Below are 67,407 nucleotides of genomic sequence, written 5' to 3' on the forward strand. Positions count from 1 at the left end.
AGAGAGATGACTCAAGGGTTAAGAGCACTGGTCAAACTTCTAGGGGACCCCGGGTTCAATTTGCCCCACACATATGGCTTCTCACAGTTTTACTCACCTCCTGCTCCAGGAGATCAGGTGCCCTCTGCTGGCCTCTTTGGGCACTGCATGTATGTAGTACACAGACAATACAAACACCCATACACGTACAATAAAACATTTTTCTTTTTTCTTTCTTTTTCCTTTTCCTTTTTGGTTTTTCAAGACAGGGTTTCTTTGTGTATCTCTGGCTGTCTTGCAACTTGCGCTTGAACTCATAGAGATCCACCTGCCTCTTGTCTCCCTACTGTTGTTATTAAAGATGTGGGCCACCACTGTCCGGCTCTTTTTCTTGCCGTTATTAGCTTGTTTTTAAGACCAGGTCTCATGTTGCCCAGATACTCATCATATCGCTGCCGATGACCTTGGAGTTGCAGTCCTCTTGGCCCTCCCCCGAGTGCTAGGATTACTGGTGTGTACTGTACCATCACGCCTGGCTTTTACAATGACTTTGCCTGCATACCGGTTGGGTAAGTTACACAGTCGTATAGGTCAGAGTTCTTCCTCTGTGGGACTGGGGGTGGGATTCAGGTCCCCGTGAATGCTAGGCAATCAGTTTACCCTGGAGCTAGGCCGGAGCCCAGCACTTCAAAATGTAAACGATCAGAAGAGTGTGAGGCCACTGTGGTGGCACACGCTTTTGGTCCCCGCCACCCAGGAGGCTGAGGCTGGTCCGCAAGAGTTTGAGACCAGCACAGAGCAATGGTGCAAGACTCCAGCTTTTGTTGGTGGTGTCTTTGGCACTTTGGTTTATTTCTTTTGCCCGTGTGTGGGTGCACCCATGTGCCATGGCATGTGTGTGGAGTCAAGAGGATGGCTTTCGGGGATCAGTTCTCTCCTTCCTCTCTATGAGTCCCAAGGATCCAATTCAGGCTGTCATACTTGATGGCGCATGCTCTTACCCATGGACCATCTTGCCAGTTCTGGTTATTTACATTGTTGTTGTTTGTTTGTTGTTTGTTTTGAGACTAGGGATCTTTCTGTATGACCCAGGCTGGCCTTGAATCAGGCTGGCCTTGAACTTATGGCAATCCTCCAGCCTCAGCTTCCCCAGTGCTATACCTCCTTTAAGGAAATCCAACAAATCCTGGTATATGCTATGACAGGAGCCATAAGCCTAAGTGACCCTTGACACACATGCTGCCATATTGGAGTCACCTTTACGACTCCCCGGAGAGACTGCCTCGTCTCTGGACAGCCTCCACCAAGCACACCACTGTGCTTGGTAGATTACTCTTTCTGAGACTGGGTACCCAAGGGCACCAGGTCTTGTATAATATTAGAGGGACCAGCCTTAATATTATACATCCCAAGGTCTCAGGAGAGAGAACTACTAACGGCGAGGACTATTTTCAGGAAACAGAATCTCAGCACACAAACTCTATCGTCCACTTGCTTTAATTCCTGTAGCTTGAGAGTTTTTTCTGCCTGGCCCACAGTCAGGACAAATCTCTGCCACCCACCAGTCCCACAGCCGCTCAGACCCAACCAAGTAAACACAGACACTTATATTGCTTTCAAACTGTATGGCCGTGGCAGGCTTCTTGCTAACTGTTCCTTTACCTTAAATTAACCATTTCTTTTTATCTATGCCTCGCCACGTGGCTGGTGGCTTACCGGCACCTTCACATGCTTCTTGTCATGGCGGCAGCTGCAGTGTCTCTGTCATGGCGGCGGCTGCAGCACAGTCCTTCTGCCTTTATGTCCTTTATTTCTCCTCTCTGTTAGTCCCGCCTATCTTTCCTGCCTAGCCACGGCCGATCAGGTTTTATTTATTAACCAATCAGAACAACTTGACATACAGACCATCCCCCAGCACAGCAAAGTGCAGACCATCTCAAACACCTGCACTCAGCCCATGGTCCTAATCATCCTCTATACGGACTGCTGGGTAACGCCACAAGAACCAAGAAGGGCTCCCACAGGACATACAGAACATCCCACAGCAAATTCCTCTGGCATAACATCCTTTATACACTTTATTCAGTTCTGTTCTCGTGTCTAGCTCCTTTCTTGCCTGATTTCTCTCTATACTTACCTATTGCTCCCTCTAAGTTCTATCTTAATTCTCTCATCTTAATTCTGCCTCATCTAGGTTCTTTTCAGCTTGTTCTTACCCAGCTAGTACTTCCCATCTGGCTCTTCCTCATCTTCCATCTCATTCCTCTGGTACTCTCTCCTAGCCCTTCAATCTAGTTCTTCCCCATCTCAGTTTGTTCCTGGCAAGTTCTTACCCGTCTAGTTCTTCCATTCTCTTTTCTCTGACCCTCCGTGCCCTGGAAGTCCTGGTATATAAAGCCAGGCTTCCAGGGTCAAACGGAGGGGTGATAAAAATCACATAGGGAGGCAACAACCGTTAATTATCACTTGCAACCCCAAAGGGAAGTGACCAATGGGGAAATGAATTAACTAAAGGCTAAATTCGGGTAATATCTAAGAAGAGGGATCTTATGTGCTCAACTATTAAACTCTTGAACGTGATTAGTAGAAAATGTTAAGAATCTATAAGTTGCTAGGCCAATGGGAGAAAATAAAACTGTCTTCTTTTTTCCTGTGGCTCCTATCTGTCCAAGCTATCTGCCGTTTTTTCTGCAGGATAGGGGAAAGTGTGCTCGGTCGCTAGGCAACCTGTACAGCTAGATGCCTCTGGTGATAGTTAAAGGGAAATCTGGAACTAGAGGTAAGGTTTGGGAAAGCAGGAAGTAAAGCTTAATTGGCACATCTGCCAGGCCTTCTCAAATGGGTAGCCTGGATGCTTAAGTCATTCTTAGAGAGCACAGAGGTATCTCTGATAAAGTACTTTCCTCCATTTGGGGATGGACCTGTCCGGATGCTGCCAATGATGATAATTACAGGGAGGCTTGGATTGGGGTTCTGGCTGAGCATAGCTGTTAGCGCACAGGTTATCTAAATATTCCTAGAAGTGGTTAGGTAAGGAGTTAGAGGTCTATAAAGTTAGTAAGGCTGTAAGAAAGGAGGGTCCGAGCTAAATTGTGTAAAGCTATTACTTAACGTCCACCTAACCTAGATGGTGTCTCCTTGTGGGATTTACCTTAAATCAGGAGACTTGCAAGTGGGCTGTTATCACTGCTAGTCCTTGAAAGTGGCTAGGGGAGATATCTGATTCCAGAGAAAGTCTTTCCTGAGGCTGTTCTTCAAATACCTGGAATGTGTATGTTCTGAGAGTGATCAGTCTACACTGTTAGCCCTTCTTAGGGAAAAGTCAATTGGGAAAACTATGAAGGCACACATGATTTTTGGAACAGAAGACAGCTGATACATAACAAGCCAAGCAACACCAAAAGCTCCTTGGGATTTGGCTTCCTCTGGAGGAATTCCCTGATCCCTCCAGGTAGTGACTTTGCCATAACCAGCTGAGTTTTTATGATATATTCCTGCGGCCTGCAGCAATGCTAGGCAAGTGCCCCACCAATTCTAGATCCTGGCTCATAAATAAATCAGTCAAAGGGGCAAAGGGGCATTTGGGGACATCCTGAACCACACCCCTGTACCTCCACCCCTAGCATCTGACTGGCTGGGTCTGGGGAAACAGGCTCTGTTCTGTGTTCCAGCTGAGAGGTTTTGGCTTCCAGATATGCAGAACATATTTCTATACCCATGAGGCAAGTAAGCACCTGCCAGGGACACCCCAGGACTGGAGGGGACTGGCTCAGGACACTGACTTGATGGCTCAGAGCACTGTCAGCCAAGGCCAGAGGAGGAGAGGGCAGGCTTGGGTCTGAGGGCCGAGGAGAAGAAGTGGCTGGAGCTAGCTGGCCAGGACAGGTACCAATGGCTTTGGTTCATCAGCCCCTGTCTGGAGAGTCACAGTCTCCCTTTTCTTGGGCTAACAGATATTGTTTCTCTTCTTCCTGGGTTGCGCCAGCTCTCTCTTTGCCACCAGACCAACTTAAAACCTCAGCAGTTAGAAGATACTTGTGCTGGGCCTCACTGGCGGCATCTCCACCACCACAGAGTTCCGAGGGCCCAACCCTGTCCGTTGGGGCAGGGACCCTCACCATTTGGCTTGGGGGAAATGCCCGTTGTTCTGTGGTTGACACAGAGGCTGGCTGTGAGTATTTGGGGAACCAGGTCTGAGCAGGGGTCTGTCCTCTCGGGGTGGGTAGCAGCTCTGATGCTAACAGTGAGGTGAGGCGTAAGGGGAAGGGACCAGATCTTCACCCTGAGTCAGGATGACCTCTGTCCAGATTCAAGAGGGTGAATCCACTGCCCTGGGGGGACTTTGTGGTGTCTATCTCTCTGACCTTGAAAAGCTGCCCACTAGTTTGAGGAAGGTAGGCAAGGATAATGGTGGGTTTGGGAGAAAACGGATTTTACCTCAAGGGGAGGACCTGGAGGCCAGACCTGGCTGGAGGGTGCCGTGTTGGAAGTAGATCGTGGTGTTCCTGGTGTAGAAGGGCTTATACTTTGTCCTGGGAGGGCGGCTTTCTAGCGTTAACCATGGGTAAAGAGGGACAAGCATTCCTGGCTGTGGTGAGGCAGGACCAGGTCAGGGCCACCTCCAGCGGAGGTCTTTAGGGCCTGTGAGGTTATCAGACCGAGGTGATCTAGAAAGGTTTTTTTCTTCATGCCCTGGCTCACCCAGATCTCAGTTCTCAATCAGCTGCCAGCCACACACTGAATGCCTTGTATGCCATACCTCCATTTATGCCCCCAGGGTGAGTGGTCCTCCCCCTCAGGCCCCCAGGGTTTCCCTCTACCTTCCTGGGGGTGGAGGGACTGTCTTTTCTCCTGGAGACATCAAGTATGGCTGTGGAGGGTGAGCCGCTCCCGTGTGGAAGGGGAGTGGGCTAGCCTCTGTCTTTGGCTTCTACCTTCTTCTCATCTGACTTGGGGCGAGCTATATTTGTCCACGGGCTTTGAAGACTCGAAATTCCACAAAGCCAGCAGGTGAGAAGGCCCAGCGGATACAGGAGTGTGACGTGACGTCAAGTCTGAGCTTGATCCCCGGAATCCACACGGTAGAGGGAGGGAACCGACTCCTGCAAGATGTCTTCTGAGCTTCACACTCAGCTGCAGCACACATTCCCACACACATTCATCACACACAATCACACACATGCACACAATAAATAGAGTGTATAAAAATTTTAAAATATTTATCTTATTTTTTCCAGTGTGTATGCATGTGCGCATGTGCGTGTGAGTACAGAGGCATCAGATTCCCTGGAGCTGGAGTTACAAGCAGTTGTGAACAGCTTGACCTGAGTGGTAGGAAGGAAGCAAACCCAGGTCTCTGGAAGAGCAGCAAGTGTTCTTAACCACTGAGCCATCTCGCCAGTGTGTGTGTGTGTGTGTGTGTGTGTGTGTGTGTGTGTGTGTGTGAACACAAACACAGTTCTCCACTACCACAAATGATGTAATCAACTTATCTGCATTTGGGGAAATTGAAGGAGTCAGCACACCGGAGTACGAAGTGTGAGCCTCACCCTGGGAAAACCACCCTCTCGATCATGATACTCTCCCTGCTGGGCAACTACTGTAATAAACTAAAAAAGAAAAGAAGAACATAGGGCTGATAGATGGTTCAGCAGTTAGAACACTCGCTCTAAGCCTGACAAGCTAATTTCAGTCCTCAGAACCCATGGTGTAAGGGAGATTGCCTTTGGAAGGTTGTCCTCTGCCTTCACATGGAGCAGACTCACACACACACACACACACACACACACACACACACACACACACAGGAATACATACACAGGCACACACAAGAATACATACACAGGCACACACATGGACAAACACTGGCACATGTGCACACATGCATGCACACACACCCACGCACGCACGCACACACGCACGCACGCACGGGTGCATGCACACAATATTTTTGAAAAAGAAAGATGTTTTAAGCAAAAGGCACTTTTTGGGTGCTTAAGCGTACCCACTTTAGGGTGAGGGTGCATTTCTCAGGAAAGAGATCATGGTTTTGGTTTTGGTTTTGAGATAGGGTGTGATGTTGCCCAGGCTAGCCCAAAACTCACTAGCGCAGATGGCACTGAACTTCTGATCCCCTTATTTCCACCTCCTAAGAGCGGGAACGGTAGGTGTGCACCCCAGCTGAGGAAGCGGCGTTTAAGCATTGTTCTAGTTTCCTTTGGACAGCTGTGATAAAGGCAATCATGAGTGCGACTTTAAGGTAGAAAAGCGTTTATCCAGTTTACAATTCCAGCTTACAGTCCATCCCTGTGAGAAGGTCAGCACAGGAACGTGAAGCAGCTAGTCACATAGATAAAAGTCTTTTTTTTTTTTTTTTGGTTTTTCGAGACACGGTTTCTCTGTGTAGTTTTGATGCCTGTCCTGGATTTCAATCTGTAGCCCAGGCTGGCCTCGAACTCACGGAGATCCACCTGGCTCTCCCTCCCGAGTGCTGGGATTAAAGGCATGTGCCACCACCGCCTGGCTAAATAAGTCTTTTTAAAAGGAGATTATTTTTACATAGGTTACAAGGTTTTTTTTTTTTTGGTTTTTTTTTTTCATTTAAAATTGTGTGTGTGTGTGTGTGTGTGTGTGTGTGTGTGTGTGTGTGTGTGTAAAGGTGTCCAAGGAGGCCAAAAGAGGGTGTCAGAACCCCTGAAACTGGAGTGATGGACTCCTAATGTAGGTACTGGGAACCTAACTCCAGTGCTGGCTGTCACAGACCAGAGACCCAGTTCAAGTAGGGCCCGCCCCTTGTGAAATCACACAGTGACCAACGGGGTTCCCAGGCTGGTGGTCCCTGTTGGCTCGGGTCCTGGAGAGGGCCCTCACGACGGCCCTCCACGTGCCGCCTCACTGTGCCAGCCATCCACTGTGGCTCTGAGCCCTGTGCAGGGGCACCGCGTGGCCGGTCTGGGTCTGATCTTCGTGCAGCACCTGGGCCTGGGTCCCGTGCCCGGGGCGGAGGTCCTGCTCGTGGCGGCATTCCTGCGCCCTCTGGTGTCCATCTGGCGAGCCTGGGGCTCAGAATCGCCAGACCGCAAAGGGAGGGGTGACCCAGATCCGCAGACCCTGTGCTTGTTGTGTCTCCTCTCCTTGTTTGCAGAAAGGAAGCACACTTCCGTTGACACTCAGTGCCTGGAAGCCAGTGGGGAACACCTGGACCACCAAATGGACGAGGAGTGCCCCCGAGGCCTGTGCCCCGGGAGGAGCGAGCGGGGACCGCGCACCCAGCGGAAATGGTGGCTTTTGTGCTGGTGTCGCGCCCTCCGACTCGGTGCTGCGGATGCCGCGCACCCTGGGTGGGAGGCCTGAGGCCAGCCGGCCAGCGTGAAAGCGCCCCCAGTCACTGGAGGGGACACGGAGAGTGGCTGATTCCCCCCCTCCCCCCCGCCTTTCAAATTCGCCCTTGTTTACCGAATTTATCGGAGGCTCCAGATCAATACAGACTCGGTTTTTGGGTTTTTGCTTGGAAATGTGGCTCAGACACCGCTCTGCTGCCCTGGCAACCTGGGAGGGCCTCTTGCTGGGACCTTGCGCTGAGACCCTTAACACAGCCAGACCCAGGCAACTTCCCATGTGCTGCAGCGGCGGCCGGAGGGAGGGCGAGGGATGCGGGGAGGGGGGGGGGCAGGGAAAGGACGGGAGGTGGCGGGGGAGCGGGCTGCAGGGAGGGTGTCCTTCGTCCTGGACCTGCTGGGGACCTCGAAGGAAGGGAGCTAGATGGGGAGAAGCCTCAATAGAGTCCCCTTTAAAGTACTTGCTGGGGCGGGTGGCGCACGCCTTTAATCCCAGCACTCGGGAGGCAGAGCCAGGCGGATCTCTGTGAGTTCGAGGCCAGCCTGGTCTACAGAGTGAGATCCAGGACAGGAATGAAAACAACACAGAGAAACCCTGTCTCGAGCCCCCCCCCCCCAAAAAAAAAAAAAATAAAGTACTTGCTGTCTGATTGAGTGAGTCCTTAGCTCCAGAGCTTGGCCGGAGGATGGATGTTTTGAGTCTGCAGGAACCTCGAGGTCCACAAAGCAAGGGGAGTCCCTGGGAGGAGCAGGCATGCCACCTTGTATGCCTGGAGAGAAGGTTGGTTAGGTGGGGAGGAATTTGAGGAGACAGGGTAATGCGTAAGTAAACGAAATTTGTTTTCAGAGTTCTGGAGGCTGAGGGTCTAGGAGGGTAGCTCCATGGTGAAGTGGGTGTCTAGCATGCAGAAAGGCCCTGAGTTTGATTCCCCAGGGTGGCATAAAATCAGGCATGAGGGTGCACATCGATAGCCACAGCGCAGGGCAGGTAGAGACAGGAGGATCAGAAGATGAAGGTCATCCTTGGCAACAGAGTAAGTTCAGAGCCAGCCTGGGCTATGTGACCCTGTCCCAAGACCAAACCAAACCATTGTTCTGGCAGCTGGGAAGGCCAAGATCGAGACCTGGTGGCATTTGGTGGCTGGGGAGGCTCTGTGTCCCTTCCTATGGTGGCTTGTTGCATCCTCCAGGGGAGACACCTGTGTGTCCTCACATGTGTGTGTGTGTGGGGGGGGGTTTGAGGACCAAAGGCTGCCTCCTCCAACCTCTGGCTCTTCTACGAGGATGCCAAGTACTGTTGATGGGACAGCATCATCCAGACCGTGGTGGTTTCCGGAGGAGGCAGCCCCTCTGAGAATGAGGCCGCACAAAATGAACTCCAGAGAGAACCACGCATTTAAAGTGACAGTGGCGTCCAGTTAGCTTGTCCCCAGCACATGCCCATGAGGAAACAGGCCGGGCATGTGCACTTCTTCCAGTTACCCCAGATGTGCTTCTGGAGGGAACGTGGCTCCCACTCAGGGGGGTGTCTCCTCTAGATCAGTGCTGGAGTTGGTCCTTAGCTGTCGGTGTTCTCTGGGGAGAAGGGGGGATGGGGGAAATGATCTGTAGTAGGTGGGGTGTAGCTAGAGGAAGTAGGTTACTTGGGGTGGGGTGCCTTTGAAGGTGATACAGAGTCCCTGTCCCTTCCTGTCTCGACTTTCCATCTACCTAGAAGTAAACAACCTTGTTTCTGCGCGCTGCCCATTGCCAAGATGGCTCTGCCTTCACTGGGACCCAGAATTGACGGACTAAAGGACTGGGTGGAAATCCTTCATGCTTTAAGTTGTTTCCATCAGGTATTTTCTCACGACGACAACACAAAAATAACCATCACAGTCTGCAAAGCCTGGGACAGCACAGGTGGGAGCCACTGGGCTTCCTGGGTCCCCAGTGACCTCAGGACACAGCACAGGGCAGTTTTCTCCCACTGCGTGGAAACTGCCTTTGTGGAGTCGCATCCCAGGTGCCGCTCCTGACGCAGCTCCTGCCATGCAGACGGCTTTACCTTGCTTATGTGGCCTGTGGCCTTCTGTACTGACCAGATGGCGTTCCTCCCGATGTCACTTGAAACACCAGGAAGGGCCCCTCACCGGGCTTCAGCTCCCAGAGGTCTGGGCAGTGGAAAGCAAATGAGATGCTGGGGAACTACTCAGGACTTCAGAGAAAGTGTGGATGGCACCAGGCGTGGTGGCGCACGCCCTTAATCCCAGTGCTCAGGAGACAGATGGAGCTGAAAGTTTTTCTGTGTCCTGCCTCGGCCCAAGGTCAGGACAAATGTCTCTCATCTGCCAGTCCTGCAGCCACTTGGGCTCAAATAAACATACAAAGGCTAACATTATTTTTAAACTGTGGCCATGGCAGACTTTTTTGCTATCTAGTTCTTTTTTGTTTGTTTGTTTGTTTGTTTTGTTTTTCGAGACAGGGTTTCTCTGTGTAGCTTTGCGCCTTTTCTGGATTTCGCTCTGTAGACCAGGCTGGCCTCAAACTCACAGAGATCCACCTGCTCTGCCTCCCAAGTGCTGGGAGGCACCACCACCACCACCACCACCACCACCACCTGGCTTGTTATCTAGTTCTTATATCTTAAATTAACCCATTTCTGTAAATCTATACTTTGCCACGTGGCTCCTGGCTTACTGGTACCTTACATCTTGCTTCTTCAGGCAGCAACTGGCAGCGTCTCCCCTGCTCTGTCCTCTTCCTCTCTCTCTCTCTCTTTAGAATGTCCTGCCTAACCTTATTCTGCCTCACCGTTGGCCCAACAGCTTTATTTATCAACCAGTCAGAGCAATATTTGGTAATCATCCCTACTGTAAATAGTTTTGTGTTAGGTTAGATTTTTCTTATTTAGTAGACAAAAGGGGGGAGATGTAGTGGGTAGCTGTTCCAGCTTTGACCTTGAAGCACTCACTGCCCCTAGTGTGACAGCAGGTAACTGCCACACCTGCCTACGACCTGCCCCTGGGGTGTGGCTGAGAGGGAGCCCCTTAAGACTTAAGGTGTATATGTGCTTGCCCCTTCTGGATACCTCGTGGTCCTGGAAGCTGGATGATAGACCAAGCCAGATTTCTCCACTGGATGGTATCTCATCTCTCCAGAATCCCATAACCAACCCCTATTGGCTGTAAGTCACCCCAGAAATAAACCTCTCTTGATTACCAGATAAATTACATGGAATTGCCTCATTAATTACAATTATAGACAGAGACGGGGATCTTTGCAAATTCAAAGCCAGCTCGGTCTACACAGTGAGTTCCAGGAGAGCAAGGGCTACACAGAGATGCCCTGTCAGCTGGGCAGTGATGGCACACACCTTTAAACCCAGCACTTTGGGAGGCAGAGGCAGGTGGATCTCAGTGAGTTCAAAGCCTGATCTATAAAGCAAGTCCTAGGACAGCCAAGACTGTTACACAGAGAAACCCTGTTTCAGAAAACAAAAAACAAAAACAAACACCAAAAAACCAAAAACCAAAGAACAAAAAGTAAATAAGAGAAAGGGGAGACAGAGTGTCATGGTCCAAATTGGCCTGGAACTCAATATGTAGCTCCAGTATCCTGAAACTCAAGGCACTTCTGCTGCTGCAGCTTCCTGGATGCTGGGATTACAGATGTGAGCCACCATGCCCAGCTTATATTGTCCTTCAGCGTGACTGGTAGAAGTGTCTTTAGTGTAGCCGAGGGTACCACAGAATGGACGTCAGCCTTGATACATTTGTGTTGTTTCCCTCTGCTGCATCACGAGCAACAGAGACTCGTCATCTGCTGTTTGTTTCTTCAGACAGGATCTCACTGTGTGGCCAAGGCTGGCTTCAAACTTCCTACCCTCCTGCCTCAGCCTCCAGAGCACCGAGTTATAGATGTGAACCAATGCTCATCCTAGGTGCTATTGTGCACAGACATTTAAGTGCAGGTCCAGGGCCTGAGTGAGTGGCTCCATCCGAGGCTCTGTTGGTGCCATCTGAAGGTGAGTTGCTTTGGTGTTGGCCAGGCAGCTGGTAGTGTGTGGTGAGCTGCGTCCTGGGTGGAGAGACGTGGACTGGGGACTGGGGTCTCAAAAATTCAACATATAGAACAGTGTGGTAGCATTCTGAAATCCTACCACTCAAGAGGAGGATCATGAATGTGAGGCCAGCCTGGGCTAAATACTGAGACCTCATCTCGAAGAGGGAAGGATAGAGGAAGGGAGGTGGTGAAGGAGGGGGAGGAGGAGGAGAAGAAGAGGAGGAGGAGGAGGAAGAGGGGGAGGGGGGAGGAGGAGGAGGAAGAGGGGGAGGGGGAAGGAGGAGGAGGAAAGAAGGACAGATGAAGGAAAGGAAGGGCCCACCCAGACCAAGGGACCAGCAAGTTGACTCAATGGGTAACGCCACGTGTTTCCAACCCTGAAGGTCTGAGTGGGATCCTGAGGACCCACACAATGGAAGAGAGAACCATCTACAAGTTGTCCTTTGACCTCTACTCATTCCGTGGGGAGTGCCTCCACCCCACATAAGTAAATAAACTTAATGAAGGTTTTAGAAAGGGAAATAAGGCCGAATGTAGGACCAAGTAAGTTCTTGCAGGCCCAAATGTGTCCACTAGATGGCATCAAAGCTAATAAGATCATCTTCCCAGGTGGACTCCCAAGGACAGCAAACGAGGTCTGACCCCTGCGCTCCTGGGAGACCTGGATGTTCTCTCGGAAACCTGGCTGAGCCGCATATAATTCTGAGAGACTGAGACTTGGGGAGTATGCTGGCTGTGGATGGTTACAGAGGCTGTGTCCTGGCTAGACATGGGGCTGGGATGCGGGTTGCGGCACAGACTGCAGCAGCCCGCGGGAGCTGCAGCTTCTTTCTAATTTGCACTGGTTCAGAAGGCGCGCCCAGGGAGGAAGGGTAGGAACCTGCAAATCTGGGAGGGCTGGGGAACATGGGCACTGCAGAAAATGCAGGTCCACCTGGAAGACCTGCCCTGTCAGGTATGAAGGCCCAAGGATGACACCACAGATCCCCCTGCCCCAAATGGAATGACTCAGTGGACACCAGGTAGGGTACAGGTACCCACATAAGGGTCGTGTCTTTGTCCTTGTGTGTCTAGGAAAGGAACAACAGCAGCAATCACTAACTGCAAAGCCGGCCAGCTGTTCAGCCACCCCCTCTGCAGGGCCCACATCTGTCCCTCTCCCAACGTCTCAGGCTCCAAGTTGCAGAGAGCAGGTTTGCAGAGCACCAGCTGCAAGTTTCAATACATCCTGCACTGTGTGCGCTCCCTTCACTCAAAGGACCAGGAAGGAGGGACGGAGAAAAGAAAATGGATGCTGGCCAACTGAAAACAGGTGACAGCGTGTCTCCCCAAGACAGCAGCACCCACTGTTCTTCCTCATGCACCTCTCACAACATGGGGCAGACGCTCTTCTACAGACCCTGGAGTCGGTTCCCTTCCCTTGGATCTGGGAGCTCGTGACTCAGTTGTGTGTGATGGTTCCTGATGGCGGGGACCCACATCTGAAGTCCACCTACCTGGGAGCCCTTGTGCAACTACCAATAGCCAGAGAGACCCAAGGTCTGGGTGAGGGGCCTGAGAACAGAAGGCAGGACACGGGACTGAGCACAGGACACAGGACTGAGCCGACTTCCAGTGACTCCACACTAGCTTTCAGCCATCTGAGCTTACTAAGCAGAGCAGAGATGAGCTCGCCCGGGCCATGCTGCCGCCGATTCATGAGCGAATCGTGTTAAGCAACAATTTGTCTTTCTTATTTTTTGGGTGGAAATGGTTTCACAGCACCTGGTTGGGTTGGTTTGTTTTAGTTAGACAAACTGGAGTCACCGGGGAAGAGGGAACCGCACCTGAGGAATTGCCTCTGACAGACTGACCTGTGGGCGTGTCTGTGGGGCATTTGGTTGATGTGGGAGGGCTTAGCATGTAGTGGACAGCGTCACCCCTGGGCAGGTGGTCCTGGGTTGTATAAGAAAGCAGGCTGAGCAAGTTATGGAGAGGCAGAGGCTCCTCTATTGTTCCTGCTGAAGATTCCTGCCTGGCTTCCCTTGATCACGGACTGGGATGCGGATGGACGTGTAAGCCAAACAAACCTTTCCCAAGTTCCTTTCGGTTATGGTGTTTATCATAGCAACAAAGAGCAAACCAGCCCGGAACCCAATAAAACACAAGGCCCGAAGTTCCTGGTGGCCACCCGGCTCTGTTTGCTTGGCACTCGAAGGTTTCCAGGACACCTTGACCTGAGATCGGGAGTGGTGGTTCACCCCACCCCTGTAATCACAGCTCCCAGGAGGGCGAGGCAGGAACTGTACAACTAGGCTGTTTCCATTCCCCTGCCCAGAAGACTCTCAGTGCCTACAGTGACAGATCCCTAGACCAACTGCACCAGCTGGTCTCCACAAAGCGGGGCTCTCACGTTCAAGGGTGCATCAGAGACACCTGGGGACTTCCACAAGGACAGGTGGTGATGGCAGGCAGGTGCCCTACCCCCAGAGTTTCTGGTGAGGTCAAGGGTGGTGTCTGATAATATGCATTTCTAACAAGCTTGCCCCTGTTGGCTGGAGCAGGAACTTGCAGAAGGGCCAGTCTCTGCGCAATGCTGGGCCTGGGATCTTCAAGTTCCAAATTATTGCTAATCCCAGCCATCTTCTCCAGGGGCTGGACCAGCAGGGTGGCTCGGAGCAGAGGACAGCAGTGGCCTTTTGTTGTTAACCAAGAAAAAAGTCTCGAGCCTCCCTGAAAGGGTGGCTGTTTACAGCAACAAGGCTCAGTCAAGAAGGGCCAGCCCCTGCCCAGTGAGAGCTGGGGTCCCTCCCATTTGCTGAGTTGAGAGCAAGCTGAAACAGACTCCACCCAGTCAGGGGGCCACGCCCAGAAGACAGCAGCTCTGAATGTTTCCAGACCAGCCTCTGGGAAAGGAAACCAGCGGCCGGGGTTTTAATCCCAGAAGCTGCAACCTCTATTTTTGAGTTATGGGGATGAAACCAAGGGCCAGGTGCATGCTGGGCACAGGCACCACCCCTGAGCCACTCACTAGTCCCGCACTTCCTCTTTTTCTTTGGTTTTGTTGAGACCGGCTGGCCTTGGACTTCTGATCTTCCTGCCCCTAGTTCTCAAATCCTGGGATTACAGGGTTGTGTCATGGGCCCGGCCCTTGCCTTTAAGTGGGCAGGCTGCAGGCTGTGAGTGGCAGGACGTGCCCAGGCTGACCACTGAGAGCAAGATTCCCCCTCAGGCATCTGTGGAATTCCTCCCTCCTGGCTGGAATGCTGTTCCCAAGCAGTTTGCAGTTTGCGTTGCTGGCAGCACTTGGTTCTCCTTAAACTACTGTTTCTAGATGGAGTCCAGCGGGACACTGGCCTCACAGATGCAACGCTCCCGTTCAATCCTCTCTCTCTCCAAGCTGAGGCCTGGCCTTGAACTTCTGATCCTCTTGCCTCCATCTTCCTAGTGCTGGCATTACACATGTGAGATCCCAGACCCAATTCACGTGGAACTGGGGATCAAACCTGGGGCTTTGTAACTGCTGGGCAAGCACTCTACCAACTGAACCTCACAGGCAGCCCCGACATTTTTATACATACATATCACTGTACTTTGCTCATAAGCCTCATTTCCCTCCCTCCTCTGGGTCTCCTTCCTTTCCCAAAGAGCCCGCCTTCATTTTCATGTCCTACATATGCGTGCATATGTATTTATTGTATTTTTTATTGTGAGTCTAGCCTTTAATGGCTGAGCCATCTCTCCAACTCAACATGCATGCATATTTTAAATGCATCTCAGCTATAGCTCAAAATTAAGCCCCAAGGGAGAATTTAAACACACCCATCACACGCAATGAGATTGAAGCTCATCCAAAACAAACAAACAAACAAACAAACAAACAGCCCAGGTGGGCAGGCAAGGTGGAACATGCCTTTAGCACTTGGGAAGCTGAGGCAGGCAGAAGATGATCTCTGTGAGTTCAAGGTCAGCCTGTTCTACAAAGTGAGTTCCAAGCCAGCATGGTCTACAAAGTAAGTTCCAGGCCAGCCGGGTCTCCAAATCGTTCCAGGGAAGGCACAAAGCTACACAGAGAAACCGTGTCTCGAAAAATCAAAACAAACAAACAAACAAAAAACAACAAAAAGATCCTATTGAGTTCAATAGAAAACTCTTAGACCTAATAAACAGCTACAGTAAGTTGGCAAAATACAAAATTAATAATAATAATAATAATATACAGTACCTTCATCTATACCAACAGTCTATATGCAGAGAAAGAAATTAGAAAAAGCATCCCATTCAAAAATAACCCCCAAATTAAGTATTTAGGAATATAGCTAACCAAATAAGTGAAGGACCTCTACAATTCAAATTTCAAAATATGGGACTGGAGAGATGGCTGAGCAGTTAAGAGCACTTGCTGGTCTTGCAGAGGACCTGAGTTCGATTTCCAGCATCCATGTCATGGCTCACAACCATCCACAGGGACACACAAGGTGCACATACATACATGCAGGCAAAACTTTCATACACATACAAAAATAAAATAAACCTTTAATAAAAAAAAAACTCCAAAATATTGCAAAAGGAAATCACAGAAGATACTAGATAGAGGCAAGATATAACACGTTCCTGGATTGCCAGAATATTGTGGAAATGGCTGTGCAACTAAGATGAATTTACAGATTATGCAACAGCTGTAAAAATTCTGATGTTCTATTTCACAGGTTAAAAAATATCAATTAGAAGAATTCATACGGAACCACAAGAGGCTATGAATAGCTAAGGCAATTCTAAGGGGTAAGAACACTGCCGGAGGGATTAAAATACCTGACCTCAGATCACACTATAGAGCTGTAGTGATAAAGACAGACTCATGCTTGCATAAAACAGACGAGTAGACCAATGGAACAGAACAGAAGACTCTGAAATAAAATGACAAAGTTATGTCCACTTAATTTTTGATGAAAGAGGCAAAAATCATACACTGAGGGAAAGATAACATCTCACAAATAGTGCTGGAAAACTGGGGTGGAGTTGGATTCTTAGTTTTCACCTTGCAGAAAACTCAGTCCAAAAATGGATCAAAGACCTTATTTTAAAACCCAAAGCACTGAAAGTTTCCCAAGCAAACAGGGGATTCCCTATAAGATACTGGGGCAGGCAAGAGCCTTTTACAGAGAACAGCAACAGCAAGGAACCGACCCCAGCATCGACACAAGCGGCTAGAGGAATTCAAGAGTTTCTGCACAACAAAACAGTCAGCAGAGTGACAGCCCACAGCATGGAGAAAACCCTTCCCAGCTTCACTTCCAACACCCGTGTTGGCATGGACAGAATACATAAAGAATTGCAGAAAAAACATTTGAGACAGACTCTTACCATGTAGCCTGGGCTAGCCTGGAACTATGTAGATCAGGCTGGCCTTGAACTCATGGAGCTCTGCCTGCCTTTGCCTCCTGAGTGCTTAGATTAAAGGCGTGCATCATGCCCAGCAAGAATTGCAGAAATTAAATACCAAGAAAATAAAACTGATAATAAACAAATGGGCAAACAAACTGAGTAGAAACCCCAAATGGCTAATAACTATTTTAAAAAGCGTTCAATATTCCTAGTCATCAGGGAAATGCAAATTAAAACTACTTTAAGATATTAATTATCAGGGCTGGAGAGATGGCTTAGCAGTTAAGAGCACAGACTGCTCTTCCAGAGGACCCGGGTTCAATTCCCAGTACCCACATAGCAGCTCACAACTGTCTGTAACTCCAGTTCCAAGGGACCCTCACACAGACATGCACACAGGCCAAAACACCAATGCACATTAAAAAAGATTTAATTATCTCACTCCAGTCAGAATGGCTATCTATCATCAACAAATTGGACAACAACTGTTGGAGAGGATATAGAGGAGGAGACCCTTATTCATTGTTGGTGGGGTTGAGCCAGATGTGATGGCGCACGCCTTTAATCCCAGCAGCACTCAGGAGGCAGAGGCAGGTGGATCTCTGAGTTTGAGACCAGCCTGGTCTTCAGAGTGAATTCCAGGACAGACAAACCTACACAGAGAAACCACGTCTTGAAAGAAAAAAGGACAAAGTTTGTTGTCCAGTTTCAATGAGTTTCTGACAGCTAGCATGTGGGAAGGGTGACAGCTTCTCCTGACACAGCGGACCCCTCTGGAGGCAATGTGGGAAAAAAGCTCATGCCCAGATTTCGTAAGTTGTTATTGAATGTGACAGAGACTCTGATGCAAGCTGACGTGGGAGGCCTGATGACATCCCTGTCCCTAATTCAGCACCTAATTACACATGCCAGGCTGAGGCCTGAGTAACAGGGGCAACAGGATGACCCGGTCTGTGGCTCCGTGCAAACCCAGTTATCGTCCACACAGCTCAGGGACCCGGGCAGATCGCACCCCCACGGCCACCTGCGCCAGGCTGGATCCTTTAGCAGCTCACACCTTTCTGCTTTCCCAGTGCCAGAGTCCGCTCTACTTCCTGCTGGAGAAGTGACACTCCTTAGAGGGAGGCCCAACCTTCCTTGTCAGTGGTCCTGGAGACAGCAGTCCGGGGGCACTGGTTTTTCTGGTCAGTTTATTAGCGCAAGGCCCAAAGGGAGAAAAGGGCCCACAGGTCCTCCTTCCGCAGCGGGGTTCTGGGGGGTGCTGCTTCCAGGGGAATCTCAACACCCTACTGAGGGGGTGCAAAGGCCAAATGAGGCAGCCATTTTCACTATTTTTATTGCTCACTGGCTGCCAAAGGTGTTTTACACATACCCCCTTCAACCTGCCAGGGCTAGCTCTCATTTCCTAGATCACAAGAGGAGGTCACAGGTCAACAGAACAGAGCCCCTCCCCCCATGTATGGGGATTGTCAGGCCTTGGAGATGGTTTTCCTGTTGTGATCTGTGCTGTGTCAGCTGTAGTGGAGATGCAGCTGAACTCTTAAATCATGAGGGCTTTTCAGAAAGCTCAACCAGCTAAGGTAGATTTGTTGTTTTATTTGAGACAGGGTTTCACTGCGTAGGCCTTGCTGACCTGGAATTCACTCTGTAGACCAGGCTGGCCTCGAACTTAGAGATTCGACTACCTCTGCCTCCCTAGTGCTGGGATTAAAGGTGTGCATCATCACTGCCCGGCTGGATTTTTTTTTTTTTTCTGAGACAGTCTTGCTATGTAGCCCTGGCACTCAGTGTAACCCAGGCTTGAATTCATGATTCATGATCCTTCTGATGTAGCAGGGATCTGGGTATATGTGTGTGTGTGCCACATTGTATGGCCCAAGGCAGGGGTAGGCTTGAACTTCTCAAGGGGGAGCGTCATATTAGTTATATATATTTTATGTACATACTTGCCTGAATGTATGTGGAAGTGAATCTGGGTTCCCTGCAGAAGCAACAAGGGCTTTCAACTTCTAAGCCCTCTCTCTGGCCCTCTTATTCCCCCTTTTTCCTTCGAGATAGGGTCTCACTTTGTTGTTGTTTTCCCCAAGACAGGGCTTCTCTGTGTAGCTTTGCACCTTTCCTGGATCTCACTCAGTAGACCAGGCTGGCCTCGAACTCACAGAGATCTGGCTCTGCCTCCAGAGTGCTGGGATTAAAGGTGTGTGTCACCACCACCCGGCAGGGTCTCATTCTGTAGCCCGGAGTTTTTGCAACCTTGGTCATGGTGTCTCTTCATAGCAATAGAACATTGACTAGGAAAGAAAAAAGAAAAAAAAAGCTCTCCTCTAATTCCAGTCCTGGGAGACCTGACTTCCTCTTCTGGCCTAAGGGCACCTACACTAAGGCTCACACAACCCCACACAGACACATACGTTAAAAAATGAAATTAAGGCTGGGCGGTGGTGGCCCACGTCTTTAATCCCAGCACTTGGAGGCAGAGCCAGGCAGATCTCTATGAGTTTAAGGCCAGCCTGGGCTACCAAGTGAGTTCCAGGAAAGGCACAAAAGCTACACAGAGAAACCCTGTCTCAAAAAAACAAAAAAAAAAAAAAAAGAAAAGAAAAAAAAATTAAGCTAGGTGGTGGTGGCATACACCTTTAATCCCAGCACTCTGGAGGTAGAGGCAGGTGGATCTCTGTGAGTTCTGGGACATCCAGGGGTACAGAGAAACACTATGTGGTGTGGTAGTTTGAATGTATTTGACCCCCATCTCATTGGGAGTGGCACTACTAGGAAGTATGGCTTTGTGAGCCACCATGTGGTTGCTGGGAATTGAACTCAGGACTTCTGGAAGAGCAGTTGGTGCTCTTAACCTCTGAGCCATCTCTCCAGGCCTGGAAGTGTGGCTTTGTTGGAGTGGGTCTGTTGTTGGAGGAAGTGTGTCACTGTGGGGGCGGGTTTTGAGGTTTCCTATGCTCAGGATCCGGGTAGTCCAGTGTCTCATTTAGCTTCCTGTTGCCTGCAATATGTAGAACTCTCAGCTACTCCTCCAGCACCACATCTACTGCATGCCAACATGCTCCCCATGACAATGGACTAAACCTCTGAAACCAAGCTGCGGCAACTCTTATAAAGGAAAACATTTAATTGAGATGGCTGTGGCAGCTCAGATGGCTCAGTGGTTAAGAGCACGGACTGCTCTTCCAGAGGTCCTGAGTTCAATTCCCAGCATCCACATGGCAGCTCACAACTCTCTGTAACTCCAAGAGCTGACACCATCACGCAGACATCCATGGCAAAACATCAATGTTAAAAATAAGGAAAAAAAAAAAAGAGTTGCCGTGGTCATGATGTCTCTTCACAGCAATAGAAACTCTAAAACATCCTGTCTTGAAAAACAACAACAAAAAAAAAAAAAACAAAAATAAAAAATACATTATATGTAAATGGCCAAACATAAATCTAGCAGTATATAAACTCATACAGATGGAAATAAGCAAAAATCTATACAGGAATAAAAACTAACAACTTAAAAACATCTATACGTGTAGTTGGAAGATTTCCTAGGTCTTGTGTGGTCCATGGTTGGGACAAATCTCACCCACAGTTCTGCAGCCTTTTATAAATAATCACACAGAGGCTTAATATTATTTATAACTGCTCGGCCATTAGCTCAGGCTTATTACTGACTAGCTCTTACACTTAAATTAACCCATAATTCTTATTTATTTAGCCATGTGGCTTATTACCTTTTCTCAGTTCTGCCTTGACATCTTGCTTCCTGTGTGTCTGGCTGGTGACTCCTGACTCTGTCCTTCCTTTTCCCAGAATTCTCCTTGTCTGCTTATCCCGCCTATACTTCCTGCCTGGCTACTGGCCAATCAGCGTTTTATTTGTCAACCAATCAAAGCAACACATATTCACAGCATACAGAATGATATCCCACAGCATATGCACACATGCAATATACAGACTAGAATTGGGATACCTTTTTAAATTGTTATGTGTGGGTGTGCATGTGGGTGCACACGTGCCAGGGCTTGAATGTGGGGGCCAGAGGACAATTTGCAGAACTTCTCCTTCCACCCTATGGGTCCTGGAGATTGAACTCCAGATTGGTGGCAGGTGCTTCTACCCACTGAGCCATTTGCCAGCCTTGTAAACTATATATATTTATTTAGAGGGTCTGTGTTGCCTTGGCTGTCTTAGGATTTGCTATGGAGGCCTCAAATCCAAAGATCCACTTGCCTCTGAGTGATGGAGTTTAAGGCATGCACCACCACACACAGCTTAAACTGAATTAAAGATAATGAAATCATATAAAATTATTCAACTGATAGCTCAGTGACTGAGAGAGCTTACTTTTCACGCACAGGTCCAGGTCCCACCACAGCAGCTCACAACCATCTGTCACTCGATCCACTGTATCTGACACCCTCTTCTGACCTCGGTGGGCACCATGTACACATGGGGTGCACAGACATACAAGTGGGCAATACACACACAAATAAAAGTAATACATCGAAAAAGAAGTCTGATTAGCTGAAATGGGTAGAGGACACAGGAAATTTTCAGGAGAGGAAATCCAATCAATAAAAGAAATGTTCTATCCTGTTAGTAGTTACCAGGGAAACACACTGGAATTTCATTTTTTTTTTTTAGAATTAAACTTTATTGTTGTGTGTGTATGTGTATGAGGGCATATACACACCACAGTTCACACGTGGAAATTGGAGGACAACTTTGTAGAATGTGGATATCTCCTTCTACCCTTACATGGAGTTCTGACTCAGCTGGCTCAAACATGCACAGCAAGAGCCTTTACCCGCTGAACCACCTGAAAATTTAAAGTTCTAAGTACTTTCTAAGCACTGACGCACAAGTGGAGAAAAATCCATAACTAATCTCACCTGATGGGCTGCAGTCAAATGCAGGCAGACTGAATAAACTTATCTTCAGGCTATGAGTATAACATGCACATCAAACATGAATGCCTTTCATGCTCACATTCAGGTCCCAAGACATCTCATAATGTCTATATAAACATTCCAGTATCTGAAAAAACCTAAAACCAGAAACATCTGTGTTACCCAGCATTTAGGACGTTGGTTATTCGACCTGTATTTAGTATCTGCAAGTTTCCCAAAACAACCTGGACTTTTTTTTTAGAAGAGATTTATTTTTATTTATGTGTATGTGTGTATATGTTAACAAGAGTATGCTCACAGGTGTGTGGGTGCCCAAGGAGGCTAGAAAAGAATCTCATATTCTCTGGAGCTCGAGTTATAGTTGTGAGCAGCCTGATGTGGGTGCTAGGCACTGAACTCATGTCCTGGAAGAACAGTATAATCTCTTAACAACTGAGCCCCCTCTGCAGCCCCAAGTATGCTTTTAAAGTTAAAAATAATTTTTACATGTATAATCCAATGTGTACGCATCTTTTTCAGAAATAAGGTAAATGTTTCAATTTGTACATCTACCACATTTTGACTGCCTACATTCAAAAGGTAATATTCAGCCAGGTGCAGTGGTTCATACCTGTGGTCCCAGAACGAAGGAGGCTGAGGCAGAAGGATCATTGTGGGTTTGAAGCCTGTTTGGGGTACATAGGGAGAGCTCCAGGCCAGCCTGGACTACAGAGTAAGACTCTGGACTAAAACAAACAAACAAAAAAGGCAGTGTCAATTATATGGCAAAGTCAGCCCCTTAATTTCCTGTACCAAATTAAGTACCTGGTCAAATAATTCAAATAATTCACAGCTCACAAGTGGCATGTGACCTTGTAAAATGGAGGTAGTTTAGTGGACCTACATTTTATCATAACTGGAAGAGATGGTTAAGTGCTTGGAAACTGTTGGAGCGATGAGATCAAAGCATTTACTCTCAAAAACAAAACAAAACAGACACCCAACTCAGCAAGAAAGTTAAGGATTGCAGGTAAGTATATAAGATAAAAGTCAACAGGAGCTAGAGATAGCTGAGCAGTTAAGAGCACTGGCCGCGCCGGGCGGTGGTGGCGCACGCCTTTAATCCCAGCACTCGGGAGGCAGAGGCAGGTGGATCTTTGTGAGTTCGAGGCCAGCCTGGGCTACCAAGTGAGCTCCAGGAAAGGCGCAAAGCTACACAAGAAACCCTGTCTCGAAAAACCAAAAAAAAAAAAAGAGCACTGGCCGCTCTTCCAGAGGACCTGGGTTCAATTTCCTGGCATCACATGGTAACTCAGCTGTCTGTAACTCCAGTTCCAGGGTGTCCCATGCCTCTTCTAGCCTTTGCATGAACTAGGCGTGAACATGGTGCACAGGCACACATCTAGGCAAAATACCCATACACATGAATAAATAAATTAAAAAAGTCTAACACTAGCTGGGTATGGTATTACACATCTATAATCTCAGTACTCAGAGGGCAGAAGCAAGAGGACTAAGAATTCAAGGCAGCATGGGTTATAGAGCAAGTCTGAGGCCAGGCTGGGCCACATAGCAACATCCTAATGTCTAATACCAATTCATACACATTTAAAAAAGTTGGTGGATAGAAATGAATTAAAATTTTCTCCACTCCTAATAGATAAATACTGGCATACATTTTTAGGTTGCGTGAAAAAAAGCACGGGAATGAAACAAAGACAGTCTGGCTGCTGAAGCGTCACATTCTGATCTTCAGTGGACAGCTGGCAGCCGTCTGGAAGCAGCGGCTTCTCTTCTTCCCTAGGGTGAATGGTTAAGACTCTGAAACCCGGCTCCAAAACAGGCGGCCGTCACAGCAGCGCCCCTCGACTGCCGTTCTCGGGCCTGACTTCAAGGTACACCACGCAGCATGGGGACCACGAGAATCATCTCACTCAGTCTCTCCAATTTCAAAAACAAACAACAACAAGCCCTGGTACCCTGCACCCAGTGTGGTCTTATGCTCTGTAACCATCCGTCCCAATTAGAGGCTACACACCCCAGGAGCCATTTATAAAACAGACTACCTCCCCACGTCACAGCAAAGGCCACACAGGGCAGCTTTGGAAAGTAACTTTATAACCTGATCATCTGCAGGATGAAAAGCCAACACTTCTCATCAAGTCTGGACAATTTAAAATCCATTATAACTCATAGAGAAAACGAGCTAATCAGAAAGAGTTTGGTATTTTTCAACTAGATAAACAGAAAAGATCATCTAAGGCATTTCTCCTTATTCTGTCTAAATGAAAAAAGACAGTTAAATGCTTCAGGGAACTGTATTAACAGAAACATCAACAAGTTACAGATAAACATTTTAATTGATTAAATATATTACTTTCAAGATCTTTTTGAAATCGTACTTGTACTAATCAACAGCCAAAGGCGATATAAAAAAGTTTAGAACAAACTGTTCAGGTCTGAGCACGTGAAGAGACTGCTATGTAGAGTGACATACACCGCTCCCAAGAACAATATTTTTAGAAGGTAATGTCTTAACATGTGCAAGGACAAAACTGTAATCAAAGGCTGAAAGAAATATATATTAGTGCCTGCTTTTTAAAAGTTTATTTTACATTTTAAATACAGTATTTTTTCTCATTAAAAAAAATCCTAACTCTGGTTTCTATATATACAGAAGAGCTGCAGGGCAGCCTAATGAATATTCTGGATGTAACAGCATAGACATTCGACTACTTCTGAATCAAAATTCCAAAACACAGATTAAGCACTGGTTAGGAGAAAACAATCCAGTTTCTTAACAACCAAAAGAGAAACAGAGTTAAATACCTATAAAACCAGGTATTAAAAACAGAAGAAATGCAGCATGTGAAAACCTCTAACAGCCTTGTGTAGTGAACTGTGCAGACTGCAGCCAGCCAATGGGATCCCTGTGGAAGTGGTCTGTGATGTCAAAAGGAAGTCTTGGTTTCAGTGACAAAGTAACAAGGTGTGCACTGTCTCTGTCACTATCTATCTACATCTCCCTCCCTCTGGATACTTAACCACTCACACAAATTGAAAATAATCAATGTGGATTTGTTTTCATAAGAAAACCAAAGATGTACCTTTTCCCACCAGTAGGTCGTAATACAGATTAAAGCTGTAACATTTAAGCACGGGTCTATGCATTTCCAATTTTCTCTAGTATGTCTTTCCAAACTGGATCGTGGAGTTTGTGCCCTAATAATACACAGAAAGAAATCTGGACTGTCCCTGGCAGTGATTTTCTATTAGTGCAATGGTACTCCTCAAATGCTCAATTACATTAAAGTGATTTTGCATATTTTAATTCAGTAGGTGCCAATTTGAGTTCATAAAACTCCTGGCTGTATGCTTTTTCCAGAAAATAATTTCAATTTGAGATGTTTCACAAAGCTATATCAAAACAAAATCAGCTAGTTTTGTTAGCAGTAGTGTGAATGGCAAATGGAAGAAAAGGCCTGAGAGCTGAGGACCTGGTAGGAAGGATGCTGAGGTGTTCTATGTATCCTGACATGTCAATTATCTACTGAGTTGGAACATTCTAAGTTTAAGATTCTCTCAGAAAATAATTCTTTGTAACATAACTAACTAAATAGCTGTATCCAAAACAAAAACAACCTGGGTCACTCAGGTAAGACCAAGTTGAGGCCATTTCTTTTTCTACTATAATCCGTGAAGTCTTGAGTTTTTAAGTTTCAAACTGCTGAGCTTCATTCAGTTGGAGCTGATGCAGACTACAAGAGAAGCATTCTCAATTAGAGCTGTAACAGCGGGCTCTGGCAGGACACATGGAGCAGACAGCAATGGACTAACCACCAGCCAGGTCGGGTCAACGCTGGGACGTTTATTTTGGAGACTGAATATTTAACATGTAGCTCACGTAACTCCAGTATCCACTAGTGGCTCTGCTGGTCAGCACCCAAGGGCTAGATGAGTCTTCAGAACGGCTTTTAACCTCAGAGCATCAATGCTAAGAGTCTCAGGAAATCCTGGTTCCCAGCAAGAGTTCATAAACCATCAGAACAAAATCAAGAAGGTAAACACTGACTCCAATGTGCCACAAAAGTCAAAAGAAATTAAATGTCATCTTCTGCCCAACCTTGGACTCCAGGCTCTGTGACATGGGCTTTATCTAGTGTAATAGACTCTGTAGTAGACTGACTTGGACCTCCACAAAGAGTAGGAGTTGTCAAACTTGAGGAGATAGACTCCCCTCCCTGGATACTGGTGGCTGCCCGCATACACTTCCTCGTGACAGTCCCGCCGGTACACTGGCACAATCTCATCCAGCAGAGGCTTGTTGGCATTCTTTTTGGCTTTCTCTTCAGAAGTGACATTTTCTATGAGGAAGTGACAAAAAAACAGACACAGGTCAAATGACAGATCCAGGAGAACCACCTTATTCACCAAGCAATGAAACTACATTCTCTGTAGTAGAATGGTTTGTTAGAATTCTTTTAAGTCAGTCTCCAACTCTGCACGTAGGCATGTATTAGTCATTCATTTCAATGCCTGACCACCACTAAGCACAGTTGCTGGACTCTGGGAGCCCAGGGACAAACGTCGGGTAGTGGGAACAACCAGTGCCCCAGCCCTCTGGGTTACTACCGCTCACATTTCCCAGCCCTCTTTTTCCCACTCCATATCCATCCAGTTCCTAACTACTCCTTCTATAAAACAATCTTGCTCATGCAACACCAAGAAAATGCTGTACTGATCTCTTCCACAATGAGGCCACCTTCATTTTAGAAATGGTGGAGGGGAGCCAAGGCAGACTATTGTTTCTGTATATCTGTATAAAAACCACAGTAGAGAGGTATTCAGAGACAGCCACAAATGTAGCATGAATTGTTAGAAGGTCTTATTAATAAAAACAAACCCAAAGCCAGATATTGGGGTGAACGCTGAAAGATCAGAGAAACAGAACAAGTCACCACCACCTCACCACACCAATTGCTTAGCTGATCCTGTTTCCTCAAACTGGAAGCCTCTGTGTCCTCATCCAAATGGATCTCAGCTGAACTGCTGTTCAAAAGCCTAAAAGCTTAACAGCTCTAGTTTCTGGTTTTCAAGCCTTATATACTTTTCTGCTTCTTACCATCACTTCCTGGGATTAAAGGTGTGTGTCATCATGCCTGGCTGTTTCCAGTGTGGCTTTGAACTTAGAGATCCACATGGATCTCTGCCTCCAGAATGCTAGGATTAAAGGTGTGAGTGCCACCATTTTCTGGCCTCTATGTCTACCTAGCAGCTGTTCTGTTCTCTGACCCCAGATAAGTTTATTAAGGTGCACAATATATTGGGGAACATAATACCACCACATTTCCACTAAGCCTATTTAACACAGAGATGATACAAGTGGATAAAAAAAATCAGCTCTGATCACAGACCGTCACTGTTAATAGTTTTCTGGAATACAATGATAACAAGTTAGGGAAGAAACACTTCTAGAAGCTCGTAAGAACGAGGTAATTATGCCAAATTGCCTCAGTCTAAGATATTAAACATAAACAACCTAAAAGAAAATAGGTCAAGGGCACTTCAGTATAGAAGATAAAAGACTTTTAGGTTTATAACATGGCAGATTGAGTCCTGGCAACATCTACTAATTGTATGTGATGGTCACAGCCAGGAATTTTAAAAGTGTGAAAAGCTCTCAAGAGGAATTTAAGGAAATAGGTCCAATTATATATCTTGTGGCACCTTAGAAAAACTAAAAAAAAATATGAATAAATACAGACAGATTTACCAGCACCATTATCAATAATGGTTCATTAAGATAAATACATTGTGGGCTGGAGAGATGGTTTAGCTGTTAAGAACAGCATTGGCTGTTCTTCCAAAGGTCTTGAGTTCAATTCCCAGAAACCACATGGTAGCTCACAACCATCTCTCATGGGATCCAATTTCCTCTTCTAGTGTGCAGATGTACACACAGACAGGCAAGGTACTCATATACATTAAACACATGAATAAATAAATGTTTTTTAAAAAAAGAAAATACAATGTACAATTTAAGAAGTTAAAAATGCCAGCAGTGGTGGCACACACCTTTAATCCCAGCACTCAGGAGACAGAGGCAGGTGGATCTCTGTGAGTTTTGAGACCAGCCTGGTCTACAGAGTGAGTTCCAAGACAGCCAGGTGTTACATAGAGAAACCCTGTCTTGAAGAAACCAAAACAAAACAAAAAACCACAAAAACAGGGGAAACTGGGAGAAGGGCATATGCTAATACTGTGTCACCTTTAAAAGTTTTCTGTGAGCTGGGCAGTGGAGGCACACACCTTTAATCCCGGTACTCAGGAGGCAAAGGCAGTCGGATTTCTGTGAGTTTGAGGCCAGCCTGGTCTTCGGAGTGAGTTCCAGGACAGGCTCCAAAACTACAGAGAAACCCTGTCTCGAAACCCCCATCCGCCCAAAAAAAGTTTTCTGTGAATGTAAAATGATACTCAACTTTTTTAAAAAAAGGTAGGAGATCCAGACATAGTGGATCACGCCTGTGGTCCAGCACAAGGGAAACTGAGGCAGGCCTGGTCTACAAAGTGAGTTCCAGGAATGGTATATGGGTAGGCAATACCATTGTCCCTTTGAGGGACACACAGGAGCGCTAAGGTCAAGGACCTCAGCTATCTCTTACCAGCTCTTTTCTTATAACCTTAAAATTTCCTTTATTTCAATTTTCAAATAAATTCCTTTGTTAACAAGAATTCTTACATGCTTTTTCAAATGTTTTCAAAATGGGGCATGGTGGCATTCCACTGCTGGTTCCAGCTACTAAGAATGCTGAGGTAGAGGACTGGTTAAGTCCGCCAGTTCAAAAACAGCTTGGACAACAAAGCAAGATCTTGTCTCAAAACCAAACAAAATATAATACAACAAATCTCAAAGTGATTTCCTGTATTAGCTTGTCAATACACAAGGCTATAAGTAAAACAACACCCAGAAAGCAGTAAAACAACACACTGCCGATCAGACTGTCCTGGCACTTAGAGAAATTCATGCTCAGGGCCTTCTTTGGGAGACTGGCCTTTCTCAGAGCCTTTCCAGCCAACATCCCACTACTGAACAGAGCATCCCTGTCCATGAAGTGTTCAGCAGGAAGTCTAAAGTGACAAAGCCGTCACACACACAACTCAGTAGCTAATGAATATGGACCACAGCCTTACCCTCCTCCTCCTCCTCCTCGTCACTGGACTCACTGACGTGCACACTGACAGCTGCGTTGGGAGAGTCTGTCCATTCAAAGTAAACCCCGAACCCAATGTCATAGCTGTCGGTCGCAAATTCCCAAAAGAGGTACGAGCCTTCTTCATGAGTGGGGACGCGAACGGTGACTACTTCTCCTCGGCGGACTGTAATCACAGAATCTGCATCCTGCCGGATCTTCTCTTTAAAGTCTTTGATCTGTGGTCTTGTCCACATGGATGGAGCTGCAATCACTGGAAGAGATTCTAAAGGCAACAGGATTTACAAAAGCTGAAGAAAACAGGTTCTTCCCCTGCAGGGAACATCTACACAAGGCTACCTCTGTTCTGTCACCAACGGCAGACAGCTCAGACCAAGGATGGAGGGAATAGAAACACCCCTCAGGTTATATTATCCAGGAAGGTCACAGGTACTGAGAGGCCATCATATCCCTTCAATAAAATGGAATCCACAATCTTACAGGTGATTTTTCCTAACACTCTGCTTTCATATTATTTTATCTGTTGAAAAGTCTTAATCTCCAGGCATCCTGAGCTTCTAAGGGCCTTTCTGAAAAGAGCTAAGTAAGAGAAACAGAAAATCCTGGGCAGTATCAGAACCACATGGAAAGGACGAATGTCTTGTTACTGAGCAATGTACATGTGTACTGTAGCACTCAGCAGGCTTTCAGTTAAGTCAGATGTACTATAAAAAGATTTCCTCCCCTTTGCAAACCCAGGTAAGGCTGAGATGTAGTTCAACTGTGAGTGCTTACCTGGCACTCACATCCTGGGTTCAATCACTAGCACTACATAAACTAAGACCTAGAGTTCAAAGTCATCTTCAGCTACACGGTGAGTTCAAGGTCACCCTAAGCTGTCTCAAAACAAAACAACAGTTGTGGTGGCGCATGCCTTTAATCCCAGCACCCACTGTGGCAGCAGAGGCAGAGAGATCTGAGTTGGAGGCCAGCCAGGGCTACACAGTGAGATCCTGTCTCAAAAAAGGGCCACTGAGCTGCCTCAGTGGTAAAGACACTTGCCACCAAGCTTGATAGCTTGGTTATTCATCAGAATCCACATGGTAGAGGGAGAGAGCAAAATTTGGCAAGTTCTCTTCTGACCTCTTTGTGTGCACACATACATGAGACTCTCGGTAAGACCAAAGAAGGTCTTTTCTGAAGCTATTTCTCTGTTACTTGCTCTAAAAGTCAAGGGAGAGCAGAATGGGTTTCAGGAATCTTCCTTGTTCTAAGTGTGCTTATATCCAGCATGGCACTCAGAGGCTGAAGTGAAAAAACAAAACAACACAACAAAAACCACTTGAACACCCCCCCCTTCCTAAATCAGGAAAATTATACTTCAAAGAAACAAATGGTTACTTTTGAATAATAATGGTTACTACAGAATAATTCACAAAAATAGAAGCAGTAATTGATGAGTATGACAGGTGTCTAAAGTAACAAATTTCCGTCAGGTTAACAGGCATGTCCCACCACACCCAGTTTCATGTGGTGCTTCGAACTGACCCAGGGCTTGGGGAATGTTAAGCAACTATCCCTAGCCCTGATCTTCCTTTTGTCTGTGTTGGACTCTCACCCACCTAAGTGCTCTCAAAGCTCGTCAGCTTGTCTTGCCGATTCCCACTTTTCATGAGGACTAGAGAATGGTATCTGGACAAACACATATGCTAAACTCTACCTTTTGGTCCATTTTCCAAGGCTTCTTCTGCCACTTCCGGCTCACTTTCCTTTTCGGAACTGACAGTGTGGGTTTTGGCCTGCCCATTAACTGGCACCATATCACTTGCTCCAGCTGCATTCACCTTGGATGATGTAGGCAAGGAAGCCCCGGCCACTACCACTTCCTGTTGCTTCTGTAACGCTGCCTACAAATGGAGAAGAAGTGAAGATGCTCTGGTCAGAAAGGCTAACATTTACCGAGGAGTGAAGTCTGACGGCATGCATTGGCTCTACACTAAAGCATTCTAAGAAACTTGATCCACGTTTGCCAGTTTTTATCATTTCTGTAATAAATATTACTATAATATCAACTGATAGCTAAACATGATTAAACTATCAATCTCAGATAAAATTACTAAAGGCAAAATTAAGTATAACAACATGCCGCTGCCTCCCAAGTGTTGAGATTAAGGGCATGTGCCACTATGCCCAGCAGTGATATATATTCTTAAAATTGAGTAGAAGAAAATGTTTATTTATTTATGTTTTAATAAAATTTAACAGTGGTGGTGTACACCTTTAATCCCAGCACTCCGGAGGCAGAGGCAGGCGGATCTCTGTGAGTTCGAGGCCAGCCTGGGCTACAGAGCGAGATCCAGGACAGGCACCAAAGCTACAGAGAAACCTTGTCTTGAAAAAAACCAAAATAAAATAAAATAAAATTCAACTATATGCAGAGTATGATGCACATGCCATTAATGCCAGCACTCAGGAGCCAGAGTAAGACAGATCTCTGAGTCTGAGGCTAGTCTGGTCTACATAATGAGTGCCAGGCCAACATGGGATACAACTGAAACCCTGTCTGTCCTTCAAACTACAAGACTAGATATGCTAAGTACACTTGTACCCAGCACACCACTCAGAGGCTGAAGTGGGGGGAAAAAAAACACTTGAACCCCCTCATTTTCACCTTCAACTGCGGAAAATTAAAATTAAGAAAATTATACTTCAAAGAAACAAATGGCCACAGAAGATTCACAAAAACAGAAGCTGTGGTTGGTGAAAACAACAGTTGTCTAAAGTAACAAACCAAACCCTCATATGGACAACTATTCTACTATGGATAGAAATAAATATTCACAGAAAGATTATGATCACAAATTTAAAATTTTTTTAAAATTTAGGTTTTAGGGTGCTAGAGACCAAACCCAGAGCCTAATATTAGCCTTAGTAGGTGCTCATCTACTGAATCATACCCTCAGTCTTTAACTAAAATTTAACAAACAATCAATTTAAAACTAATTTAACAAAACTATCAATCATACTGTAAAAAAAAAAAAACCACTGGTCTAAAATCTAAGGGTTACAATAATGTAAAATGTCAAAGTATTTCCTCATTTAACATTTTATACTGGGCTGGGTACAAGGGTACACGCCCACAATCCCAGCACATAGGAGCCTGTGGCAGCAGGATCTTGAGCTTGAAGCTAGACTGATCTACATATCAAGGCAGAGAAAGAGGAAGTACAATGAACAGACGTTTGCGAGGTCCACTGGCGTGGGCCAGCAACTCCAGACAGAAGGCTGAGGCAGGAAGATTGCAAGACCTCTGGAACAGCAGCCAATGCTCTTAACCACTGAGCCAACCATCTCTTGGGCCTGAAGCAACATCTGCGCACTCACTGCTCCCTGCTCTTAACTGTGGAGGTGATGTGAGCAGCTGTCTCAAGCTCCTGTCGGCCACTGTGACTTTCCCAAAGTGATGGACTCTAACCTGGAATTGTGAGCTAAAATAAACCCTTTCTCTCCTAAATTAAACCTTGTCAGGGTGTTTTATCACAACAGCAGACACGAATCTAGGGTAACAAATAAAGGTGCTTGCTAAGCTGGCTGACCTAAATTTGATCTCTGGAACCGACCCACATGATAGAGAAAACTGGCTCCAGCAGGTTCTTCTTTGTCCCCTTTATACACACAGATAAAATAAGTAACATTTTTAAAAAATGTCCTGAGTCAAAATGGTAGAGTTAGCTGAGTGTGGAGGCACACACCTTTAACCCCAGCACTCGGGAGGCAGAGGCAGGTGGATCTTTGTGAGTCTGAAGCCAGCCTGGTCTACAGAGTGAGTTCCAGGATGGCTAGGGCTACAAAGAGAAACCCTGTCTCGAAGAACCAAAAACAAACAATCCAAGGGGAGAGTTAAAACACCTTTAACCTAAGGACACCTATGTGAGGATATTTCCAAATCAAGACGGCAGCAGCTCTCAATGCTACTTTAAAACCATCTCCAGGACAGCCAGAGATGCCACACAGAGAAACCTGGTCCGGAAAAACAAAAACAGCAACAAAAAACAACAAAACCTATTAAGTCAGCAGGGCATGGTGGTGCACACCTTTAATCCCAGCACTGGGGAAGCAGAGTAGGTAGATTTCTGAGTTCCAGGCCAGCCTGGTCTACAGTGAGTTCAAGAAGAGCCGGGGCTATGCAGAGAAACACTATCTCAAAAACAAAACAAAACAAAAACCCTATTAAATAATTTTATCTTTTAAAAAAAGGTGTATTTCATTTCTAACTATGTATATGCGTGTGTATGTACATAGATGCCCGCAGAGGTCCAAGATGGGGTGTTGGATCCCCTGGATCTGGAGTTACAGGCAGCTTGTCAGCCTCTTGACCTAGGAACTGGGAACTACAAAATCAGTACATGCTGTCATCCAGTGAACCATTTCTCTAGCCCCCATTAACTTCTGGAGGACTTAAACGTGAATCACAAATCCATGCAGAAAGATGTACAGTGACAGCCTGCGCATGCAGTCCGGCACTCACACCCCAACACAGTGCGCTGACCTAAGCCTGGAAGGAAGCCCAGTACTCCAGAGGTGGAGGCAGGAAGATAAGACGTTCAATGTCAGTCTTGCATGCACAGTAAATCTGGGGCAAGCCTAGGCTACATGAGACCCAATTTCAACTAGAGGTGTGCAAATCATAATTATACAGCTTAATCCATTTTCATATATCAAACATATCTATGTAACCATCACCTAGAATAAGAAATTATTTATACCCCAGAATCCTCTCTAGTTCCTACCTCTAGACACTGCCTCTAACAGTGTTTTCAGATCTAATAGCTGTAGATATGCTTTATCTACTTTAAAACCATATATAAATCACTGTATAATACGTGCTGTAAAAAAAAAGGGGGGGGGGAATGGCTGGGTAGTGGTGGCTCACACCTTTAATCCCAGCCCTCTGGAGGCAGAGATAGGTGATCTCTCAGAGTTCGAGAAAACCTGTCTCAAAAAAACAAAACAAAATTTTTTTTTTTTTTTTATTAAATAAAAAGGCAGAGAGGGTCCCACTATGCAAGCATGGCTGGCCTGAAACTCAGAGACCCACCTGCGTTTGCCTCTTGAGTGCTGGGTTAAAGACAGGCATTACCATGTCTGGCCCCTCAATACTGATTTTGTAAGGCCTATCTATAAGGGTCACAAGTAAGTGTATTTTGTTATTAGTGCGATGGGATATTGCACTGTGAAAATATAGAATTTACCCATACAACTAGTCATTGGCATTTGGGAATGTATGTGGGGAGCAGATAAAGTCCTGAAGGACTGTGGCGCTGATTTTGCTGTGTGCAGTAAATGAATGCAGTGACTTTCTATGCTGCTGCTGGAGCGTCTCCATCTGAGTGCATAGCACTCAATCCCAGCTTTATGTTACTTATGTGGGTCACTTCTTCATTCCCATAGCCCTAGTCAGGTCAAGGCCGGAGCAATCAGTTGACAGCATAAGTGCTTTTTAAACACTTGGCCTCTGCCAGGAGGTCAAGGACTGATATTACTCTTTTAACAAAAACATGAAATCATAAGTAAGCATGTTTACAGGATTACCAAGAGAGACATGTATGCTGGCCTATCTGTACATGCAATCACATAAGAAATCATTTCTAAAGGAAAATTACCTCTCTTTGCTGCTATATAAAACATGGTATCTTTTGGTGTGTGTTTCACGACAAGAGTTTCTCTGTGTAGCCCTGGCTGTCTTGGAACTCGCTCGTAGATCAGGCTAGCCTCAAACTCAGGGAAATCCACTTGCCTCTGCTGCCTGAGTGTTGGGATTAAAGGTGTGTGACATAATTACCCAGCCCAAACACAAGATTTTATTTGTTTTTTTTTTTATTTTATTTTTTCCGAGACAGGGTTTCTCCATGTTTTGGTGCCTGTCCTGGATCTCCCTCTATAGACCAGGCTAGCCTTGAACTCACAGAGATCCGTCTGGCTCTGCCTCCTGAGTGCTGGGATTAAAGGCGTGCACCACCACTGCCCAACACAAGATTTTAAAATATACTCTAAGGCTTAGATTCTAAATCAATCATTTACAAGGTTAGTTTAAAAAAAAAAAAAAAGCACCAACTATTAGAAAATACATACAACCAAAACAAGTCAGTACATTCAAAACATTACAGGATGGTGGAGGAGGAGAAGGCATTCTTGGAGCTAATCATTTCTTGAAACTCTATAGTAAAATCAATAAACTCCCTTCTCTGGATCCCACGGCCTAGAACGTTCTTCTAATAGATATAGTAGGCTGCAACTATTTATATAGTGCTCCCCCATCTATCTATCTGCCTGTCTGTCTATCTATCTATCCATCCACCCCCCTCCCCACCCCATGCTTTGGGAGAAGTGTTCAAAAGGACAGGAAGATCTAGGTTTGGTAGTGCATGTTTTGTAATCCCAGCACCTGGGAGTTAAGGTTTGAGTTTCAGCCTCAGCTACACAAAATCCTGCCTTAAAACCAAAAGCAAAAAGGTACAGCAACAACACAGCAGAGCAGACGCCAGCAGAGCAGTTCATAAAGGCTAACGCTTTAGAGTAGTGAAGTTCTTTCTTCCTTCCTCTTATGTAAAATTCATTAGTAACTTAGAAAAAGAACTTGAGTGGTAATGAAACTGTAAGGCTAAATTCTCAGGCAGCCTACTGTATCTATCTATTCCCAGAAGCAACCAATTAGAGCTGGATCACACTAATTCGGAGACTTCTAATTCCATCTCTTGGATTTATCCTACCAGAATAACTCCTTCCTCATACAGTGATAGCAGCCTATGAACATGAAGTATATAACAGCAATCTATCTGATTATCTCACTGCCTGTTAACTAACCAAGAGTAGGGGTGGGTGGTAAAATACTAAAGCAGAAACAGGCTACAGACGGTGGCAAAGCATCTCTAAAAATGATGTTATTAAACTGTGGTTTAGTATCTTTCTGATCCTCTCATGGGCTATACTGAACCTATAGGCTTTTTAACATCTCACTGATTTCTAAAACTAGGGGAGAAAAGTTATTTCATTAAAAATGTTCTACCTTTCTAAAAAATATTTATTATTATATAATAAATAATGTGTGTATGCTGATTTTGTTTGTCAAAAAGTCTCACAGCCCAATATGGTAAACATTTATAAATCAATTAATTGACCTTTCTACACCCCCCTCCACCTCTCTCTCTTTCCCACTTGGAGATAGGGTCCTTCTAAAGCTGCCCAGACTAGTCTGAACTCTCAGCCACCTGGGTGGTTGGTATTACAGGTTTATACCACCAGGCCTAGCTATTATCTTCTCTTCCCTTTATAATCCTGTGAGGTCAGGAACCTGGATCTTGTGTCTCAGTTTCACAGAACTTGAGAAAAAACAGGTAATCATAGCAACAGTAGCATGTCAGAAAATCAAATGATAACAGCAGAATCAGGACAGAATCCAAGTACCATGTCTTTCACTTAAACCGCCTTCTATATTTTGGTTGTGAGCCTAGCCTTTAACAGCTGAGCCATCTCTCCAGTACAAACTATCCAAATGCTGAAGCAGATATTTAGGAATAGGACGCTAGGGAAGGAGTATATACTGTCATGAGTTATATGGATCTGGCCCAGCCTTGAGAACCAGCCTATGGCCTCATGGAAGGGAGTCCGTCCCTTTAAAGCTGTCTGATCCTCACACTGCATGTTCTGCCTGAAGGATGTTCTTACACTAAGGCTAGCTACCCAGGTCCTCCTAATTACAGGGCACTACTAGTCCATACCAGACTCACTGTTATGACACTAGACTTATACAACTCCCACACCACGATATACACATAAAAATCATTATAATACAAAGGTACATCCTCTGAGATTCAAGAGCCTGTATTTTCTCTCATAACTGCTAGTACAATGCTAGTAGACTGCCTAAAAGATCAGCTAAAGAGTTACTTTATACCTTAGAGGTAGCTGATGCAAAACCCATCCGCAACTGTTAGGAAAGAAGCTGGGTTCCATGGAAACACGCCACCTTCTCTACGGCTGCTGCCATACCTGTTGCTGTGCGAGCTGAACTTGGTACAACTGCTGCATGTACTGCTGATAGTGCTGCTCCTGCAGCTGGCGGATGAGAATCTGCTGCTGTTCGTAGTTCCCTGGGTACTGCTGGGCTGCGTACTGCTGGAACTGCACGGCAGTCTGCGAGTTTAAAGCTGCCATTATCTGCTGCCTAAAACATTAACAAATACATGCCAGTCTAACACAGGAGACTGCTCATGACAAAATGAAATGTCCTGTCCATCCTTACAGTTTATAACTTAAAAATGACTAAACTAATGAAGTTGAACAAAACCATGTGTTCCAGGCCCAGGATATTTAAGATAAAAACTGACCTCTAATTTTTTACTTAGGTTTTTCAAGGAAAGTTGTAATAGAGAATACTAAGCACATCACCACCGTCAACATCATTAATTAGTAACACTTACTGTGCTCTTTTGATGTGCCCCGCAATGTTTAAAGCATTTACATGTACCAACCCACTTAGTCTCTGATGATACCGTGAGGTTGTTTAGCAATTGCCCAAGATTTGACTGCAGCCAGATTCAAGAGCCAGGACTCAAATCTAGCTGGTCTGGCTCCAGAAACCATACCCATTCACCATGATGCTGTAAGATGATCGACTGCCATTTGGGCACGGATGGGTGTTTGACTTTGGCTATGGTTTCTCTACCTAAACAGCCCAGAACAGCACAAGGCAGGAGAACAGCTAATTGATGTTATAGGCACTCGACTTAAAGGTGCCTTTATTAAGAAGTACCGAAGATAATAAGAGCAGGGCATACTGCTTGGTTTAGTGATCTCTCTCTTCCTGCCCCCCTCTCTCCAAGGGGTCTATTATATAGAGCCCAGGCTAGCCCCAACTCAGCCTCTGAAGTGCGGGATCAAAGCTGTGTACTGCTGCACCTTGTTTGGAGAACACCAGTTTCTATTGAATTATTACAATTCTCTTTATTTTCTTTTGGAGAAAACTACATGTTCAAACCTGTTATGTGACCACTTACCAAAAACTTCAAGTCTATTTATTAAGAAATAAACAGATAAATAAAGCAAAAACTTCAGAAACTGACTAATGCACAACACTGGGTCACCTTAGGTGTTCAACTCCAAATCCAAAAGAGAATGGCTTTAAAAACCTCACTCCACAGTAGAATGAGGCCATGGATCACTTTGAGGCTAGCTACCATTGAAGGTTTTCCGAGAAACTAGCTGGAAACAGTGAGGAGAACTCACCGTACTCAAGTGTTCTGGCTTACCTTTGCTGCCACGCCACCCCTGGATCCCAGACCTCCTTTTCTGTGTTTACCTCTTTGTCTACAGCTGTCCTTTGAAAGCCAGGCCTTTCTGAGACAGCTGCTTTCAGCCTTTGCTGAATAAAGAAATGTCAGCTCCAACGTTCTGTACTGGAGCTGGGAATGGCTATCTGGTATACATGGGTTAGCCAGGTTCTAAGTCCTCACAATGTTTATCTGGGCCTCAGATTCTAGCCAGCCTCTCAGATACACAAAAAAATAGATGACACAATTCCCAGGTAAAACAGCCTTGTAAAGACAAAGAACAGAAACTGTAGAGAGCAGTGAACAGAGAGATGACTAAGAAGACTAGCGACATCGGACTCAAGACAGAGCAACTGAGCAACCTCAATCGTTGCTTCTAGTCTTCAGGGTTTACAAGCTAACCCCAAATTTCTTCAACACATTATTCTTTGGTAAAAAACAAAAGTCACTGTTAAAAATGAAAAGGAGTAGCCAGGTCCTAGTGGTACATGCTTTAATCCCAGCACTCAGGAGGCAGAGGCAGGTGGATCTCTGTGAGTTCAAGGCCAGCCTGGTCTACAGAGTGAGATCCAGGACAGGCACCAAAACTACACAGAGAAACCCTGTCTCGAAAAACCAAAAAGAAAAGAAAAGGAGCTGACAGGGTTCTCTCTCCCAGGCACAGGTCACAGGAGCATTCTAAGACACACAACTCACTTCTGCTGCTCCAGCCGAAGCCTCTCCTCCTCTATCCGCCTCCTCTCCTCTTCCTCCCGTCGAAGCCTCTCCTCCTCTTCCCGCTTCCGTTTCTCTTCTTCCTTCTGCAGACGCTCCCGCTCTTCCTCTTCACGCTGCCTTCGCTCCTCCTCCGCCTTTCTACAAGGTACAGAGCAAAGGGAATGAACTCTGCAGTCAATCTTGTTTTTAAATCACTTAAATTTCACTTCCCAGTGAAAAATAAGACAGAAATCTTTTCAGAGAATAGCAATCTGTCAAAAGTTCAAACACATAAACTTCTATATAGTAGAAACTTAAAATATGGAGTCAATCTCACAACATACATGAGTATATCAATAATAGTTATTAGATGGGTACTTTCATAGTCTTTAATGACAAAATAAGTAAAAGTAAGCAAGAATCAAAAAAGGCAACTTTCAAAGACATTACATCTGATTCAACAACGTACTATAATATATAAATCAACTCTTATGGTATTTCATTTTCATTAAGTATCAAGTCTTAGTCTGGCATGGTGGCTCTCAGCACTGGGGAGGCAGAGGCAAGCACATCTCTGTGTTCTAAGCTAACTAGAGATACATAGTGAAATCCCTTTAAAAATGGGATTGGGCCGTGGTGCCTTTAATCCTAGTGCTTGGGAGGCAGAGAAAGTCAATCTCTGAGTTTGAGCCCAGCCTGTCTACAGAGTGAGTTCTAGGACAACAAAAGCTACACACAGCTTAGAAACCCTGCTTTGAAAAAAAAGAAAGAAAAATAAATAAAAAACAATAAAAAGAGATGGGGCGGGGTGGGCTAGCGAGATAGCTCTGCAGTTAGGAGCATATACTGCTCTTTTAAGAGACCAGGATCTGGTTCCCAGCATCCACACGATGACTCACAACCATCTGTAACTCCAGTCCCAGGTGTTCCAATGCTGTTTTCTGGCTTCTGAGGATACTGCACACACAAAGACAATGCAGGCAAAATACACATACGCATAAAATAAATAAAATTAAAAAAAACAAAAACAAAAACAAAAAAACACCCGAAAACGCAAATATTTCCATTGCAGTATAAAAACGTCTCACTGTGATTATCTATGAAATATAATTTACATCACTAGGTTTGTTTGTTTCAGGCAAGGTGTCATGATATAGCCCTCCTGGCTTGGAACTTGCTATGCAGACCAGACCGGTCTTGAATTTTGAGTAATCTTCTGTCTCTGCCTTCCAAATACCAGAATTACAGAGCATGCGCCATCCAGCACAGCACTTTTATAATTTACTCATTGTCAGGCTATTTTTCCTTTATTTTTTTAGTTTACTTTTTACTTTATGTGTTTTTATTTTATGTATTTTGCTTATATGTATATCCAGGTGAACCACATGTGTGCCTGGCACTCACAGACGCCAAGAGAGGGTGGAACTGGAGTTATAGATAGTTGTCAGTCTCCTCCACATGGGTGCTAAGAATCGAACCCAGGACCTCTGGAAGAGCAGTTAATTCTCTTGACCACTGAACCATCTCTCCAGCCCCCTAAATGGTTATTTCTAACCTAGGATAAGTAGGAAATCAGAGGCCCAGCTATTTCTAAAGTATATCAATCTGAGGAACATCAGTGTTATTCTTTACTGATTTCATTACTGAAGACACTCAGATGATCAAAGTTGTTAAAAAAACAAAACAAAATAACAACAACAAACCCTCAAAATAACAGGGGTAGTGTAGCTAGAGTTTACCTGCCTTGCCCACAGTCAGGACGAATCTTTGTCACCCACCAGTCCCACAGCCGCTCAGACCCAACCAAGTAAACACAGAGACTTATATTGCTTACAAACTGTATGGCCGTGGCAGGCTTCTTGCTAACTGTTCTTATAGCTTAAATTAATCCATTTTTATAAATCTATACCTTGCCACGTGGCTCATGGCGTATCGGCATCTTTACATGCTGCTTGTCCTGGCGGTGGCTGGCAGTGACTCCTTCTGCCTTCCTGTTCTTTCTTTTCTCCTCTCTGTTAGTCCCGCCTATACTTCCTGCCTAGCCACTGGCCAATCAGTATTTTATTTATTGACCAATCAGAGCAACACATTTGCCATACAGAACATCCCACAGCAGGGTAGGGTCACAAGACAGCTGTGTGCCACCACACTAAGCTAAGATCTAATTCATAACAACAGAGAATTTCAGAAACATAAACAGTGACCTCAGCAGCATCTACTCCAAATGCTAGAAATAACAAACAAGCTATCTAGGATCCAAAGCCCCACATGTCCATGTAAACCCTCCACAGAGCACAGTTAAAACCACGAAATGGAACAGGAACACTCCAGAAGACAGAAGCAAATGGTATGTCAGACCAGAAAATAGGGAGGAAGGAGTGGATGAACTCATGGTCGAGCTTGTTCAAAAGCTTATTGCAGTGAGACAAAAGTAGCCAGGGGTGGCAGTCCATAGGGGCAATCCCAGCACTCAGGAGGCCATTCTGGGCTACACAGCAAGACTCTGCCTCGAAGGAAAAAGAAGACAATGCTGCTGTAGATGGAGGTTCATTTTAACCGGTGTAACAGAAGGAAGCAGCCCCTTTCCTTCAAACTTAATGAAAACCTGCTCACATCAGAAGTTTTGAAAAGCTGCCACAAGAAGTGGAAGTGAGGAAGAAAAGAAAGATACCTGCTCTAGAACAAATACTCCACAGAGCAAAAGCATCAGTGCTCAATGGCCCCACTACCATGCCCTGTGACATCACCTTCTTTTTTCTTCTTCTTCCTTCTCTATTCTGTGGGAAGCAACATATGCTGAAAGGAGAGGACAACACCTATTTAGAAGCTTCACAAACTCTACCATGGCATCCTCTTTGGACATGTTTCCCAGGGCCGCCCATTCTCTCCTGCAAAGAATAAAAAGAACAGTTACCTTCCCTTAGCAAAATGAGAATCTATTTAATTAAACCTATATGAAAAATACTCAACTACAATTACTAGAAGCAAAAAGTTTAGAATGTTAAGTTTCAACAAACCTATACTAATATATTAAGATGCCATAAACATTCCAAAATACAAATGCATTTTGATTATTCACACTTGTCAAAAAGCAACCTATAGTTTATTTTCTTTATATATTTTAGCTTGAACTGAACTAAACACTCCATTTTCTGGCACAATTATGTATGTCTCAATAAGGGAGTCAATCGTATGTATTTTACAGTTTTATGCTGATGGGAGTTTGGCCTACATGTTTACCTGTGCACCCCTCACAGGCTCGGTGCCCCTGGAAGACAGAAGAGGGCCCCAGATGCCCTGAAACTGGAAGTAGAGATGGTTTGATTCTTAACAGCTCTTAACAAATGAGCCATCTCTCCAGCCCTAGTATAGCAGTACAGGTTTCAAATCTGTCTTCAATATTATTTAGGAAGAGTCCGATGAAATTGTACTTGCCTTATGTTCATAAGCAGTTAAGTAAACTTCTTCCATTATGAGCAAAATCAATGTCTCATTTGCTATGCTACACTAAGAAGTTAACTATTTACACCTTAAGCAATTCACATCATGCCTCTTTCTAACACCATTATTAAATTTACTAAACAAAAAACACTTGTTACCTCCTATCATTCCCCAACACATCGAAGAATCCAACCTCAGGGGAAGTGTCTGGGTTATACGGGCCCAGGAGAACCTGCTTATGCAGTGCCACAAACTTCAGTTTCTCTTCGTAAGTTGGATGAAAAGCTTTGCCATCTTTTACTGAAAGAGGAGAAAGTTAAATAATTGGTATTGGCAAAATATACATTTTCAGCACTGGAAAGGTATTGAAGTTTGCTATTGAGTCAATAACTGCCTGTTATGTAAAATGGAAAAAAACTTAAAAAAAAAAAAACCAAATTACCTATAACAGATAAAAGCAGTATATTAAGACTGTTATTTTATATACTAATTTTTTTAAAAGGTTTATTTATTTATTATGTATACAGTGTTTTGTCTGCATTGTGTCCCTGCAGGCCAGCAGAGGGCACCAGATCTCATTACAGATGGTTGTGAGCCACCATGTGGTTGCTGGGAATTGAACTCAGGACCTCTGGAAGAACAGTCAGTGCTCTTAACCTCTGAGCCATCTCTCCAGCCCCTATATACTAAATTTTAATAGTCAGGGCCTAAAATAGAAATCCTTTATAGAAGATTTTCTCTTCTTCCTCCCCACTTCATTTTTTTCTGTAAGTCAGGTCTTACTAATATAGCTCAGGGTGGTTTCTAGCTCTTCATGCAGCCCAAGCAGGCCTCAAACTCAGTCCTGATCCAGCCCCTAAACACTGAGATTGCAGGCATGTGCCACCACATCCAGCTTGAACTGTATTTTTATTGAACAACTATCATTATTTATGTTAAAGTCACCATAGAGAAACACATCTGTCAAACTGCATACAGGCTTGCAAACAGTATCATTTGAACATCTAGACAGACATTAAAAATACACATAAAAAATGCCCTCCCTCCCATGGTTTTTCTGTGTAGCCTTTGCTGTCTTGGAACTCATTCTGAGTGCTGAGATTTTTTTTTTTTTCAAGACAAGGTTTCTCTGTATAGCTTTGGAACCTTTCTCTGTCCTGGAACTCACTCCATGGACCAGGCTGGCCTCGAACTCACAGGGATCTGCCTGTTTCTGCCTCCCGAGTGCTAGAATTAAAGGCATACACCACCACCTGGTTTAGATGCTTATTTTTATTGTTGTTTCCTCCTTTGTGAAATGGTCTCATTATGTAGCACTGGCTGGCCTGGAACTCACAATGTAGAATCAGGTTGGCTAGAACCTCAGATTTGCCTGCTTCTGCCACCCAGATAAATGATTTTTTTTAAATGATTAAAAAAAAAAATCCACAAAACAAAAACAATTTTAATCACTTTGAACAGGACCATGCATTAACAAAATAATATACTTTGGAAAGCCGTGTTTAACGTATAACCACTCTAATGAGGTGGTATGATGTTTTGGCAGGGGCTTCGGAATCAGATGGACTGAGTTTAAATCTCATCTTAGACATTTCTGAGCTGTTGGATGAGTTACTTTCTTAGTTTAGACATCAATAAAAGGAAGGTTACATTGCACTTTCAGAGGTTAATAGTACATTATTTTTAATATCAACTGTGTGATTCTTTTTCCTTATCATTGGCTCTGGTAGGCTTCCATATGGACAATTAAGGAAGAAGACAGCCAGGCATGGTGGTGCATAGTTTCAATCCCAGCACTCAGGAGGCAGAGGTAGGTGGATCCAGTTTGAGGCCAGCCTGGTCTACAGAGTTCCAGGAGAGTCAGGGCTACACAGAGAAACCCAGTTTCTATAACCTCTACTGGGTTTCTCTAACACCAGTTGAGACAGGAGGATCAACCTGAGTTTGAGGACAGTATAAGCTACACAGTGAATTCAAGGCCAGTCTAAGAGTGAGACTGTGTCTCTGGAAAATAAATAAAATAACAAAGTAAACAAAAAAGGAAGGCAGAATTAAGTTAGTTTGACAAAAAAAAAAAAAAAAAAAGACCTAACCATTACCAATATTCAAAACAGTAATAAACCTGGGTCCTGGTAAAATGAGAAATCTTTAAATAACCTCCCAATTATAGTAACGTTCCTAATAGTTTTTTGGTTGGTTCTAGTAAAAATGGACTACCAAAATTCAAAAGCCCCAGCTGGCAAGATCAGCTGAGCAGATAATCTGGCAAACTGAGTTTTATCCCTAGAATCCACAGACTGGAAGGAAAGAATCAACTCCCTCAAATTGTCCTCTGACCACACACATGACACTGCCCTCCTCTGCATAAATATACAAAAATTAAGTATAACCATGTACAAATTTCATCCATACACATAGTGGTGATCAAAATAAAATCACTGAAGAGTAAGAACATGAGTTAATTATGAACAGGAAGCTTAGTGAAGAAGAAATACAGAGGTTGCCAACGAACATCTAAAATGGTATTCAACTTCACTCATCAAAGAAATTGAAATTAAAACCATTACATACCAACACATCCCTACACATTCAGCTTTTAAAAAGCCAGACATTATCAAGAGTTGAAAAGAAGGGCTGGGGAACTGGCTCAGTAGTTAAGAGCACTGACTGCTCTTCCAGAGGACATGGGCTCCATTTCCAGCATGCTGACTCACAACCATCTGTAACTCCAGTTCCAGGGAATCCAATGCCCTCTTTTGGTCTCTGCAGGCATCAGGCATGCATGTGGTACAGAGATATAAATTCAGACAAAACACCCACATACATAAAAGTAAAAAAAAAAAAAGTTGGTGCCACCCACCTTTAATTCCAGCATTGGTGAGGCAGAGGCAGGAGGATCTCTGTGAGTTCAGGGCCAGCCTAGTCTGTGTAGTGAGCCAGGATAGTTGAGGCTACACACTGAGATCTTGTTTCAGAAAAAAGCAAGTGGTAAAAAAAAAAATCACCATAAAAATATTTCATCAGTCCTAAACCCTCTCCCATACACAAGCACACATTGCACACAGTCTTTAATTATCTCTAAAGTGAAATTAGGCTTTATAATACACCTTACATGGATGCAAAGCAAAAGACCTCAAAGAGTCACACCAAGGAGATGAGTCTCAAGGAGATAAGGACTAGGAGGGAGGCGATGCCTCTAGAGAATGTAGTAGCATTTACTCCCTGTACTATTTATTATCATAATAAAACATCGGGAGGGATATAACTCTTCAGAGGAGATGCCTCTAGAGAAGGGGCTGATGAAACTGGAGGGGAACTTCACAAAATTTCCCCGTATGTGACTGAAATTTTTTTCTAACAAGAGTAAAATTATGCAACATTTGAAACAAATACTAATTTTAGTATTTCTGTGCATGTGTGTGTTCTCTCCTACCTTTATGTAGGATATAGGTATGGAACTCAGGTCTTCAGGCATGCAGAGCAAGAACTTTTATCCACCAAGCTGTGGAGCCATTTCAATGGGCCCCCAGCACTCCCCCCAAAAAAGCTTTTAAAGATTTTTTTTTTTAATTTTGTGTGCACACATGCATGTGCTCATGTACACATGTGCATCTGAGTGCAGATGACTGGAGGCCAGGGCACTGGATCCCCGAGAGCTGGAGTCACAAGCAGCTGCATGCTGCCCACTCTTGGTGGTCCTCTGCGTGCTGCATCTTTAATCACTGAGCCGTCTTCTGCACACACACTCACACTCAAATACCTTCTGAAAGAAACTGTGGGACCAGGGAGAGGGCTCAGTGCTTAAGAGCATGTGCTACTCTTCCAAAGGATCTAGGCTCAGTTCCAGCACCCACCACCCAGCTCATAACCACCTGTAACTCCAACTCCAGTGCTCTCTTCCAGACTCCGAGGGCAACTCTTACAATGTTATTTTAATCAATGGTGCTCATTACTGAGACGTCTGTGGATGTATGTCCATGTGCACACATATGCACATGTGGAGGCTAGAAGTTAATATCCAGTGTTTTCCTCTGTTACTCTCCACCTTATTTCTGGAGGGCCAGCAAGCCTCACAGAGCCTCCTGTCTTGGCCTTCCCAGTACTGGGATTACAGGCACACTACCAGCCCAGCTTTTACACGGATGCTAGAGATCTGAACTCAGTCAGGTACTCACACTTGCTTGGCAAACACTTTACCAACAAAGCTACTCTTCAACACTACATAAGATCTTTTTAAAATTTGCTCAACTTAATACAAATTTTACTTTTGTGCTACATGCCAACAATTTATTGTTCTTAGAGTTTATAAAGTATTGAAGTTCGATTAAAGACCTGTAATTTTTCTAATATTCAGGAAGTTCAGGAAGGATAGTAAACTCAAGACCAGCCTGGACTACCTGAGACCCTCTATCAAAAGAACAAAGCAAAGCAAAATAAATAAAAACCTGTAAACTGGCACGCCTTTAATCCCAGTACTTGGGAGGCAGATCCCTGTGAATTCAGCCTGGTCTACAAAGCAAGTTCCTGGACAGAAATGGGCTACTATACAGAGAAACCCTGTCTCGAAAAACAAAAACAAAAAATTAAAAATTGAAACAAACAAAAAAACAAACAAACCCCAATCAACCACCCTGTAATTTGGCAAATCAGTGAATGACTGATTCTAGAAACATCCTCAGGGCTTATAAACAAACATATTTGTAATCCCTGTTCCTGGGAGGCTGAGGCAGAAAAATTTTGAGTTTAAAGACAGTTTGGACTATACAGTGAAATTCTGCTTCAAAAAAAAAAAAAAATAGACATACATACTTTACATATATATAACTGCAAACAAGTTGTTACCCAATTATATTGAGATTAAAAAAAATACTTAGGGTTTACAGAGACAATATGAAGGCTGTGAGTTTAAGGTCAGCTGGGGATATGCAGTGAATCCCAGGACAGCTTGGGCTAGAGTGGTATCTTGTCTCAAAAAAAAAAAATAAATAAAATAAAATAAACCTCTATATTATCATTTGCATAAACACTAATAAGCCTAAGTGTGGTGGTTTGAATAAGTATGGCCCCCCTAGACTCATGTATTTGAATGCTTGGCCTATACAGAGTAGTACTCTTAGGAGCTGTGGCCTTGTTGGAGGAAGTGTGTCACTGTGAGGGCAGGCTTTGAGGTCTCAAATGGTTAAGCTATACCCAGCATGAGACTCAGTTCAATTTCTGTTGCTTGCAGATCAAGATGTAGAGCTCTCAGCTACCTCTCCAGCACCACGTCTGCCCGTGTGCTGCCATGCTTCTTCCTGCCATGACCATAATGGACTGAACCTCTGAAACTGTAAGCCAGCTAATTGTTTTCCTTTATAAGAGTCGCTGTGGTCACAGCGTCTCCTCACTGCCATAAACCCTAACTAAGACACTAAGACTTGTCCTTTTAAGAGCCAAAGCGGTCGACAGGCAGCCTTTAGGACAAAACTGACAGATTAATCGTTCTCCACAAAACAAACTAACCCTGACAACGGGTAGTTCAAAAACAGGGCTAGAGCAATGGTGCAGAGGGTCAATTCAGCACTGCCACCAGGCCTGACGAGCTGAGTTTAATCCCGGACCATGTGGTGGAAGGAGAGACATGATTCTTGCAAGTTGTCCCCGATCTCTACATGCATGTCGTGGCCAATGTTCTAGGCTAGTTACCCTTGCTTAGCCAATCCTACTTCATAAAAACTATAAACACAGACAAAGTTATTAAACATTTTCAACATCAATTTTGTCACCGATAAAACAGAGGTAATACTTCAGGTTCTTGTGAATGCTGTAAGTAACCCATTTCCGAGTCTGCACAGAGCAGACCCCGACTAAACAACAACCACAGCAGTGACAGCAGTGACAGCAGTGACAGCAGTGGGAGGGATTCGAGTCCCCACCTGACACAAGTCACTCTCTTCCCAGAGTTCCATCTCATTATTGGCTCTGATGATGAGCCTCAACAAAGACAACATGGAGGGCTTTCTTTCTCACTACAGATACTACGTAGTTTCACCAAAGCAGCCCAAGGTCAAAGGTTTTCTTTCACAGCTAAATCACACTGTTGACTCACTAAAAATATACTGAACATAGTCTGTCAAGATGATTAAAACTAAAACTGTATCTCTAGCCAGGTATGGTAGCACACACCTTTAATCCCAGCCCTCAGAAGGCAGAGGCAGGCAGATTTCTGTGAGTTCCAGGCAAATCCAAACCACACAGTAAGTTTCAGGACAGTCAGAGCTACACAGCGAGACCCTGTCTCAAATGGCAACCACAAACAAGTATCTCCGAGTTGTACTGAGAAAAAAATTAGCAACCTCTTCAACTACTTGTTCTTGAGATCCTATCTCAAGTAGCCCAGGCTTGCCTGACCTCCCTTTGTAGCAGAGATGATCTTGAACTTCTGATCCTCCTGAGTACTGAGAATACCCAGTTTAAATTCTTATAGTACGATAAGAAAGCAATACAGTACAGCATTCGAGTCAGTGAATATGAAATACTTTGACTTAAAATTGCAAGGGACCACCCCAATTAATGTTATAACCAATATTTAACTATTTGCCTCTTTTTCAACAGCACATGTAGACAGAATACTGTCAGGTACTCTGCTGAAAGAGACTGTGAAAGAGAGGGATCCTTAATACCATTTAAGAAGAAGAGTACCCAGTTCAAACAAGGAATATTCAAGGTTTAAACAATGATGGAAGAAAGAAAACAAAAAACAAACAAACTGCCTGGCAGTGCTGACTGAGTCAATGTGGTGCTCTCAGAAGTAACAAGTATCCTGCTAGGTGTTGGCCACAGAAGTTATTCACCTTGTCAAAGTTCTTCAAGCAACACACTTGAAATTTCTGTATTTTCCCCCATCTATCAGGCAAGTGTTAAAACTGTTTACATAAAAAATGTAGCCAGGCAGGTGTAGTAGTACATCCTAAACCTCAGTACTCCGGAAGCTGAGGCAGGATCCTAAGTTCAAGGCCATCCACAGAAGCAGAAAGTTTAAGGACAGTAAGGCCTTGGTGCAAAACAAAACCAAGCCCAAGAACTAGTCGGTCAGTGGCCTAGCACAAGCAAGGCCTGGGTTTGCTCCACAACTGTTCAAAAAAATAAACAACAAAAACCAGCAATAACAACAAAACCTATACATACTTCTGAGTCTAGTCAAATCAAAATTTTAGTTCCTATCCAATTTAATGTGAACTTGAAGGTTAGGATTTTTAAGGTCTGTACATGTATCTAAATTATTATATACTTGTGTGCCTAAAGTAAGACAATTAATTAGTAAAGGGAAAAGTAAACTCCAACTGTAACAAGTTCCAGAGCAACAATTAGAATTGTCTGAGGCTAGTCCACCTGAGTGCAGGAAACATAATTATATGTTACTAATTAATAAGTTATAGCTATCCATTATTTGAAAACATTAATTAAGCCATTTGTTAAAGTTGTTATAAATGCTTATTTTTTAATGAATAATTTATTTTCAGACAGGGCCTCACTATGTATCTCTGGCTGGCCTGGAACTTGCTATGTAGACCAGCCTGCTTCTGCCTCCTGAGTGCTGGGATTAAGGGTGTGTACCTCCATGTCTAGCTAATTTTATGTTTTTTTTTTTTTTTTTTGTTTTTCGAGACAGGGTTTCTCTGTGTAGCTTTGCGCCTTTCCTGGAGCTCACTTGGTAGCCCAGGCTGGGCTCGAACTCACAGAGATCCGCCTGGCTCTGCCTCCCGAGTGCTGGGATTAAAGGCGTGCGCCACCAACGCCCGGCACTAATTTTATGTTTAAAGACAGGAAACGGAACTATTTCATCAATCCATATGACTGCTATCATTAGTATAATTCTCTGCTTGTGTATAATACTATCCATACCGTAAGTGGGCATAACCAGTAGCAATGTTAGTGTAACTTTGACTACAGAATGAGACCCTGTCTCAAGAACAAAACTTAAACAATATTTTAGCCAGGTGTGGTAGCACATGGTTTTAATTCTAGGTGCTTAGGGGACAAAAGCTGGCACATTTCTGAGTTTGAAGTCAGCTTAGCCTACAAAGGGAGTTCTAGGACAGCCAGCGCTACCAAGAGAGACCTTGTCTCAAAAAAAAACCCAACCAAACCTGTTCTTGCACACGTTTATTGGGGTGGGGTCAGAGGACGCCCCGTGCAGATGGTCACTCTCTTGTGTGGTGTGTGCTCAGGTGACGACTCAGGCCTCACGTCTGGCAGCAGCACCTTCATCCACTGAGCCCTCTCACCTGCCCTTTACTCAGAATTTCAACCCCAAGGAGACGTAATGCAAAAACTCAGAGTTCTCATACTTATTTCTCAATTTAAAAAATTGTCATTTTGCCAGGGGTAGCACTGGAGAGGCAGAGGCAGGTGGATCTCTGTGAATTGAGGCCAGTCTGGCCTACATATGAGTTCCAGAACAGTTAGAACTACATAATAAAGATTTTTTTTTTTAAAAAAAATTATTTTTATTTTATGTACATTGATGTTTTGACATGGGTGTCAGGTCCCTTGGAACTGGACAATTCCAGACAGTTGTGAGCTTCCATGTGGGTGCTAGGAATTGAACCCTGGTCCTCTTAAAGAACAGTCAGTGTTCCTAACCACTAAACTATCTCTCCAGCTCCCCCCCATAATAAAGATCTTATCTCAAAAATAAACAAACTACTAAGCATCTCTCCAGCCCCGCTCACATTTACTTCTTTTCATACATTTAAAACTTCCCTTAAGATGATAATACTTTAAAAGCCAATTTGGGGGCTGGAGAGATGGCTCTGGGTTAAAGAACACTGGCTGCTCTTCCAGAAAACTCTAGTTTGGTTCTCAGCATCCACATGGCAGCTCACAACCATCTGCAACTCCAGTTCAGGGGATCTGATGCCTTCTTCTGAACTCTGCAGGTACCAGGCACCAAGTGGTGTGTACACGTACACACACACACACACACACACACACACACACACACACACAGACATAAAAATAAAATAAATCTGAAACAAACAAAACTAACTTGGATCTTTCCAATAGTTTTTAATATTTCCATGCCAAAAATATTCAAGTGATAAAGTAACTAGATAGTACTTTTGAATCATTTTCCTCAGTGTATTTTATCAGAAAGCAGGGGTCCTATCTATTTTCACCTCCTACAGTGGAAGAACTGTCTGAAACCAGACAGAGATCCAACCTTGCCTCTTTTTTTTTTTTTTTTTTTTTTTTTTTTGTTTTTCGAGACAGGGTTTCTCTGTGTAGCTTTGTGCCTTTCCTGGATCTCTCAGTGTAGACCAGGCTGGCCTCGAACTCACAAAGATCCGCCTGCCTCTGCCTCCTGAGTGCTGGAATTAAAGGCATGCGCCACCACCACCCGGCCCCAACCTTGCCTCTTATTAGAAGTGATTGAGTGGCTTGGGCCAGGTCCCTTAACTAAGAAATGTAGATAACATGGAAATCTCAGGGGAGGATTAGGTAAAAATAGTGTATACGCAACTTTTACCTAACATCTAGTAAACATCTGCACTGTAACTACTGACCACCATAAATTAATGTAACCAATTTATTAGACTAACATAATACAGTCATTTAATATTAGAGAAGGAAAAATCTAGCCCTGAATAACTCAACAAAAACAAAACATAATTCCCTAAGTTAACTCCATCCCAGAAACATAAAGCTTCAGAATTCTTTAGGACCTTAACATAAAAAGCTAAGAAAGCCCAGTTTAATCTTGCTAAAATAGAATTAAGAGCAATTTACTCAGAAAAATCTTGACTGGTTCTTCATCTAACAAAAAGCCTAAACTGTTTTACACTTCCCGTGTCCTTCCAGGATGTGAATTCAACTTTCTCCTCTCTGTATCACACTACCTCCTATTTGCCCTCTCCCAAACACACATGCCCTCTCCACTGTCCCTTCTGGAATGGCTGTTCCCTCTACCTCCACCTGTGCCTCAGCTGTCAACTAGACCTTTAGGTTGTCTGACTCCATGCTCCTTAGGAGCAAAGAGCATTGTACCATCCACACAGTCGTAATTCTCATATTAAACCTTATCCTCCATAGTAAGGGCACACACATCCCTGATGTTTAGATAGTGAAACACTAACTTAAGGTCATCATAAGGGGCATTTTCATCTATGATGTATACACACCTCATTGCCTAGGGCAGAACTCAGTGTCTTCTATGTATGTTACAAATGCTGAGCAAGCACTTTATCACTGTTACACCCCAGCCCACATCATTTCACTTTCACTTCATCAAAAAATTGAGAGGCATTGATATAAGCTCATCATTGGTCTATGATCATCACTATGACAAGTACGGAACACAGAGTCCTAGATTCCAGGCTATACTGCTGTCACGGCCTGCTTTCTCTGTCTGTCTCTCTTCCCTTGCTTTCTTTTTTTGTGTGTGTGGGTATACCTCATGTATCTATCTATCCCAGAGTGGTCTTGCGCTCACTATGTAGCTATGAATGACCTTAAACTTCAGGTCCACCTCCTGAGTGCTGTGATTACAGGCTTGTACACCTTGCTTACATGGTACTGGCGATGGAACCCAGGTCCTAAAGCCAGATAGGTAAGCAGCACTCTACTAACTGAGCTACATCCCAGGCCCCTCCAGCTATTTTCAATAGAGGTTAATCTTGCTTTCAAGATTCATACTTAGTGCATAGAAGATAAAATATAATTTAAAAAAAATTATGAGCCGGGTGGTTGTGGAACACACCTTTAATCCAGCACTCAGGAGGCAGAGGCAGGTGATCTCTGTGAGTTTGAGGCCAGCCTGGTCTACAAAGTGAGTTCCAGGACAAATAGAGCTGTTACACAGAGAAACGCTGTCTCAAAAAAAAAAAAAAAGCTGAGACACTGGTGCAAGACTACAACTGCAATACTTATAAAAACACAGGCTTCTTTTGCTAGGAGAAAACCACACATTCAAATGAAGGCCTGACCTGGGGAGATGGCTCAGTGGGTAGAGCACTTGATGTACAAGCCTGAAGACCTGAGTTCAGATCCCCTAAATCCACATCAAGAACGACGTGGTAGTCCCATCTATAAATTGAGTGCTCCTACAGTGAGAGGCTGAGACAAGAAAACTTCCAGAAGCTCATGGGGGTAGCTAGGCTGCTCTACACAGCAGCAAAGAGATCCTACTTCAGGAACCAACACCCAGCGCTGTCCTGTGACCTCCAACACAGAGGCGTGCACATATACACACCCTCAAGAAACAAAGGCAGCATTGCTGGACTCACCCCAGTTTCTGTTAATTCTGCTTTTATATCCTTTTCCCTCTTCCAATTAGTGCCTGATACACTGCCAGCCCTCCTGTTATCTCAAATAATTCACACAGGAAAGTGCTCTGAATTGCTAAGTAGCTACTTTAGATGCTTGGATATAATTTGGAGCAATTTTGAGCACTTAATTTAGGAATTGAGCAAACTATCCCTATCAATGTACTTTCTTCTGTAAAGTGACTGATAATTTAGGCCCCTCAAATATGGGTTCTCTGAAGACCCTTGTCACTCAAAAGGCAATTTAAAATAATCTGTTTAGACCACTAAATTAAATGTGAAGCATCTAGTGTCACCTAATCCAGCTGCTTCTTTATATAGAACTTGATTCTAGTAAAGTTAGTTTTCTAGGAATTTATATAGCAACAATTTAAATTGAGGCTCATGACCCAAAACAATGCTAAATCTGCTGCCCATTATACCATTTTTTAAATTAATTAACTCATTTGTTTAGGGCTTCTTTTGTGTGTGTGATAGACCAGGCTGACCTCAGGTTCACAGAGATCCACCTGCCTCTGCCTCCCAAGTTCTGAGATTAAAGGTGTTTAACACCATGTCCAGCATTTTCATCTCTTGAAGCAGATATTGCTATTTTCAAGTAAGACCTGCTCAGATGAAATTACCCAGTTTTGTTGTTGTTGTTTTGATTTTTTTGTTACCCATGCAGCAAAATCAAGGATTAGAAGTTGGTTCTTTCTGGGTCTAGAGCCCTATTTCAGTGGTTAAGAATGGCTTAGTGCTCTTCCCAAGGACCCTTGTTCAATTTCCAGCACCCAAGTCTGTCTGTCTGTCTGTCTCTCTCACACACGAACCATTAAGTTTTTTTTAAAAAAAATAAAGTTGGTTCTTTCTTGCAGTTTATGCTATTGAAAAGCAAGTTGCAAAAAATTAACGTTTGTTGTTGTTTTTTGAGACAGGGTTTCTCTGTGTAGCCCTGGCAGTCTTAGAACTCTGTAGATCCACCTACCTCTGCCTCCAAAGTGCTGGGATTACCACCCGGCCCCAAAATGAGCTTTTAAGGGCAAGCACAGCTATGTGAACTGCACAGAAACCAGAGGATTTGTAGTTATTTACAACAAACTCTAAAATCAAGCCAGTGACTCGAGATAGTGATTCCAAACTCATTACCAACTCCTCAGCTAGAACACAGTAAGGGCTCAACTCCTTGTGCAATGGCCGCGAACAGTTCAAGGGTAAACTTTTTAAATAAAAAACAAAAAATACAATGAATGTACAGGAACCATTTAATGTTCTGGAAATGTTCATAGAATTTCACTAGTTTGTACAATTAAAGTTATTTAAAAATAAAACTACCTTAACATGGATCACAATGAATAAATAACCCAACTTCAGCTGGTAAGATATGTAATCTGAAAGTACTCTCTCTGGGAAACCGTCATAAACATGCCGTTCTGGAATGCATGTGGAACCTAGCAACCACTTTTAAAGTTGCATTTGCCCTTATCTCTCTCTCTCTCTCTACTTTCCCACTCAAGACCTAAATATCTTTAAGAATCAGGTTATTTAGTCCAGCTCTTTCCCACTGACCTCCACTGTTAACTACATGAATCACCCAGTTTTTTGCTTTTTAAAGAAAAAAGGAAGAAAACCACGACACACCGGAATTTTGCTTTAAAAAAGTTAGTTGTGGTGGTGGGGAGGGGGGAGTGGAAGAGGGGAAGGGGGAGAGGGAGAAACAGGAGGGAGGGAGAAAGGGAGGGTGTACTTTTGGGCCTTACTCGTCAGAATTCACTTACAAGGTGAAATTTCATAGTGGCCGTTATTTACTTACACAAGCAAAAAGGTATAAATGAACTCAGTATTTTACTTTCTCCTCCGCCACATCCCTACCGCCGAACGACCATGTCCTGTCCTATACATGCTCACAGTTTCCAAGAAGGCTAGAAAAGGTATGTTTGGGACCCATAGGCAATTTCCTTCCACTAAGATAAAAAGGGTTTTGGTTTTTTTTTTTTTTTTTTTTTTTTTTTTTTTTTTTTTTTTTTTTTAAAAAAAACCGGTCTGATGGGGCGAGCCACGGGAAACGGACAAACGGGGGATAAAGAGCAACAGAAAGGAGAAAGTCATCCCGGAACCGGAGCCCCTGGGAGCGCGCGCTGCTCCTTCCACTCCAGGTCACGGAAACCGGAGAACTTAAACCAGGTAACAACGCCCCAGCAACCTCAGGCGACGCGGGCTGCTAAACCAGGGTTCGAGGCCCCTCAGGGGTGTGACCGGGGTGGGGGGGACAGACCGGCGGTGACCAACTCCGGGTGCCGCCAAGGACGGCGCGGCGCTCCGGTCACCCCGGCCTTAGGTGGGTGGGGCGGGCCCGGGCGGCCCGGCAGGGGCGAGGGACCCGCTCACTTTTGAAGAAGCGCAGCGCCAGGCCGTACAGCTCCTCCAGGCCGAAGCCCCAGTGCAGCTCCATCCGCCGCGCCTCCTCGGCCGCGCCCTCGGCGGCCGCCGCCTCCCCGGGCTCCGGCGGCGGCCCCGCGGCGTCTGGGCCCCGGGCGGCCGCGGGGGCGAGGACGGCGGCGGCGGCGGCGGCAGCAGCGGAGCCCCCTCCGCGCCGGGCCGCTCCTCCGAGTCCGGGCTCAGCGTGAGGCCGTCGAGCGACACTTCGAGCTGCTCTACGTTCAGCGGCGCCGCCATCTCCGCTCGCAGCGCCTCCTCGGCGGGGACAGGCGGCGGCCACGTATCGACTTCCTGCTGACCTCTCACCTCCGCCCGCCGACACCGGAACTTCCGCTGCCGAGGCGGCTGGGGTGGGGAGGCGCCTGGTGCCCCGCCCCCGGGGCGTCTGAGTCGCGCCCCGGCCGCGTCTCCGGCTCGATCGGGACCCCACGCCCCTCTCCTCGGCCCCGGCGCCTGTCCCGCAGCGGCGTCCCCAGGGTTCCCGCGTGGGTCGGGGGCGCGGGAGGGGAAGGGCACGCCGTGCTCCGGGCGGTGGCCGAGCGCACGTCCGACCGACCCTGCTGGGGACGTCTGTGCAGAGTCGCTCTGGGCAGGGCTCTCTGCCCGCCAGTTTCTTCTGGTCGTCTCCACGGAGACTTCCAGGAGATGCCGGGCAAATGGCAGATTTTATTCCTAAGTGGGAAGCAGGGTTCTCCTCCCCCAGAGTGTTCGTTCTCACCCTCCCTTAACTGTGTTTGACTGCGTATTTGCCGTGTCGCTCAGGAGTCTGCCCTTGAACTCACTCTGTAACTCAAGTCTAGCCTCCTGCTTCGACCTCCCACGTGTTTTGACGCCAGGTGCACACCACTGGGACCAGCACTAAGGGCCGTGTGAGGCCAGTTCATTCAGCTTACCCGGGCCACAAAAGGGTAGGGCCAGAGGACAGAATCCATGCAGTGTCGGGTACAGGAAAGGACCAAGGTAGTTAAGGAGAAACAGTCTTGAGAGTACATAGCAGTCTCTTTTCTGGTTTTTTTTTTTGTTTTGTTTTTTTGTTTGTTTTGTTGTTTTTTTTTTTTGTTTGGTTTGGTTTTGGCTTTTCAAGACAAGGTCTCTCTGGCTGTCCTAGAACTCAGATCCGCCTGCGTCCACCTTGAGTACTGGGATTAAAGGCGTGTGCCCGACTGGTTTTGTTTCTGAGACAGGGTCCAGAGCTACATAACTCTGCCTGTCCTGGAACTCACTATGTAGACCAGACCAGACTGGCCTTGAACCCAGAGATCCACCTGTCTCTGCCCACCCAGAGTGTTGTCGTTGAAGGTGTGCCCGACCTTTTTTTTTTGTTTGTTTGTTCCTTGGTAGAGTCTCCCAATCACTAAAGGTGAAAAATTGTAAGCTTTTCATGTATCATACACTGAATGAAGGCACACTTCAATTACATGCAGTATCAGTTCAGGTCAACACTGACATTTAAAGACTACCTTGTGTATCAGGTACTGTGGAAAATACAAAGGTGAGTAGTTGTGGTGTCCAGCCCCAAGGCATTATGGTCCAGGAGGTGAGCCCATGCCAGAGCACTGTAGTAGGACCAGGCTGCTGGAAGGTATGACTGCCTCTGACTTTGAGCAGGTTCCCTAACTTGTCTCCTGCCTTGGAAGATGGAAATAAGCACATCCTCCACCTCTTTGTTGAGAAGACTGGACTCATGAACCTATCTGATATAAAATTAATCACTCTCGTGTCTGTGGGGCTAACACTGGTGCTAGCTGATGCTGCTGTGAAGAGGTTCTGAGGTGTGTTCTAAGTTCACAGCCATTCCTGTCCCTTGTGACAAGACACTGTCCAGGCTGTTATCTATCACAGGCCATGTAAAATGAGAGATCGAGGATGTTATCTGTCTGGTCACTTCTCTCAGCCTGTTTCTCACAGTTCTGACGGCTAAGAAGTTGATCAAGACACTGGCTATCTAGAAGGCTGGTTGTTGTGTAATAGTTTCCTCCAAGATTAAAACAGTCCATCCTGCAGGAAGCTCCTTAAGCAGGAAGGTGAACAACTCAAAACAGCTTCCGAAGTCCCAGGAACTGACCAGATTCACGAGGCCCCTCCCTGCCTGAGTATACAGTTAAAGCTGAAATACCCCTCAGATCTAGAAAGCTGTGCTGTAAAGTCTCAGACAAACCAAGCAGCCGAGAAAACCAGCCATCCTGCCCGGAAGAGGTTTAGAGCAACTGAGGCACCGGGAGGGACCCTCTTCTGCCTGCTGAGCTGCCCGCAGGCTGTGCAGTGGGCTGCAGGGTCCTGTCTTTGTGAGCTGTTACCCGCCCTGGGGTGGGCCCTGGTGATAGAGCTGTCTTTGAGTCGTTTCTGCCCCGTATTCCTGTAAGTAACTTCAATAAAACTTATGGTTCACTAAGTTGGACTTTGGTGGTATCCGTGCTTTGTCTGCCATGGGCTCCATATCAGAGGTGAGTAGACCTGTGTGGTTCATCTTCCCAGGAAGGCTTTGTCACACACACTGGTAAGGGCCCACTTTCTGCTCCCCAGGCATCCAGGTCTTGCTGTATTCTCTCATGGTAGGAGGAGCAGGACAGCTCTTTGGGGCCTCTAACGAAGGATGATTATCTTATGCGGGTGATACCCTTGTGACCAATCACCTCCCCAACGCTCTTCCTTACAGTGCCATTACATCAGGTTAGATCTTAACATGAATTTGGGGGAACATGACGTTCAGTCTGCAACAGCACAGCAGTGTGTGTGTGTGTGTGTGTGTGTGTGTGTGTGTGTGTGTGTGTGTGTGTTTATACAGAAGAAGAGGCTGGACATTGCCGCAAATAGCTGTCATCCCAGCATGTGGAGATGAAGGTAGAAGGATCAAGAGTTTAAGGCTGGGCTGGAGAGATGGCTCAGCGGTTGAGAGGTCTTCCAGAGGACCTGGGTTCAATTCCCAGCACCCACGTGGCAGCTCACAACTGTCCGTAACTACGGTTCCAGGGCTTCTGATATCCTCACACAGACCTACATGGAAGCAAAATACCAATGCAAATAAACTATAAATTGAAAAACAACAACAAAACCTTTAAGATCATCCTCTGCTACAAACTGAATTTAAGGCCAGCCTGGGCTCCCTGAAACATACACGCCCACACCCACACACCCACACACCACACTACGCCGCTATCTCTATATCTAGAAGAGGCAGGACTCGTTTCTTCTCCGGTTTTATCGTGCAGTGTTAGTAGGGTTAGGTTTTCTCTTCAAAAGCGTTCCAGGAGCTCTACAAGGTGAGCGATAAGATGGAATTTCCAGTAGCTGTCACTGTTCCTCTCTGCCTGGGTGCACAGAACATCCTCTCTCTCTTATATTTGAGACAGCTTTCTTAGTATCTCAAACTGGCCTCACACTCACTGTGTAGCCCAAGCTGGTTTCAAGTTAGGCAATCCTCCTGCCTCAGCCTGCTGAGTGCTGATGTTACAGGTGTGTGCTACCACACTGCACGTGGCATTTGTCCCCTCCCTCCCTCTTCTCCCCCCCTCCCTTCCTTCCTGCTTGCTTTCTGAGACAGAGTCACATGTAGCCCAGTCTGGTCTAAAATTGCTATTTACTGCAGCATGACATTGAACTGTTATTTTATTCATTTGCGCATGACAGGAAGCCTGTCAGGGTCAGGAAGAACTTGTTCTCTCCTTCCACCATGTGGGGCTTAGTGATCCAGCTTAGGTTCTCAGGCCTGGCAGCATAGCCTTTACCCACTGGCCCGTCTCACTGGCCCAGCACTCAACACTAGATCCTCTTCCCTCTACCTCCCGAGTATTGGGTTACAGAAAGTGTTTTAAAAATTCAGTTTTTCTCTTTCTGGAAACAAGGTCTCATTTGCGTTATCCAGGATGGCTTCAAACTTCTGGGGTCAGGTCATCGTCTTTCCTCTGCCTCCCCAGTAGCAGGGACAACAGATGTGTATCACCCCACTTGGCTCAAATCATTCTTTTTGGCCCAGCCATGGTGGCTTTTAATCCCAGCACTCGGGAGGCAGAGGAGGCAGATCTCTGTGAGTTCAAGGCCAGCCTGGTCTGCATAGTGAGACCGGGTCTCAAACAAATAGCAAAAACAAAATCACAAAAGGCAGAGGAAGAAGGAAGGGAGGAGAGGGGAAGGGAAGGTGAGGAGGAGGTGTAAAGGCTTCTTTTCCAGGGAGCCATTCAAGACAGTCCAAGGCCCAAACTTAAGCTTCAAGGTCCCTCTGCGCCACCTGCTGCCCAGCTGACGGCAGTGCTGGGCAGAATGGGGCTGTAGCTACTCCGTCCACTCCTGGTGGGAGAAGAGGGGGAAGCCGGCAAGGGGAGGTGAAGCACTGTGCTGTGGACATGCCTGGGAGCCAGTCAAGGGCTGGTCGGCCCCAGGTAGTATTCTACGGAGGACAAAATTTTTCTAAATGTTCCTAATAAGCACTAAAGTTCAGCCGGTCGGTGGGGGGTGAACACCTTTAATCCCAGCACTTGGAGCAGGCAGATCCCAGCAGAGGCAGGCGGATCCTTGTGAGCTCAAGGCCAGCCTGGTCTACAGAGTGAGTTGCAGGACAGCCAGAGCTACACAGAGAAACCCTGTATCGAAAAGAAATAAGAAAATAAAAAAAATTTAAAAAGAACTAAAGTTCAACAGGACATGGTCAAATGATTTAAGCTTCATTATATGTGTGTCTTCATGTGTATATGTGCACATGCATGTATGTATCTGAGTGTGTGTGCACATATGTTCATGTGTATGTATTTGCATGTATGTATGTGTGCATATGTGTGTAGCATGCATAGATGTGAGTGAGGAGTGTACTCCGGGAAGCCAGAGAAGAGCACAGAGTACCCTCTTCTATCACTGTTTACCTTACTCCTTTGAGACAGGGTCTAACACTGAAGTTCTTTCTGGATCATCAGCACCCACAGCACCCACAGCAGTGCTGGGGCTGGGATTGTGGGAGTGCATGGCCACACACAGCTTTTTTGTTTTTTAAGACAGGTCTCACTGTGCAGTCCTGACTGGCCTGGGACTCTCTGTGTAGACCAGACCAGGCTGGCCTTGAACTCACATGAACTCTGCCTTTGTCTGCACCCAAGGGCTGGGATTAAAGGTGTGTAACCACTATGTCTGGTCCTCAGCTTTTTTTTTTTTTTTTTAACGTGGTGTTGGAGTCGCTGGAGTCCAAACTCTTACCCAATGAACCATCTCTCATGAATAAAAGCATTCTCGTTTTGAAAGTACTTGAAGTTAAGCCTAGAGCCTCAGACCTGTGAAGCAAGCACTCTCCCATTGGCTACCGTGACAGGCCTTTAACGAGAACATTCTTCAAGGGGCTCTGTCCTTGCAAGGTCAGGGTCTATACACAATGCACTTCTGGATACCCACACACACTCCCACGCCACACCACCGACGGGAGCTCTCAGCAGGTTAGTAATGGTTAGTAGGTTTATTTCACACTTACTCTGACATGCTTGATCTAACTTCCTACTCAAAAACTTCTCTCCAGCTGGGTATGGTAGCACAAACCTGACCCATCCTCTTATCCCCTCATAAGAGCTCTAGGATTATAGACATGCCCTGGGCGTCATGTGGATGCTAGGCATTAGAACGTAGCACGTTTGCACATTCACAATGTTTTTACCATCTCGCCATCTCTCAGTCCCATGTAGCACATAGCTGCAATCCCACCACTATGGAGGTAGAGGCAGGAGGATAGGGAATCCAAGGTCACCCTGGCTATATAGTGAGTTTGAGGCCAGTCTGGGCTACCTGAGCACAAAGCCCTGTCTCAGACAAAACAGAACAAATGTCTTTAGATAGGTGTTAGGGCCTCCTATGGAAGTGAAACCGGAAAAGGAGGTCTATAACAACAGAACATCAATAGCAGAGAGGTGAGCTGGTTCGCGCAGCTTTAGAGGCAGTCCCACCACTTATCCTAGCTGTGTGATTTGGGGCATGGTACATAGCCACTCCGTGCCTCAGTTTCTACATCTACAAAATGGAACGATATCTACAGATCCTAATCAGAACACAGAACAAACAGTACTTGACACATGCAGCCCCACTTAGAAGAATAGCCAGCATGGAGGACTTTCCCTCAGTGTCAGCACTGTTACTGTTTTTTACAGAACCCTCCCAGAGTCTTGAGTCAACAAGAGGATGAGAAAGATCCTAATACCAAATCTCCAGACCCAAACAGCCCAGCCTCTGCTCTGGGTGTGGCCTTCTGCAGGAACAGCCCCAGGGCCCTGTGCAAGAAAGCAAGTTTTTGTCAGGTATGATAGGGATGCCCTTCACCCCAGTGCTTACAAGGCAGAAGCAGAGGCAGATGTATTTCTGTGAGTTCAAGGTTAGCCTGCTCCACATGCAGCAAGTTTCAGGCCAGCCAGAGTTACATAGTGACATCCTCCCTTTAAACACAAATGACAGAACTGGGCGTAGTGGCGCTCGCCTTTAATCCCAGCACTCGGGAGGCAGAGGCAGGTGGATCTCTGTGAGTTCGAGGCCAGCTTGGTCTACAGAGTGGTTCCAGGATTGTTACACAGAGAAAACCCTGTCTCAAAAAACAAACAACAACAACAAAAACCCAGAAAGAAAAAAGGCAAGCATTCCTATTTCTCTCTAGTATGTGCTATATACTTCATATTTTTAAAAAGATTTTATTTTTTATTTATGTATATGTGTGTACACCTGCATGGGTTTATGTTCACTGAATAAGTGCAGATGCCCTTGGAGACCAGAAGGGGGCATCAGATCCTTCGGAACTGGAGTTATAGGAAGTTGTGAGCTCTGACACGGTGCTAGGAGCTGGTCCTCTGTAAGAGGAAGCACTCCTGACCCCTGAGTCATCTCTCCAGCCCCACACTTCATATTTTATCCAAGTCTTTTTACTATACATGTAAGGTTTTTTTTTTGGCATAGAAGGTATTTTAACATAGGAAAATACAAAAAAACAATCCCATAGGGTTTTGCCACCGGAGAGCTTCCATCAATTATAGGTTCTGTCAATGCTGTTGAGGTGATTTTTGATGAGCCATCCAGCCAGCAGAGATGGCAGCTGAGAAACAGAGGCCACTCCTCTCTCTGCTTGGGGCTGCCCAGGAGAGGACACCATTAAAATCCCATCTCTTGGGATTTTAATGCAGACAGCTCTCAGAATTGTGCAAAGAGAGAGACACAAAATATAGGAACCAGTGAGTGTTGTTCATAAGAGCCAAGTGACGTGCACTGTGGAACATCTGTTCAGTGATGTTCTAATTGCTCTAAGGATGCAGGGAGCCTGGAAAGTCTCCAGATACATGAAGGCACAGTGTGGCTTTATAGAATCATTCTTTTTGTTATTGTTGGGTTCCATTTTTTTGAATCAAGGTCTTGCTATGTAGCCTGGCTGGAATTCCACAGGTAGCGGGTTCATTTCAAACTTGCTTCAATCCTTACGCTGCAGTCTCTTCACTGCTGGGATTCCAGCTGTGTGCCAACTCACCCAGGTCACAGTACAAACAGCTCTCTTGGGTTAAAACACTTATGTAGATTTAAGAGACAAGAATATAAGGGATTGTGTGTGGCTGGGGAGATGTCTCAGTTGGTAAAATGATTGCCTGAGGACCTGAATTTGGTCCTAGAACCCATGTAAAAAGCCGGGTGCAGTGATGTACACTTGTAATCCCAGCCCTAGAGAGGTGGAGACAAGAGGATTGGGGGGCTCACTGGCCACCCAGCCTGGCCTAGTCAATAGGTCCCACACTCCAGTGAGAGACCCTGCCTCAAAAAAACAAACAAACAAAAACCCAAGATGGATGGCTCCTGAGAAATGGCATCTGAAGTTGACCTCTGACCTCCACATGTGCATACACAATAGATGGGACCAGTGAGGGAGGTTTGACCTGCTATTTTCTGCTTTTCTGTACTATTTAATGTTGCTGGCTTTTTGTTTTGTTTTGTTTTGTTTTTTCGAGATAGGGTTTCTCTGTGTAGCTTTGCGCCTTTCCTGGAGCTCACTTGGTAGCCCAGGCTGGCCTCGAACTCACAGAGATCCGCCTGGCTCTGCCTCCCGAGTGCTGGGATTAAAGGCGTGTGCCACCACCGCCCGGCAAAGATTTATTTATTTATTATATATATATATAGTGTTCTGCCTGTATCTCTGCCTGCATGCCAGAAGAGGGCACCAGATCTCAATAACAGATGGTTGTGAGCCACCATATGGCTGCTGGGCATTGAACTCAGGACCTCTGGAAGAACAGCCAGTGCTCTTAACCTCTGAGCCATCTCTCTAGCCCCCCCCCCCTTTTTTTGAGACAGAATCTCACTGTGTAGTCCAGCTTGGCCTCGAACTCACGACCTTCTTGTCTCTGCCTTCTGAGTACTGGGATTACAGGTGTACACCATGACTCTGGTGTTTGAGTGTTCTGATCTTACACACTAGTCCCCAAATCCTGGCTGTCACTTTCTGTGGTTTCAAGTACTGGTGGTCAACTGCAGTCCAAAAATAGTAATGGAAAGATTCAAGAATAAATAATTCATAAGTTTTAAATTTCCGCACTGTTCTTAGTAGCAAGATGGAATGTGCTATCCGGTCAGTCGGGCCAGGACATAATCGTTTGCTCGTGAGGCACTTAGCTCTCTCTGCCAGCAGAGTCCTGACACAGTGGGGCTGTGGTGGGTAGCACTTACATGGTAGCTGGTGCTGTGTCTCAGTACCTTCATCCTCACACAGGGACTGTTTCATCTGTCATTGAAAGAAGAGCCGGGCAGGGGTGGCGCACACCTTTAATCCCAGCACTCGGAGGCAGAGGCAGGCAGATCTCTGTGAGTTCGAGGCCAGCCTGGTCTACAGAGCGAGATCCAGGAAAGGTGCAAAGCTACACAGAGAAACCCTGCGTTTGGTTCGAAAAAAACAAAAAAAAAAAAAAAAAAAAAAAAACAAAAAAAAAAAAAAAAGAAGAAAGAAGAGTGAACACACCACACACAGTAAGACTGGGAGGGCACAGCTATGTAACTTTGATAACAATATATTGTTGTAATTGTTCTATATTTCTATTTTATAAACTTTGTTACTAAAAAAAAAACCTTTCAGGTAAATAAAAACATTACACACCAGAATTAACCAGACCCAATGTTTGAACTATACAGTTAGAATTGGCATCTGAAATGGAAGCTGTGAAGTTTCATATGAAATTTTACACTTTTGCCCAGGTGACCTCTGAGCCATCTCTCCAGCCCGAGAACAAGTATTCTTTTTTTTTTTTTTTTTTTTTTTTTTTTTTTCGAGACAGGGTTTCTCTGTGTAGCTTTGCGCCTTTCCTGGAGCTCACTTGGTAGCCCAGGCTGGCCTCGAACTCACAGAGATCCGCCTGGCTCTGCCTCCCGAGTGCTGGGATTAAAGGCGTGCGCCACCAACGCCCGGCGAGAACAAGTATTCTTAACCATCTCTCCATCCCCCAACCGTAAACAATATTGTACATTCTAAGTTTACCATTTTCCTATAAATTTTTAAACTTAAATTTTCTTTTTCTTTTTAAGATTTATTTATTTATTATGTATACAGTATTCTGCCTGCATGTGTCCTTGCAGGCCAGAAGAGGGCACCAGATGTCATTATGAGTGGTTGTGAGCCACCATGTGGTTGCTGGGAATTGAACTTGGAACCTCTGGAAGAGAAGTCAGTGCTCTTAACCACTGAGCCATCTCTCCAGCCCCTCATTTTTCTTTAGGGCTAAGTAATATTAACCTATCTATATTTTTTCTGTTATCCATTCATCTATTAATGGCCAATTAGGTTGATTCCAATTATTTGCTTTAGTGAACAGAGTAAATATAATTATTGTCATTATGATTGTTCCGTTTGTTTGACGATTTTAACCCTCCCACGGGTGCCGGGGAGGCGGCTGCAATGGTAAAGGCGCTTGCCAGGAAGCTAACCCAGCTGGTCGGATTTCTGGGGCCCACAAGTGGGAAAGGATCCGTTCCTTAGAGGTATGCCTTTCCTTCCACAACTCACGCCAGGGCACCCCTCCCCTCCCCCACATTAAATAAACAAATACAATTTAATCCCTTCACCACCCCCTTTGGGTTTGTTTTTCTAGACAGGCTTGCTTTCTTCTTTTTTTTCCCTTCTTCCAGGCGTGTTTTTTTGTTTGTTTGTTTGTTTGTTTTGTTTTTGTTGTTGTTTTTTTTTTAACATAAAAAGGTTATAGTTCAAAAGTCCAGGGTTATTTGAAACTGGAAAATATTTTCTCTGTAGAAAATAGTAAAAATGATAACATTTCCCAATAAGCCCTTTTAAGCCAAATAGTAGCTGAATTATACATATAAAAACTGATTAGATTCTGGGATACAGAAGAAGCCTATCTTCATCTGTCCAGAAAGCTATGTTTTACTTAAGATGTGTGAGATTCCTATTCATCTTCCCCTTCACTGTTTGATTTACAGCAGACATTTTTCTATAGGTTAATCCATAATCTAAAAAGATTTTAGACTTCCTTCCTGAAAGTACAGCCACCATATTCTCTCATCAGTTTGATATGGTTATCTTTGTTGTTGTTGTTGTTGTTGGGTTGGGGTTTGGGTATGGGGTGTGGGTGTGGGTATGGGGTGTGGGGTGGGGAGTGGGGTATGGGGTGTGGGGTACTCATTGCAGTTTTGGAAGCTGAAAGTCCAGAATCAGTGGTCCTGTCTGTCTGGCCTCTGGTGAGGGCCCCTTTGGTGCTGTCTCCACAGAGAGGGTGGCATCAAAGTCAGAACACATGCCCGTGCCAGGGACTCCATGGCAAGACAGGAAGACAGAGGTGGGCAGGGGACTGATCTTGCTTTTTTTTTTTTTTTTTTAATTTATTATTCCCTGGAGGAAGCATTCATTCAATAAATGTTTGAGCACTTTTCACAAATTCAAGTGCAGTAATGCCAGCACTCGAGGTGCTGAGACAGTAGAATTACCATGAGTTTAGAGGCAGACAGGGCTGCAGAATAAGATCCTGTCAACACAAAGAAAGAAAGAGGTGCAGAGACTGGGTATTTGCTCCTCAATGTCCCCGGCTGTACACCCAAACTAGGCCGGCCTTCAGCTGGAGACCCTTCTGTCTGGTCTCCCGAATGCTGCACTCTGCCTTGAACCCTCCATGATCTGCCTGCCGCTGTCTCCCGAATGCTGGGACTAAAGGTGCGCGCCGCCTGGACAACACCTGGCTTCTTATCTTCTGTCAAAGTTTAGGGCTGTGACGCCCCCTGCTGCCTGACACATGTTCGATGCTGAATAAACATTTGTTGTGGTTTAAGCAAACATGATATTCAGGTCATTTTCCTCCAGAGAACATTTCCCAAAGCCTCTTTGTCAAGCAGATCATTTTTCAGTAGCTTTTTTACTAACTCAAGGAAACTCATCCATCCAAAAGCATATTTACACAGTGACTTTGAACGTGTCCTGATGGTGATAT

At 45.2% G+C, this 67,407-nt stretch overlaps 1 protein-coding gene, 1 long non-coding RNA gene and 1 other non-coding gene across 3 annotated transcripts; 1 reads left to right on the forward strand and 2 right to left on the reverse strand.

Moving 5' to 3' along the window:
- Positions 1 to 5,416: 5,416 nt before the first annotated feature.
- LOC114690757 lies at positions 5,417 to 5,579 on the reverse strand. Its single transcript, XR_003734119.1, has one exon. It is a non-coding gene; the product is annotated as a U1 spliceosomal RNA (small nuclear RNA).
- An 18,372-nt stretch (positions 5,580 to 23,951) lies between these two features.
- On the reverse strand, positions 23,952 to 56,302 carry Acbd3 (acyl-CoA binding domain containing 3). Its single transcript, XM_028865441.2, is given in 9 exon segments — positions 23,952 to 25,974; positions 28,802 to 29,086; positions 30,521 to 30,707; positions 36,850 to 37,024; positions 38,826 to 38,984; positions 41,573 to 41,713; positions 42,425 to 42,566; positions 55,940 to 56,092; positions 56,095 to 56,302. Coding segments are annotated over 9 exon segments (1,587 nt in total). The 5' UTR covers positions 56,228 to 56,302; the 3' UTR covers positions 23,952 to 25,762.
- On the forward strand, positions 54,699 to 55,559 carry LOC119089143. Its single transcript, XR_005092985.1, has 2 exons — positions 54,699 to 55,212; positions 55,462 to 55,559. It is a non-coding gene; the product is annotated as an uncharacterized LOC119089143 (long non-coding RNA).
- Positions 56,303 to 67,407: the final 11,105 nt, after the last annotated feature.

The sequence above is a fragment of the Peromyscus leucopus genome, chromosome 15 (assembly GCF_004664715.2).
Source record: "Peromyscus leucopus breed LL Stock chromosome 15, UCI_PerLeu_2.1, whole genome shotgun sequence".
NCBI classification, from domain to species: Eukaryota; Metazoa; Chordata; class Mammalia; order Rodentia; family Cricetidae; genus Peromyscus; species Peromyscus leucopus.